The sequence below is a fragment of the Furipterus horrens genome, unplaced genomic scaffold (assembly GCF_987537825.1).
Source record: "Furipterus horrens unplaced genomic scaffold, mFurHor1.1.pri manual_scaffold_2, whole genome shotgun sequence".
Classification (NCBI taxonomy): Eukaryota; Metazoa; Chordata; class Mammalia; order Chiroptera; family Furipteridae; genus Furipterus; species Furipterus horrens.
The window spans coordinates 132,319,597-132,380,544 of NW_028327172.1; the positions used below are offsets into that span (position 1 = coordinate 132,319,597).

Sequence of the window (60,948 nt, forward strand, 5' to 3'; positions counted from 1 at the left end):
GAACCCCAACAGGCCCACTTCAAGACACATCATAATTAAAATGCCAACATTCAAAGACAAAGAGTGAATCCTAAAAGCAGCAAGAGAGAAACAACTAATAACATACAAGGGAGCTCCAATAAGGCTATCATCAGATTTCTCAGCAGAAACACTACAAGCCAGAAGGGAATGGCAAAATATATTCCAGGTAATGAAAAACAAAGGCCTACAACCAAGAATACTCTACCCAGCAAGGCTCTCATTCAAAATGGAAGGTGAAATAAGGAGTTTCCAAGACAAAAGAAGGTTAAAAGAATACATCTCCACCAAACCAGTATTACAAGAGATGCTAAAGGGTCTGCTTTAGGAAGATGAAGAAACAGAGAGAGACAGAGAGGAACACGAGTACAAAGGAGGAAAATGACAGTGAATAAGTACGAAAAGAAAGAAGGAACTTCTACCATTTGCAACAACATGATTGGAACTAGAGAGAATTATGCTTAGCGAAATAAGCCAGGCAACAAAAGAAAATTACCTTATGCTGTCACCTGTTACAGGAAACTAATGAACAACACAAACAAATGAGCAAAATTGAACCAGAGAATACAACAAGGATGCCAGCCTGTCAAACCAAGCATGCCGTTGTCCAGAGACAGCCAACCAACCTGGAGTCTGCACGATCCTTCCCCTTGTGGGAAGGCCACCCTCCCCTCCACATCCCCACTCTTATTAGGGATTTCTGGACCCACGGGTAGGTAGGACGACGACCATGTCCAGCTTGAAGCAGCTAGAGGAGCTCGAGACCTTCATCCATTGTCCTTTATAAGATTGTAAAGGGTCTTAAGTCTGAGAGGGAGGAATTGTTATTTTTTATTGTTAAAATATTTAACTAATTAATTAATTAATTTTAAAAAAAGAAGAAGAAGAATATATGAAAGGGTGAGGCGGGAGAGCTTGTATGTACGACCCATGGGCATGGACATGGAGAGGGGATTGTTGGGGAAGGGGGGTGCTGGGCGGAGGGGAGCAAAGGGGAAAAAAAATTGGAACTATTGTAACAATATAATCAATAAAATATACTTAAAAAAAAAAAAAAAAAAAAAACAGGCTAGAGGAAGCAGAAAATCGGATCAGCGAGCTGGAGGACAATGTAGACAAAACCTCCCAGACAGAGCAACAAAATGAAAAAAGACTGAACAAGACTGAAGAGGCTCTAAGACAGCTGCAGGACAACATGAAACGTAATAATATCCGTATCATAGGAATTCCAGAAGGAGAAGAAGAGCAAGGGATAGAAAACCTCTTTGAAAAACTAATGACAGAAAACTTCCCTAACATGAGGAGAGAAAGAATCATGCAAGTCCAGGAAGCACAGAGGGTCCCAATGAAGATGAACCCCAACAGGCCCACTTCAAGACACATCATAATTAAAATGCCAACATTCAAAGACAAAGAGTGAATCCTAAAAGCAGCAAGAGAGAAACAACTAATAACATACAAGGGAGCTCCAATAAGGCTATCATCAGATTTCTCAGCAGAAACACTACAAGCCAGAAGGGAATGGCAAAATATATTCCAGGTAATGAAAAACAAAGGCCTACAACCAAGAATACTCTACCCAGCAAGGCTCTCATTCAAAATGGAAGGTGAAATAAGGAGTTTCCAAGACAAAAGAAGGTTAAAAGAATACATCTCCACCAAACCAGTATTACAAGAGATGCTAAAGGGTCTGCTTTAGGAAGATGAAGAAACAGAGAGAGACAGAGAGGAACACGAGTACAAAGGAGGAAAATGACAGTGAATAAGTACGAAAAGAAAGAAGGAACTTCTACCATTTGCAACAACATGATTGGAACTAGAGAGAATTATGCTTAGCGAAATAAGCCAGGCAACAAAAGAAAATTACCGTATGCTATCACCTGTTACAGGAAACTAATGAACAACACAAACAAATGAGCAAAACTGAACCAGAGGTATGTAAATGAGGAATAAACTAACAGTAACAAAGGGGGAGATGGGAGGAAGAGAAGTGGTAAGAAGGGGAAGGGTCTAGTCAAAGAGCATGTATAAATGACCCATGGACATGGACAACTGGGTGGGGACTGAATGTGGGAGAAGGGAGGGACAGGGTGCAGAGAAGCAAGAGGGGGAAAAAAGTGAGACAACTGTAATAGAAAAACAAACAGAAAAATTTTTAGTGGGGGGGAAAAATAAAAATATAAAGAATAGAAATGCAAGTTCAGTGAATATTAGAAGGACAATGTTTTTCCTTCACACTGTATATATTTTCTCCCTATCTGATCCCTCCAGAATTTGGCATTCTAAAGAAGTAATGACCTAAGTTTCTTTGCATAAAACTAATAAGACCAGTTGTTAATAACGATTTTTTTTTACTAAGACTTTGACTGGAATGTCATGCCTAAAGGAGACATGCTTGGGCTTTGGTTGTTACCAAAAAGCCCTGAGCAACTGGGACTGACTTTCAAAGGTAATAAAAGTCCACGAGATAAAAGGCCTGGTACCTTGGATGGGTGAGCGGTCCATAGCAATCTTTCCAGGGAAGGAACGAAGGTTGTTTTCCTGAAAGATGGCTAGAAGGGACCTTAAGGCACAATGGAAAACCAGGAGGACCTGGAAAAGACAGGTGTTTACAGGCAAGGCTGAATGCCAGGTATGTGGCTCAGCTTCTGTGCCCTGAAGGGCAGACTGAAGGTCAGCCTAAATGTTCCTTACGTAAGTTCCAGCAAAGCAGAACTAAAGATCATAAGTGATCATTTTCTGCTCTTGTTGTGTTTATGCAAATGAACAGGATAAGTTAAAAATGAACTTAATGCAGTCCCTTTAATGACAAGGAGGGTAATCTTAGGGAGAAAAATCAAGATTCAAGGAAGATCACAATGCCCAGTGGTAGACTATAAAGTAGTGCAGCTAACCGTCTTTAAAGTTTCTTTTCATTTAAAATTTGTTTTCATTTGAAAGTTAAACTATGTCTGTGGCATTATCAAAGATGTTTAATTTACAGGCAAGAAGAATGTCAAATGCCTTGCAACTGGATGTCTTTCCGATAAGACAGCCCTACAGATCTATAAACTTGTGTGTGGGTTATGTTACATAAATTAACATGTGTTTTCTGTTTTCAAAGGGCGTAAGCCTACGATCTCATTACCTGAGTGATTGTCTGTACGTATAGGCCTCACTTAATCCTGTCTGCATTGCTGCCTCCTGAGACTCAATGGTTTGGCTGAACTAAGTGGCTGGGTTGGTGAAGAACAGGGTGGTCTGTGGGCTTCACTTTAAAACTGGTTTCTCTTTTCTATCCTAATGGCTTGGACAGAAAGAGCCCAGAGGCCTGAGAGGGGGGAAACCTAAAATATTTCCCTCAGTCCAAACTAAGTATAATGGGCAAAAGGGTTTTGAACAGGTGAGATGTACCTGGCATACCTTCCTCCAAAGAAGCTCTTCTTTTCCCTAATGTGGGACATTGAAAAATTAATACCTGTCTTTTGTCATCTAGTGGTTATGGATTGAATGATGTCCTTTAACCCTGTTGCCCCAGAATACAACAAGGATGCCAGCCTGTTAAACCAAGCATGCCGTTGTCCAGAGACAGCCAACCAACCTGAAGTCTGCACGATCCTTCCCCTTGTAGGAAGGCCACCCTCCCCTCCACGTCCCCACTCTTATTAGGGATTTCTTGACCCAAGGGTAGGTAGGACAACGACCATGTCCAGCTTGAAGCAGCTAGAGGAGCTCGAGACCTTCGTCCATTGTCCTTTATAAGATTGTAAAGGGTCTTAAGTCTGAGAGGGAGGGATTGTTATTTTTTATTGTTAAAATATTTAACTAATTAATTAATTATTTAAAAAAAAAGAAGAAGAATATATGAAAGGGTGAGCCATGGGCATGGACTTGTGGAGGGGATTGTCGGGGAAGGGGGGTGCTAGGCGGAGGGGAGCAAAGGGGAAAAAATTGGAACTATTGTAACAATATAATCAATAAAATATACATAAAAAAAAAACATACATTATAGTGGAAAGTTTCCTGTTCTCATGGTTTGTTACAGCAGAAGCTACATGAATGAGGCAGAAGATATCCTAAAGCTACACAGAAGTACATCAGGAAATCAAGCTTTCTATATTAGTGTTTCCTTAAGAAGCACAGAGTAATCTGCTAAATAATCTGTTAATCTGTCTGAATGTTTGTGTCCAGCTGAAATTAATATGTTGAAATCCTAACTCTCCAGTGGTGATATTAAGAGGTGAGGCCTTTTGGATGTGATTAAGTCATGAGGCTGGAGCCCTTGTGAATGGAATTCATGCCCTTATAAAAAAAATCCCAGTGAGCTGTCCCCTGCTAACTTTTGAGGATGCAATGAGAAGTCTGTGACCTGAAAGAGTGCCCTCATCAACACATGGCCATGCTGGCACCTCAATCTTGGACTTCCAAGCTTCCAAAAATACCAGTTGCAATATTCTGTTACAGCAGCCAAATAGACAAAAAGCAGTTAATATGTTAAATACATGTACCATCTGGTAATTGGTGAGGCAATGTAAAAAAAAGTACTTATTGATGTTTAAGGCATTACACAAACATAATAAAATATTAAAGTCAACATGCAAATTATTCATTGGTATAATTTTGATAAAAATTGAGCAGCTTGCCATACACCTATCTAAAATATGTATAAAGGTAAAATTAAACAACTAACATAAAAATCAAATAGAGTTTGTTCTATGAATACAAAAAGACCTCAATACAATTTACTATATTAATATAATCATCTACATGGATGCCGAAGGGTTTTTGAGAGAATTAATCATCCATTCAGAATAGGAAGAAATTATCTTGATCTGACGAAGAGTGTCAGAGACCAATAACAAACTCTATACTTGAACAATGTTCCCTACCATGTTTCCAATACAAAAAAACAGCACCTCTCTTCTGGCTTGATAAGTTCATGCATATAATGCAGTTGTACCAATGCTTGATGCACAACAATCTTTTATACCTTTTTCATTGAAAAGTGTTAGAACTGTTCTTGGTTCATGAATCATACTAAAACAGGGCATGCGCCAGATTCGGCCAGTGGGTCATATTTTGCCACCCTTGATCTAGAACTATAAACAGAAAAAAATATCCATCAAAAATTAAGGCAAAAAAAAAAAAAAAAAAAAAACGTTCAGAAAAGAAAGTCTCAAGTATCCAAAAGGTTGCATAATACCAAACAATTTTCTAATAACAATGCTATCAAAATAAAAAAATTTTTTATTGTATTCCCAAACCATTTGGAAACTAAACAGTAACTTCTAAATAGCCATGGGTCAGAAAAGAAATTGTAAAAAAATTAGAAAATATCAAAACAATAATAAAAAAAAAACAGTAAAATTTGTGGTACATGCTTATTTTACAAAAGATTTCTTTTCTTTTTTGAATTGAGGTATAGATGTCATGTAAAATTATATTAGTTTCAGGTGTAAAACATAATGATTTAATATTTGTATTACTGTGAAATGATCACAACAATAAGTTCAATGAACATCTACCACTATACATAATTATATTTTTTCTTATAATGAGCACATTTAAGATCTCTCTTAGCTACTTTCAAATATGCAATACTGTATCATCAGCTATACTTGCCATGCTGTACATTACATCTCTATCGTATAAGTTATTTATTTTATAACTGGGAGTTTGTACCTTTTGATTTGCTTACCTATTTCTCCCACCCTGCTACCTCCTGCCTCTGGCAACCATGAATCTGTACCCTGTATCTATGAACTTGGCTCTCTTTTTGCTTTGCTTTATTTTTATTTACAGTCCACATGTGAGATCATACTCTGTCTTTTTTTGTATAACTTTTTCACTTAGCATAATACCCTCAAGGTCATTCTATGTCGTCATAAATGGCAAGGTTACATTAGTTTGTTTTTTATTTTAATGTATATTTTATTGATTATGTTTTTAGTAGTTCCAATTTTTCCCCCTTTGCCCGCCTCTGCCCAGTACCCCCCTACCATCCAGCAATTCCACTCCCCTTTGTTCATGTCCATGGGTCATGCATATAAGTTCTTTGGCTTCACCTTTTCCTATATTATTCTTAACTTCCCCCTGTCTATTTTGTACCAACCGATTATGCTTCTTAATCTCTGCACCATTTCCCCATTTCTCCCCCTCTCCCCTCCCAGCTGATAACCCTCCAAATGATCCCCCTACCTATGATTCTGTTCATAGTCTGGTTTGCTTAGTTGGATTCTGTTTTTATTTTTTAGATTCAGTTATTGATAGTTGTGAGTTTGTTGTCATTTTAGTGTCCATAGTTTTGATCTTCTTTTCCTAAGTAAGTCCCTTTGACATTTCATATAATAAGGGCTTGGTGATAATGAACTCCTTTAGCTTCACCTTGTCTGGGAAAGACTTCATCTGTCCTTCCATTCCAAATGATAGCTTTGCTGGATAGAGTAATTCTGGTTGTAGGTTGCCTTTTATCACACTGAATACTGTTTGCCAGTCTCTTTCTGCCTGCAAAGTGTCCTCTGAGAAGTCAGCTGATAGCCCTATAGGCACCCTCCTATAGGCAACTCTCTGCCTCTCTCTTGCAGTTCTTAGGACTCTGTCTTCACCTTTTACCTTTGGCATCTCAGTCATGATGCGTCCTGGTGTCGTCCCCTCTGGGTCCAGCTTGCCCGGGGCCCTCTGTGATTCCCAGACCTGTACATTTATCTCCTTCACAAAATTTGGGAAGTTTTCCTCCTTTTTTTCAATTCTTGCTTCCTCATTCTGCACTGGTTGACTGTTTTTTTTTTTTCTTATGATCCAAACCATTGATTTGAACCCCGGTTTCCTTCCCTTCACCATTGGTTTTGTGTGGATTTTCCTTTGTTTCACTTAGCATAGCCTTCACTTCTTCTCTTATGCATTTGCCATACTCAAGCATATCTGTCAAGCTTGTGAGCATCTTTATCACCAGTGTTTTGAATTCTGCATATGTTATGTTGTCTATCTCCTCATCTGTGAGGTTGGCTCTCTCCTTGTCGCTTAGTTCTCCCATTGGAACATTGATGCATTTCCCCTTTTGGGCCATACTTCTCTGTCTCCTCATTCTGACAGGCTACTGTGTTTGTTTGCCTCCACGTCCCAGGGAGAGCTGCTGCTCCTGGTACATTGTAAGGGGTGGAGCCTTAGATATTCGTCAGTACAGGGCGACCTGTTTTACCACGTTGTGGTGCCGTATGTGCGGGAAGGGTCTGAGAGGGAACAATGCCACCTGCCCAGCACTTGCCTCTTTTCCAGGCACTTCTCCCCCTTCTTCACCGAACTGGTGCCCCTCTAGCTGCTGCCCTGGCCATCGTTCCCAGAATGGGTGGGTCTGCGGATGTTCTATGACCGTGGGGGCCCTTTAAACAAGCAGACTCTGCTGAGAGACCAACAGTTTCTGCCTCCACCCCAACCCCCACTGGTCTGCCCAGTCTGAAGCAATAAGGCTTGATTTTCCCTGGTGCTGGGACCATGAGCTGCAAGGTCCAGTGATGAGCAGGGAAAGCTCCCCAGGTGTCCCTCCTGAGTTTTTAAAATGTGTGACTGCACTTTCCACCAGCCTGCTGCTGTTGCCGCTGCTGCTGCCGCCGCTGCCATCACACCACTTCCTCTCCGTCCTGGCTTCACCCCTCCTTCCTGTCTGGATGAGTATTTCTTCTTTATATCTTTGTTTGCGGGACTTCCATGCAGTTTGGTTTTCTGGAACTTCTGGCTGTTTCTAGTTTTGAGGTAGTTGTATTCCTTCTTAGTTGTGGAGGGAGATGCAGTGTGTCTGTCTACGCCTCCATCTTGGCTGGAAGTCCATATTAGTATTTATGGCTGAATAGTATTCCATTGTTTGTGTTTTATACACACACACACACACACACACACACACACACATTTTCTTTATCCATTCATGTATCCTTAGGTCATTTCCATATCTTGACCATTGTAAATAATGCTGCAATGAACATTGGGTTGCAGACACTTTCCAAGTTGGTGTTTTCATTTTGTTTGTATAAATAGCCAGAAGGGAATTGCTGGATCATATGCTAGTTCTGTTTTTAATTTTTTGAGGAACCTCCATACTGTTTTCCATAGTGATTACCACAATTTTTATTCCTACCAACATTTCTTCTATACCCACCTGGTTGAGAGATTTTACCATAAGTGGATGTTTAATTTTGTCCATATTTTTTCTGGATCTACAATTATGTGACATTTTTTCCATTTTTTTAAATTTATCTATTGATTTTCTATTACAGTTGTCTCACTTTTTCCCCCATTGCTCCCCCCAACCCAGCCCACCCCTTCTCCCACAGTCAGTCCCCACCTTGTTGTACATGTCCATGGGTTATTTATACTAATTCCTTTACTGAAACCTTCCCCTATTTACCCTCCTTCTCTCTCTCTCCCACTACCCCCTGGTAACTATTAGTCTGTTCCTTGTTTACATGCCTCTGGTTCAATTTTGCTTATTTGTGTTGTTCATTAGTTTCCTGTATCAGGTGATATTATATAATTGTCTTTCATTTCCTGACTTATTTCACTAAGCATAATTCTCTCTAGTTCCATCCATGTTATCACAAGTGGTAGAAGTTCCTTCTTTCTTTCTGCTACATAGTACTCCATTGTGTAAATGTACCACAGTTTTTTGATCCACTCATCTACAGAGGGGCACTTAGTCTGTTTCTAGCACTTGGCTATTGTAAATAGCACTGCAATGAATATAGGAGTGCATAGCTCCATTTGAATTGAGGTTTTAGGATTCTTTGGGTATAATTCTAGCAATGGAATCACTGGTTCAAAAGGCAGTTCTGTTTTTAGTTTTTGATGAAATTCCATACCGTTTTCCACAGTGGCTGCACCAGTCTGCATTCCCACCAACAGTGCACTAGGGTTCCCGTTTCTCCACATCCTCACCAGCACTTGTTGTTTTCTGATTTGTTGATGATGGCCATTCTGACTGGTGTAAAGTGGTATCTCATTGTGGTTTTTATCTGCATCTCCCTGATGGCTAGTGATGTTGAGCATACTTTCATATGCCTATGGACATTCTGTATGTCCTCTTTGTAGAAATGTTTGTTCAGTTCCTTTGCCCATTTTTGAGTTGGGCTGTCTGTCTTCTTGGTGTTAAGATGTATAAGTTCTTTATATATTTTGGAGATTCCTTATCTGAGGTTTCATTGGCAAATGTGTTTTCCCTTATGGTTGTTTCCCTTTTCATCTTGTTGATGTTTCCTTTTGATGAGTATAAACTCTTTACATTGATGTAGTCCCATTTATTTATTCTTTCCTTTATTTTCCTAGCCTTAGGAGATGTATCAGTGAAAATATTGCTACGTGGGTTATCTAAAATTTTCCTGCCTATGTTTTCCTCTAGGACTTTTATGATGTCATGGCTTACATTTAAGTCTTTGATCTATCTTGAGTTTATTATGGTGTGTGGTATAAGTTTGCCATGTGACATTTTCGTCAATGGTTCACTTCATATACAACTATGGCCCTATAAGGTTTTAATGGGGCTGAAAAAGTTTTATCACCTAGTGATGCCATAGCCAATAATAGCATCAGAGCACAATGTATTACTCATGTTTCTGGTGATTCTGGTATAAACAAACCTACTACACTGACAGTTGTTTTAAAATACAGTACATAATTCTTGATAATGAAAATAAATGACTATGCTACTAGTTTGTGCATTTACTATATTGTGCTTCTTACCATTAAACTGTACTCGTTTTTACATATAAATATGGTTATTGTAAATCAGTATGCCATGTTATGCTGGCAGCAGCCTCACATATTTCATGTTTATTATGTCTCTTGATTACCCCATTTTCTCTTGTATTGATTTAATATCATGTTATTTTATACAGTAACATGCTTTATAGACTTGTAGCCTCAGAGTAATAACCTCTACCATATAGCCTAGATGTGTAAATACACTCTATAATGTTTGCACAATGACAAAATCACCTTAGAATGCAAATCTCAGTATGTGTCCCCATTGTTAAGCAGCACCAGGCTGAATTAAGATTATCATATAATATTTATTTTTTATTTTATTAATATGGTGTTTCACACTGATTGATTTCTGGATGTCGAACCATCCTTGCACCCCTGGAATAAATCCCACTTGATCATGATACATGATCCTTTTAATGTATTTTTGAATTTGGTTTGCCAATATTTTGTGCAGTAACTGCCTCTATGCTCATCGGGGACATTGGCCTGTAATTTTCTCTTTTTGTGATGTTCTTGTTTGATTGAGATACCTGAGTAATGCTGGCCTCATAAAATGAGTTCAAAAGCCTTTCCTTCTTTTCATATTTTGAAAAAGTTGAGGAGACTAGGTAGCAATTCATCTTTAAATGTGTAACAGAATTTACCAGTGAAGCTCTTTGGTCCTAGGCTTTTGTTTGTTTGGAGGTTTTTAATTACTGACCTAATCTCATTACTAGTAATTGATCTTGCAAATTTTCTATTCTTCATGGTTCAGTCTTAGCAAATTATATGTTTCTAGGAATTTATCCATTTAAGAAAAATTAGTTTAAATCAATGTCCTCAGCCTTCATAAAAAAGAAAGCAGAAAAAGGAGAGAAAAAATATTAAAATGATGGTTAACTTCTCATCACAAAGACTGGAGGTCAAAAGGCAATGGATTAGCAGATTTAAAAAGGAAAAAGCAAAAACTGGCAATTTAAAACAGAGATCAGCAAATGAACTAGGAATCAGGAAATATTTTAGTGTTTTCCAGACAAGAGATAAAACTGAGTAACTCTTTTCACCAAAAGGCTAAGAAATAAAAGAAAAAAAGGAAAAAAGAAAAAGAGCACATTAAACCTAAGAAGGAAAACATAAGAATGAAAAACCATAGATCAAGAAATAGATTAACAATAGAGTATATCAACGAAGTGAAAATAAGGTTCTTTGGGAAAAGTAATAACATTGATGTGCCTCCACCAAGATTGATCAAGAAAACAAAAGCATCAATTATTAACATCAGGAATAAAAAGGGAAATTATGCCATAGTTATATAACTATTTTTAAAAATTTACAGATAATGGATTAAGGGTATGTTATGAGTAATGTTTTATCAACTAACATGAAAATTGATATGAAATGGAATAATTTCTTCCAAAACACCACCTATCCAAATTGACACAAAATTAAAAATAAATAAAGTCAATGCTTATGAAGGATGTTTATGTCATCATAAAATTTCCTACACACACAAGGGAAACTCTAGCCCTAAATGATTTCAATGCTGAATTCATTCATATATTTAAGGAGAATAAAAATTCTACACAAACTTTCAGAAAATGATGCAAAAAATCTCCCCAAGTCATTTTATAAAGCCAGTATATTAATAATAATACAGACCCTAATGAAAGTCCAAAAATAGAATTACAAATATCCATAATGGTCATATGATCATGGGCACAAAAATCAAGAAGATATTGTTAAGTCAAACACAGCAATAGGTCAAAGAATGATACATCATGGCTAAGAGGGGGTTCCCTCCAAGCAAGAGTGCAAAATTAGTTTCACATTCAAAAAGGTAACTCGGTACATTAACAGGAAGAGAAAAAAATGAATTGATCGCTTCAATAGAGGTAGCAAAACATCTGACAAAATTCAACAGTCTTCGAGAATTTTTTTTTAAATCTCTGTTCTTACAAACATACTAATAGTGAAATAGTTAAACCCTTATGATTGGGAGGAAAAGCAAGCAGATCCACTTTTACTGCTTTATACAACATTATAGTAAAGGTTCTAGCCAGTGTGTTAAGGAAATTAAAATATTTTAAAATTGTGTAAATAGTGGACAGTAGTGAAACTGTCAATATTAATAGATAACATGATTATGTAGATAAGATCAAGAATTTAGTGAGAATTTGGGATGCAGGATCAATATATAAAATCAGTTGTGTTTCTATATAATAGCAACAAATAATGGAAAAATGGGAAAGTATATCTCCATTTAGAAATAGCATTTTTAAAATCAAATACCTAGAAGTTAATCTAACAGAAGATATGACAGATCTCTAAACAGAAAGCTAAACCCAAAAAATAAAAACTAGAGAAACAGTTCAACTTGATTGTGTGTCTTGTTAAGCTATCTATTATCCCCTAATTGATCTTTGGATTAAACACAATTCCAATAAAAATTTTATCAGGCTTTTTAAAATAAATTAGCAAGCTGATTCTGCTATTTATATGGAAATTCTAAGACTACAGACTAGGAAAAACTCTTAAAGTAGTAAAACAAGGGTGGAGGAACTACACTAGTTTATTTCAAAAGAGTTACTGATATTAGTTATTCTGTTTATTAGTCTAGGTTTTACCATTGATCATATAATAGATTAATAGATTAATGAACTGGTATAGAGAGTCCAAAATGTAGCCACACATGTAGGATCCAGTGAGTTTCCACAAAAGTACAAGACATTTCAAAGTGGTTCATAAAAAGTTCTCAAGAAATAGTGCTGAGATAATTGTCATTGAGATAAATCATAGCCAAAAATCTAAAAATATACTAGAATAAAACCTAAGAAAATATTTGCAATCAAAGATAGTTAAACATTTTTTAAATATAAAAAGCATTAACCATAAACAATAAGATTATTTGGACCTCATTAAAATTAAAAATATTTTAATAAAAATATACCATTAATAAAATAAGTATGAAAGCCCTTCTTTGGAGAATATATTCTCAGCACCTATATATCCAGAAAGAAGTCACACTCAAAACATCTAGAGAATATCAATAAAAATATGAACAACTCCAATTTTTTAACAACAGCACTAAAAAATAATAAACCAGTGACCAATAAGCACAAGATAAGATTCTCCAAGTCCTTAACAATTGTGGCTATTCAAATTAAAAAATGAGATGTGATACCACTGCAAACTCAATGCAATGATTCAGATTTAAAAGACTGGCAACTCTGTTTGTGAGGATAAAAACAATTACAACATTGATGCATTGCCAGCAGGATTGTAAATGCAATGACCACTTTGGTAATTTCCTACATTAAACATCTAGCTACCCGGTATCCCATCAATTCTCCACCGCCCCCCACCCTTGATATATTTATGCCAAAAAGTAAATCACCATTATTATCAGAGCTGTCTTATTCATAGTAGACAAAAATCTGGAAACATGCTATATTTTGGTTTAATTAGTACCATGGAATACTACCCAGCAATGAAAAGTAATAAACTACTGAAATATGCAGCAACATAGATGAATCTTGAAAATTAATGATGGATAAAAAAAGCCAGATACAAAAAGGGTACTTTGTGATTTCATTTATATTAATTTCTAGAACAGTTACAGTTAACTTTCTTTTTTTTAAATTAATTAATTAATTAATTTTTATGAGAAAAAAAATTTTTTGTTGTTTTTTCAATTACAGTTGTCCCATTTTTTCCCTCCATTGCTCCCCCCCACCCAGCCCACAGTTAACTTTCAGTGGTAGAATTCAGAGCAGTGATTGCTGCAGAGGCACATGAGAACTTTTTAGGTGGTAATAATATTCTAGAACTTGTTTTGAGTTTATGTTGTATGAAGTCATTAAACTAATACTTAGGATCTGTATTTTTAAATTAGACCCTTAGAAGTATCATAAAATAAAAAAATATATAAAAACCAATATGTGCAGTCCTGGCCAGTGTGGCTATGTTGGAGCGTCATCCTGTAAATCAAAAAGCCATGGGTTCAACTTCCAGTCAGGGCACATACCTAGATTTTGGGTTTGGTTCCTAGTCAAGGCTCATGGGAGAGGGAACTGATTAACGTTTCTCTCTCACATCAATGTTTCTCTCCCTCTTTCTCCCTCCCTTCCCCTCTCTCTAAAATCAACGACAATGTCCTCAGGTGAGGATTAAAAACAAATCTGCAAATATGTTCTACAGAAACATTGTGAATATATTTAATGCAACTGAATTGTACACTTACAAATGGTGGAAATGACAAATGTGGTTTTAAGTATATTTTACTATGATTAAATATGTATATATTGTATAGCAAATAGTCATAAATTCACCCAGTACTGATACCAATGATCACAATGAAAAATAATATTGATGTGTGAAGGCACAAGAAACTTGACCATTAACCTGTAAACCTCACCTTTTACCTGTAAACACCCAATATTCTCATTCATGGAATTGTCTTTAACATAAGAAAAATGCAAAAAAGAATTTATGATATGATGAGTAATCCTTGAGCTCTGCACCTTTCAAACTTTCCCATCTAGTAATAGGAAAATATTCCAACAGTAAACAAGTCTAAATCTGAGCCAAAAATATTTCCCAAATTTCCTTCTGCCCATTTCCTTTTTTCTGCCCCATCCCCTTCACCTGAGCTCACTTTATCCACATAACAATGTCTACAAAGGAATCTTTCTGATAGACTCACTGTGCAGTCATCAGCAAGTTGGAAAAATGTTTTCCTAACAGCTCAGCCAGTGAGTTTTTTGTGGAAGGGAAAGTTTTCTGGTATCTTGTAATGAGCTTCAAGACAAAATTGAAGTCCTTGCCTTTTATTCACAGCTCTGGTGCACCCCTGGATTTTTTTTTTTTAATAATTTTTAAAATTAATTAATTTGTTTACTTACTTATTTTATTTTTAGAGAGAGGGGAAAGGAGAGAGGGAGAGAAACATCACTGTGTGGTTGCCTCTTGTGCCCCCAACTGGGGACCTGACGTGCAACCTAGACATGTACCCTGACTGGGAATCAAACCAGCCACACTTGGCTCCCAGGCCCATGCTCAGTCCACTGAGCCACAGCAGCCAGGGCTTTCCCTGGACTATTAATTCTTCCATCGGCTCCTTCAAAGATAGAAACTTGCCTTATACCCCTTTTTCTTTCCCCTTTCTTTTTTTCTTCCTTCCTCCTTCTCTCCTTTCCTCCTCCTCCTCTCCCTCCTTCACCTTTCTCCTCCTCCCTTTCTTTTGCCTGCTTCTCCTCCCTCTTCTTGATTTTGAGGCTCCTCCACTTAGAAATGACACTGGACTTGGCTGGTATGGCTCGGTGGGTTGAGTGCTGGCCTGCAAACCAAAGGGTCACCACTTCAATTCCCAGTCAGGGCACATGCCTGGGCTGCAGGCCAGGTCCCCAGTTAGAGGCCACCAAGCATTGATATCTCTCTCCCACTTTCTCCTTCCCTTCTCTTCCCTCTTTTCTAAAAATAAATATATTTATATATAAAGAAATAATAATAATGAAAAAAGAAATGACACTGATCCCAGAGGGAACAGCTGAGCGCCTGAAAGGCTGAGAAATGCTTCAGACAGCCCGGTAGGCCAAAGGGAGAGGCACTGAGTATGGGACCCTCGCATTGGGGAGAAGGGGCTTGCTTTAGGTTGGAAACCCAGTTTGCCTAGAAGTAAGTGTGAACTGGAAGCTGATAACCCCTCCCACGAAGCACAGTCTAGCTTCAGAGCATTTCAGTCTCTGAAATTGGACAGAAATGATCCCACATTGCTAGGGCTCTCAGGTGCCCAGCAAAAGCACATGTAAAGCCCTCTCTGGAGGAAGATAACATTATCCAGGGCCTCAAATTACTTCTATAAACAATTCTGCAACTGCAATATCCAACACAAACTAAACAGTAGCTAATCGCCAAAGGAAGCAAGAACACATAAAGGACAATTAGCAAAAATGTCGCACCATCTAATCAGACCCAAAGGAGCTGCAGATATTAATGTCAACAAAACACAGATTTTAAAATATGAATGAATCAGCCAAACAAATGGTATTTCTGTTCATAAAAATAATCCTTACTAAATTGTTGTAGGTAGGGGATTCTAAAAGAAACGAGAAGTCAGACAAGGGTCCAGAGATGCTTTGTCCTTATGTTCCATTCCTGGGAACAGAAAGGAGCAGCCTCCCATGGTGTGTGACTGTAATGGGAGTGGAGAGGGTGAGGGCCACAAATGGGAGTGGAGGAGGGAGAGTTGAGATATGGAATCTCACACTGCCCATGCTCTCCTTTAGGTGTCTAAAGTGGGATCCTAGTGTCTCGTGCCTTTTTTGGATATAATTCAGGATTATTGACCCAGAGCTTGAAAGCTTGAAGGGGTCTCCAGGACTTGAAGAATACAATAGGACATCCTTGACGACTGGAATACGAGACTTACAGGATGAATTTTGGAGTTAGACTTATTGAAAAGATAGTGGTTTGGGTATCTCCCAACATTCAGAACCAACCATAGCACTATCAGCTTTACTCATCTGAATATCATCATTGCCTACTCGATTGTGAGCTTCACAACATCTGGGATTATGCCTTTCTTACTGTGTTTTTTTTTATTATTTATCACAGGTCTAGTATTGAGCAGTAGCCCTCCTTAGCATATTTTGATGTTAATTAAATTGAACTGCATTGAGATTAACCTATACAGAGTCACTCAAGTCAGTGAATAAAGCAGTATTCAGTTCAAGAATTAATAATAACAGCTAACACCCTGGTTGGGTATCTCAGTTTTTTAAAGCAAAATTCCAATACACCAAGGTTATGGGTTCGATGCCCAGTCAAGGCATATACAAGAACCAACCAATGAATGCATAAATAAGTGTAACAACAAACTGATTTCTCTCTCTCTCTCTCTTTCTCTCATCCTTCCAATTAAAAAAAATTGTTTAAGACTTTAAAAGATAAATAAATAATAATAACAGCTAATACTTATATAATGCTAATATATACCAAGCACTAAAGAATTTTCCATATATAAACTTTTAAGGCCCATTACGCCCCTATTTAGTAGGACTTTTAGGATCCTCATTTTACAGATAAGAAAACTGAAGCACAAAAAGGCCAAGTAATTTTCCTAAGCTCACATGACTAGTGAGGGGGTGGAACTTATATTTGAATCAGGTGGTCAGGCCTCAGAGACCAAGTTATTAACCACCACTTCCAATTCAATGGAAAAATATTAAGGATTTAATCCTAGATTTCTTCTTGCTAGATGATTTTCATTATACTAGACTGCCTCCTTTCTAAAATGCAATTAGTTCAGTTGAAACTATGTTTTGACTCTGAATCTTGTTCTCTCTGCAAAAGGCTTGCCTTACATATTTGTATTTGCTTTCATAACTGTTTACTTAGAAGAATATGCATTGTGTTTATATTTAAAGCATGAAGAAGTGGTAATGTGCTGAATGAAATTGTGCTGTCCCCTAAATGAGTTGCTTTTTAGTGAAAACAAGTCAGTTCCTTCTTATCCAGCTGTGACAAAACCAACTAAAGTGACAATACTCTCTCACTCCATGAAGCTCTACTTAGAACATATTTGACTGACTTGCCAGCTATACTAAATTAATTTTTTGAAAGGAATTCATATTTTTCTAATTTAAATATGGTGTATTTTGCAATTATGGGACACAATATTTACAATGACATACAAGTTCTACTCTGCCATATTATAACTGGTCTAGTGACTGTTAAACGACTGGTCTCAATCAAGAATCCACTGCCAGCCCTGGCTGCTGTGGCTCAGTGAATTGAGCGGCGGCCTGCGAGCCAAGTGTCACTGGTTTGATTCCCAGTCAGGACACATGACTAGGTTGCACGCCAGGTCCCCAGTTGGGGGTGCGAGTGAGAGGCAAGCATATAGTGATGTTTCTCTCCCTCTCTTTCTCCTTTCCTCTCTCTCTAAAAAAATTAAATAAATAAACAAATAAATATATATATTTTTAAATAGCTAACATTTAAAAAAAGAAAGAATCCACTGCCTTGGAAACAAGGAACAGACTGACAGATCAGAGGGGAAGGAAGAAGGGGAGAAGGGGAGAAAGGGGACAGAAGGGGAAGGGTCTAGTCAAGGAACAGGTATAAATGACTCATGGACATGAACACAGGGTGGGGATTGACTGGGGGAGGGTGGGCAGTGGAGAGCAACGGGGTAAAAATTAGGACAACTGTAATAGAATAACAATTAAAAAATAAATTTAAAAGATGCTAAAAATATTTTTTAAAAATCCACTGCCTAATGTTGTACTTTGTGTAGAGGGGAACAGTCCAAATAGCCTTGGGGATAGTAAAGTATAAGTCTTCGATGCAAACATTTGTATTATATTACATTCCAAGTGTAATCTTGCTGCCATGCTATGTTATTAATAGCATAAAAATAATAAATAAAACTACCACAGGAAAATAAAAAAGACTCCTCTGCCTAAAGTGGGTATTTTCCTGTTTGAAGGCTATAGGCATGTTTGTCAGAATACTACACTGTATTTTCTCTTATATACATACATATTTTTAAAGACCTTAATTTGCTATGTCAGCACACCAATTTCAGGTAAGTATCAAATATGTACTTCATATCTGTGGTTTGATTAAATTAATATGTATAAAGTCTTCTATTCTCAAATTTATTTAGACATCAATATTGTTTTTAGCCAGATTTGTGAAAATTGTTTTCTGTTTAAGTTCAATACAGAACACAAAGTGAATTTTCACAGAATTAAATCACCATTTACTCAAATTTAAATCGAAGGAGGTACACTAAGATAATATATTATTTGAAAAAAAAAAATGCATGTTGCAAGCAATGCACAGTGAACCCAGCTGGAAAGATCTCTCCACATTTTTAAGAAGACTGGTGCAAGAGGAAAGCATTTTAGTGAGTTGAGAAATGTATTCCCTTATGAAATGAAATATCTCATTAGTGCAAATGTGGCCCTGAACTTTATATGAGGTAGACCAGAGGTCAAAAGCAATGCAATCTGCAGAATCCAATTCAGCCACGTTCCAGCTAATGTTGTACAAGTGAAGGTTTTCATGGACTCATCATTTCTTGTCACTCATTGCAGCTCCTAAAGGTCAAGATTGCTTTAACTGCATTTAAATAAAACCAAATACAAGTCAAGCAGTACTACAGTGGGCACTTGTTTACTGATGTTATGGCTTTCTTTAAGCAGTGTGAATATTCCACTGAGAAAGCACCTGCATTATAATAGAGAGTGATTACTACACCTGGTATCTCCCATTTACCCTTCAGATCCACTCTCCCTCCTTCTGCATGAATACAATAGGAGGTCACCCTGTGAGGACCACAGCAACATGTTTGCTTGCTCAGTGGCTTGCTGTTGGGTTGGCCATTTGGGAGCCCCTGCAGATGAAAGGGAGAGAGGGAAGTTGCCTCAAGATGGTTGTGTCCCTGGACAGATGTCGCAGTTTTTCTCAAAGCACATGATTTTCTCCTTGTAATTTCCGGTGCCTCTATTTTCACTCTTTTCCTTTGATCCTGGGAGGGGCACAGCCCTGCCGATATTAGCCCCAAGGTACTGCATTATCTCTTAAAATGTCTCTGTACCCTGATCACCCCTCTTCTACAGCACTTTTATAAAACATACAGCTCCCTCCCAGTGAATTATCCCAATGTGAGTGTGTCATCCAATTCTACTTGGGGCCCTGGTTTGTAAAATTAACATAAGAAATATTTTTAAGCTGTCCAGTATCATAGAATAGTATTTAGAAGTTATGATCAAATTCTTATGAGAATCAGGAAGGTATAAGTTCTCTTTTGCTTGTAAATAATTTAAAACATTTTAACTGGAATAACCAAAGAACTTACTAAATCTTTCTTCATCCTTTACTGGACAAGAAAAGTAACTTGATACTACTTAGAAGACTACTGTTCGTTTTTCTATGGAGCACCCATTGTATACCAGGCATTCTGCTAAGCCATGGAGATACAATGATTGATAAGAAACTGCCCTTGCCTCTAAGGATTTCAGGTGGATAAATTGGTAATTATAGTACCATGTGACAAGTGTGATGATGAATAAAAGAAAGGGCATTATAAAAACTCAGTCTGGGAATATAGGTGAAAATTTCTTGTTGGAAGAGAGATTCTTTTTTTTTTTTTTTTTTTTAAGATGGAAGAAACTAAATCTTTTTATAGCCTGGAGGAAAGGAGCAAATTTTGGAAAGAAATGCCAGAGTAAGAACAAAATCAAGGTGTCATAAGCTTATTGCATATCTTTTAGAAAAAAGAAATAAACAAGAGACACCTTTTGTTTACTTGGATGATGGAGGATAGAATATGTTGGTATTAAAATCAGTTCGAATGCAGCAATCCAGAAGGACTGTATCTCAAAATCAGGACTTATTATCACTCAGCCATCTGTGGCCAACAGTCCCTATAGAATTGTTCCAAATGTATTCTCCAAAGTTAAATCTATGATAGGAAGATAAGAAAAGAAAAAAAAAAACACTAACACCCTTTCAGGACGTGAATATCTGGATTCATTCTGAACAGGTAAAAACCAGATACCTGATATTTCAAATTTTAAGGACAAGGATGAATGTGGAAATCCATTTCTCTATTGTAATGAAGTAGGAAGAATTTATTAAACAAGCTGGAAGCATGTTGACTGTGGTGGGAGCGCTGAAAGGCCTACAGAATTGCAGAATACAGTTTTGAAGATTTACTAGTAAAACAGCAGGCCCCTGGGTGGGGGGAAATGTTCAGTTTAGATTTTATAGTCCCCAATTTGGTGTAAATTGAAAGATTAGTCATTTTTAAAACTTTCTGGGAAATGCGTTTTAAATTGGAATGTCTGTAAATTAGATAACATGCACGTGATCTGGTTGGCAAAGGGGTGGAGTGGACCTCATTTTCAGAGAGCAAAATATTGTTATAGAAAAACCATTAAGTAGAGCCTCCCTCACACCAAGTAACAAGGAGCATAAGGAGTTATCAGAAACCCCAGGCTGACTCTGCTGGCAGCAGTCTTGAACTGGGAAAAGCTGTCCAAATGTCTACTTTTCCATGGGCCCTGTGCTTCCTCCCAGTCCCCATAGGTATCCGTGCAGATGGACATGTCAGTTCTAATCTTCAAACCTCCTTTATAATGAACAGTAAGGACTGTGCCCTATCTTTCATGTACCCTTCAGATCCACTCTTTTTAATTAATTAATTTTTACTTAATTAGTTTTATTTTTAATTACATGCATTAGGGTGACATTAGTTAATAAAGTTATTTAGGTTTTAGTGTATAGCTCTATGATACATCATCTATATGTTGCATTGTGTGACTTAATTATTACCTAAAAAAGGGATAGAGGAAAGCGGTCCATCTGCCCAGACCACAAAATAAGAGCAAAGCAGGCCTCTAAGCTGTTCCCTCCTGGAGGGCACTAGAGACTGACTGTGTCCCTCTGCCAGAGTCTTATATTGAAACCCAGTCTCCAAGGTGATGGTATATGGAGGTGGAATCTGTGGGAGGTAATTAGGTCATGAGGGTAAACCCACATAAATGGGATTGATGACCTTTTAAGAAGAGATGTTTCCCAGAGAACTCTCTTGGCCCCTCTGCTATGTGAGGACACAGTGAGAGAAAGGACTTCTGTGAACCTGGGACTAGATCCTCACCAGACACTGAATTTGTAGGTTCCTTGATCATAGACTTTCAGCCTCCAGAACTGAAAGAAATAAGTATCTGTATTTTATAAGCAACTTAGTCAACGCCTGGCGGCTTCGCGGCTGAGTGTGTTTTATGGACCATGTGCTTCTGTGAATGTCTGAAGTACTTGAAATGCAGATTTGGAGAGACCACCATCTAAATGCTTGGCTGGATTAAGTGCCTAATTAGGATGGTTTGTCAACAGGTTGGAGTAAAAATGGAATCGGTACTTTGGTCTGGGAAGCCATATGGTTCATCTCGAAGTATCGTAAGGAAAATTGGCACTAATTTATCTCTGATCCAGTGCCCAAGAGTTCAGTTTCAGGTATATATATTTCAAAATTTTGTATAAATGTATTAGGACTATAATTAGACATGCCCTGGCTGGTTTAGCTCAGTGGATTGAGCGTCAGCCTGCGAGCTAAGTGTCGCTGGTTCGATCTTCCAGTCAGGGTACATCAGAGAAGGAAAACTCTGATTCCAAAAAACCTCCGCTGCCTTGCGGCATACCTCTTCAGGGGAAAGGCTAAGGGAGTAAACCCCGACAGAAAATCCGGAGCCGGAGTCCCTAAGGCGGTTTGACGTTGTAGTCAACACCGGCAACTCCTGCGGCGCACCTGAACCCAAGCTGTATCGACTCCGTCTTTCCCTTGGACCCTTCAGCTGCGAAGAGAGGGGGGGTCTGCTGCATGGGCAACAGCAGACTCTCCATATTACCCTGCCCAGGCTCTGTAGCTTCAGCGTCATCACAAGATGTCGATTCAACACGGGAGGAGACAGATACCGTGTCACTCCCGAGTCGGACTGCACAGCCATTCTCGGCGGTGCAGATAGACTCTTAAGAAGCTACACCATCGTCTCTCGAGACGGACGGCTGCCGACGATAATTAGACAAAGCAGCTTTAATAGTATTCTTTTAACCTTCTTAAGAATACAAATAGGAGGATTTAGAAGCACATTATAAGCCAAGCAGTGTTAATTCCCAGGTGACCTTGAACATGGTAGCCCTTGTATTACTTTAGGAGCTTCAATTACCACCATTATTTTCTTTAGTTATTACACCTTTCTCTTTCCACAGCAACTCTGTTCCTTTAGTTTATTATTAGATGTCTCTATGCATTCCATTTCAGTTGCTTTCTCCATCCTTGGTTTAAAGCTAAGCATTAATTGTGGGAACTATTGCCTTGGCAACAACAGTGTTAAGACTAAGAGGTAATTGTGGTTCTCTGAATGAGGTGATAGTCAAAACCTGAATTAGGAATGCGATTGAATGCTGAGGTCTGAGTAGTCTCTTCTAGCACCAAATCAGGGGTAACTCTACATTTTGCTTGGAGATAAATTATCTTCTTGATTTGGGCTTTTGTTCCTTATTACTGGTATAGTATTAGACATGCATCCCTGGCTGGTTTGGCTCAGTGGATTGAGCGTCGGCCTGCGAGCTAAGTGTCGCTGGTTCGATCTTCCAGTCAGGGCACATCAGAGAAGGAAAACTCTGACTCCAAAAAACCTCCGCTGCCTTGCGGCATACCTCTTCAGGGGAAAGGCTAAGGGAGTAAACCCCAACAGAAAATCCGGAGCCGGAGTCCCTAAGGCGGTTTGACGTTGTAGTCAACACCGGCAACTCCTGCGGCGCACCTGAACCCAAGCTGTATTGACTCCATCTTTCCCTTGGACCCTTCAGCTGCGAAGAGAGGGGGGGTCTGCTGCATGGGCAACAGCAGACCCTCCATATCACCCTGCCCAGGCTCTGTAGCTTCAGCTTCACTGGAGAGGACACTCCAGCGTCATCGCAAGATGTCGATTCAACACGGGAGGAGACAGATACCGTGTCACTCCCAAGTCGGACTGCACAACCATTCTCGGCGGTGCAGATAGACTCTTAAGAAGCTACACCATCATCTCTCGAGACGGACGGCTGCCGACGAGTCAACAGTATTCTGTTATAGCAGCCCCAACTCTTACAGAGTGCCATGACCCCCTGAGGTCATCCACACAAGAGTGCTGGGGATTAAGATGCCTGAGGAGGAGAGATCTCAACAAGAGGCGGCAGCAGGGCCAGTGGTGAAGGGTCCCACGTGAGAAGGCGAACCCTGTGCCCATGGCGCCTGATGACAGAGGGCAGAAGCAAGCCAGTGATGGGGGGCTCCCAGGCCACTTCTGGCTTTGTCATCAAGAGCTGCGAACATCCCTCCTTCCTTCAAAATGCAATGGGATTATCTGACATTGACTTGTGTATGAGTTTCTTTATATTTCCTTAGCGGGCATTTATAAAGGACTCTTATTAGGTTAAGTGTATGACCTTTTTAAGATCTGTAACATACATAACAACCAAAATCCATCCTAAAGAAAATGTGCCACCAACAGCCTATGAAGTGTTGCCAAATGTGAGTAGTATCATTTGTTTTATTGTAGCTGGTAAGTGAAAAATATAAATTGTATAAATCTAATGAGATTAAAATTGTTTTCCATTTATAGTCACTTGTGAGGGTGTGTGTCAATGTGTGTAAGTAGGTATTTGTGAATCAGTTGTTTTATACTGGTGTTCTTTTAAATTGGCTATATCAGTATATTATTTCTTTACAAACCAATGTCATGCCATGCTGAGTATAACAAAACTTAGTCATGGGTATCAAATAAGTGACTTTCAACTGTTTGAGAGAGGCTTTAGAGACAGCATAATATTTACGTTTTGATAGAAGAAATTTATGAATGTTTCCTCTTCCTTCCCTTCTAGGGTAATAAATAAGTCAACAGGCATAAGAAATTTGTATAGAAATGTCCTAAGTTTAGTTTAAGGTAGCCAGTTTAAAAATATTTTAGATTAAGCATACAAAATCCATTCATTCAAGAGAAGGTTGTACCTACACAGCACTTTTCTTTCCTTTTCAAAGGCAAAGTATGGGAATAAACTCATTGTCCTAAACAATGAGTAGTCTTGCTATTACCTTTTTATAACATGTCTTTATTCAACACATAATGCAATATCCATAATCACTTTGCATTTAATTTTCTTAACTACATAATGTTTCTGAACAACTCAAAATGATATTTTAAGATGGTTTATTAGCTTTCAAATTCTCCCTCCAATTTTTATTGTTAAGTCATGATGTTCCTAATTAACACAAAGTTCTTTCTTACAACTATATTTTTAGAATGAATAAAAATTTACTGTCAACATATTAGTGCAGTACTAATATAGATAATTTCAAAGCCATTACTATGTTCAAAAGTAATAGTCCTTCATACTATAATAACTTAGTCACATGTGACATTCTCACCCCTTCATTTATTGAGAAACCACTACAATCAAAGTGCATATGATTGGGGTTACCAGATTTAGGGAAAAAAAGCCCAATTAAATATCAATTCCTGGTAAACAAATAAATTTTGGTGTATATATGTCCCAGATATTTCACAGGACATATTTATATTTAAAAATATATAGTATATCAGAAATTCAAATATAACTGGACAGTAAGTAGTGTATCTGGCAAGCCAATTATGATGTAATAGAAGAGTAGTAAAAGCCATTATTTCTTGTAATACACATGAAGAGTTACATTAGTGCTATAAAACAGGAACTTAACTATGCTATGTAAGTTGAGAAGTAGGGGATTAGAGGATTTGTTAAAGACTTGTTTCTAAACTGGGTCTCAAGCAAGCAAGTCATATTTAGACAGATGATAACCACTGATGTTCCAGAAAGCAGGGAAAGTATGAGGAAAAATGGATGGGAACCAAAGGACTAGAAATATCCTGGTACTGTAGTTCATCCTGACTGGCAAGGAAGTTTATTTTGGGAGACATGAAAAAAAGGAGTACCATCAGCACTATATGTAGAAATTCAGAGTTATAGATTATGAAGGAAATATCACATTAGAATTCTAGGCTAATAATGAGAAATTCTAGGGTATAATAATTCAATAATTTATTACAGGTTGGTGGTGGTATTTCTGCAAGGGGGAAAGAAATTGTTATAGCAAGAGTAATAGCTCCCTCTACTGGTGAAACTAGAAAATCCTCCGCTGATATCAAAGATAAATGTAATGGTTTAGACAAAGACTGTACATTTCATTACAAACTATCTGGTAATATTGAAAATATCTTGGAATATCTTCATCTAAGCTAAACAGTTTTTATTTTTTGTATGTTACAATTCATAAACTTATCATTGATAAAATACTCAAAAACTTGGGGATTTACTGAAAAAATAAATAAATAAAATAAAAAATAGTAAAATGCTTAAAGAAACCTCACCAAAGTTCTTTCATCCTCACCATGGTTGTCCTTTCTACAGAATCTGACTTAGAATCAGAGCAGAAAGTAAAGCCGTTATTAAATACATTTTCTAGGTACCTGGAAGAGAGTAGGGCATAAATGGGACTCACTCTGTGAGCATGTGAAAATACTGTTTCTCTCTAAGTGCCAGAAAAGGGATTGCCAACTTTACTTTTATAAATTGCCCTCAAGTGATTTGGGAAAGCACTTTGTCGATGCACATCTTCCTTAATAAACTAAAACTCTTCAGCTACTAACTTGTTGCTCTGACACCTGATTATCCTTAATTAATTAGCACCATCTGCTTAACAAAAGTGAATAGCTCCTTATTGTCTGTTAGGCCAACTCCAAAACCTCTCCCTGGCAGGAATTCAGGCTCCTCACCAGCTGATTTTGTCCCATCTGCTCACATCCCCACGCAAGGCCCCATTCCAGCCAGGCTTCTCTCTCATCCCTCCCCACTCTGCTGTGCTTCTTCCTGCAGAACGATTACCATTGCAGGAAATGTGACTTCGCCCTTCTTCTGAGGCTTACCTCAAGTCTCTGCATCTACAGCCTTCTGTGATCTTAACTCTCCAAATGCTACATGCTCTTCATGTTTTAGACGTACTCCTGAATGCCGTATAGTAGTTATTGGTTTTTGATCAATTTATAGGACATTATATGTGTGGGCATCCCTGGCACAATATATGTGTGATTAGTTCATCTGAAAACACCAGCACTAAAGCACTATAATTGCCAAGTAATAATTAGTAAATATCCTTTCTACTATATTAAAAGCAATACTTTTTTAAAATAAGAGAAACAGAAAATTATCCAATTTTTTTCAAAAATTAAAATGCCAAGCATATTTGACACGGAACCAAAGAGAACTCCAGTAATTAGAAAATACATACACTAAAAAATGTATATATGTGTATGTATTATGTACTTGCTACAGCAGAAAACCCCAAAATGTTCAGACTTCAAAGCTGTGATGTTTACTTTTTGACATAAAATTTCTGTCCACAATTAAGTCTCTGCCACCCTGAGCTAGGATATCAAGTGTTCTGACGATGTCTATTTTATTCAGAACTGAATTTCAGCCAGAGCCCCACCCACATAGCACATGAAGTGTGGAATATATCCAATAACAGTTTGCTGCTTGATTTGAAATGGCCAACTGCCTTCACCTAAGCATGAATTTACAAGCATGAATTTGATGTGATGGCACCTATTAACCATTAACTGAATAAACAAAGAAACCAGAAGAGACAAATACAAATGTGTCAAATTTCTCTGATAAGGTCACACATGCTAGTTGTAGTAGTTTTCTGTTGCTGCAAAACCAGTTACTCCAAACTGAATGGCTTTCAGCAGGACTCATGTGTCAGCTCACAGCTGGAGAGGTCAGAAGTCCGGGATGACATGACTGGGTGTCGGCTTAGGGCTGCAGTCAAGGTGTTAGCTGGCTCCTCTGCTTTCTGAAGGACCTAGAACAATGAAAGTCAACTTTTTCATCTCGTGGCACACAGAAATTAAGTCCTAAAATTCTGCGGCACACCAAAAAATAGATTATGTTTTTGCCAATCTGGCAAAAAAAAAGAAAAAATGTATAATTTTGATTCATTCACACTGGATAGCTATTGCGTTGGCTGCTGTCATTTTTTTAATTGGACAATCTAAGGGAAAAGAGGTCAGTGCCCCTGACTAAATAGTCAGGTATTGCATGTTTTACACATTCTTGCTGTGGCACACTGGTTGAAAAATGTCTGATCTAGAAGAATCACCTTCCAAATGTATTAGTGTTGTTGGCAGAATTCAGTTCCTTTGCAGTTTTAGGACTGAGGTCCCCATTCTCTTGTTGGCTGTCAGCTGAGAACCACTCTTTGCTCCTGGAGGTCACCGGGATTCCTTGGTGACCTCAAAAACAGCATTAATACATCGAATGCCCCTCAAGCTTTGGATCTCTAACTTTCTTTCCTTCCACTAGTCAATGAAAACTCTGCTTTTAGAGTGTTTGTGAGATAAGATTATCAACTTTTTGCCTTTTTACATAATATAATCATGGAAGTGGTATCTCATCACATGCAAAAGTTTCACCACACTCAAAGGGGAGGGCATTTTATAAAGGAGAGGGTCCCTGTGGTTTCTTAGAATCTGCCTACCACATATGCCAAATGTATGACTTAGTAGTTATGCTTTGTTTTTAAAAAGATTGAGCGTGTATTTATTAATTCAACAAACATTTTTGGCACCCTGACTGCAGACCAGATGTCGTTCACACAAAGGTGTGAACCTTGACTTATGAATCAATCTGTAAACAGAGACTCTAACAGTACAGTGGTGGCATAAAGGAGGGAAAACTGGGTCTGAATCTTGATGCAGAATTTAGGTGAACAGTAGCATAAGAGGATGAGATCTAACAGCAGAACAGATCACAGAGAGCCTTACACGTCATGCTGTGGAAGTTTTACTTTATTTCATCATTGAGATAGAGCCATTGATAGTTACTAAGCAAGAGAGTGATGTGAGACTTCTCCAAACATCTGGCACACAGACTATGAAATTCTCACTAGCATATGTAGACTCACTATTATTTGTAACTACATTTAGGAGACGTGAATTCTAATGGCCTAGAAGATAGAACTGTTAGTGTAGTTTTCAAAGAACCCTAATTTATAACCAGATCATTGCCTAGGCAATGGGAAAATCTGACTCAGCCTGGCAAGTCCTCCATCACCATTCTGTGACAAATTTCTAATTTATCATAATCTACTTTGTCATACTTCCAAAATGCCATGACTTTTCCACCCACCCTCTGCCAGGCTTTTCACCAACCCACAAAAAAAAGATTTTCTTTTATAGACTAGAATTAAAACTTTGCACACATTTCTTCAAAATGCACATTTTATACCTGCAGTTGCTTCCTGAGAAAAGGTTACAGGAATCTAAAATTTTAATGAGTTAGATTTTTAGGTCTCAAATGATTTATGTCAGGAAGCATTTGAGATGTTGTAGTAAGTGCATGGTTGACATGAATTAGCATGGAGGTGTACATCATTGCACATACATTGTGCTCTTATTTTAGAGGGTAGCCAGTTTACAAAAGTGGAATAGTTGTTAAATATCGCTGTTGGATCTCTAATAACTATAAGGAACTAAATATGTAGAAAATCAAATTCCTGCTTTCTAGTTCCTTAAACGAATCATTAAGTTTCTAGATGACAAAATGCATTGCTTGAAAAAAAAAAAAAGTCAGAGAGGAAAGACTGTTTCTTGATGAAGATGAGAAGAAAAAAACTAAGTAACTCCCTTCCCATTGTCTTCTGTACTTGAACATCCACCCTCCTAACCCTCCTGTCGCCAGACATGTGGATGACTCATGAGAGTCTAGCTCAAATTTCAGGCAGGCTAGTCTCCACCCCCAACAATCCACGAGGGAGTGAAATGGAGGAGCCTGAGCATTCAAGGTTCCTGACTCTTTGCTTCTATGAATTTAGCTTTTTTAGATTCTACATATAAGTGAGATTGTACAGTATTTGTCTTTGTCTGACTTCTTTCACTTAGCATAATGCCAACAAAGTCCACTGATGATGTCACAAGTGACAGGATTTCATTTTTCTCATGGCTGAATAATGTTGCATCATGTATTCACATATATATGAATATAAAAATACATATATCACACATTCTTTGTCCATTCATCTGTTCACTTAGGTTGTTTCCATATCTTGGCTATAGTGAATAAAGTAATCTTCCCCACAAGATGCTATGTCTTCCTTCTCTGAGGATTTTTGCCTTTAATAGAGCGCTAGCCTATTCTGCTTTGTATTCCACTTATTTATGTAATTGTCTTTTTAATCTTCCTTTTCTTACCATCACAGTTAACTATACCCTACTCCACCTAAACAAGGACTCTGGGTTTCTTCTGCAGCCCTCAGCACAAGTGTTAAGAAAATATTTATTGAATAGAAATGTTCTAGTTAATTACATTTAACTGTCTGTAACTTCAGTGACTCAGTGAAGATTCCAAGTGCATGACAGAAGGAAATAGGAGAGCTACAAGGAACTTCATGTTGTCTCACAGAACCTATTACTTGTGGTTTTGTAGAGTTCTAGAAGAACCTATAATTTTGCCTTTCCCAGAGTTAGCAAAATGGCTAAAAAACATAAAGCCCATTGAATAGTACTAAGCAATGATATATTATTTGCTGATATAGTATTAGAAAAAGGATTTTCTAGAATTTAAGGGATGTCTTGTCCTATTTCAAGAATAACCCCCAGAGTCAGGTGCTCCCTAAACCAGGCTAGACAAATGTCTATGAGATAAAGCTCCTGCACAATGTACAAGCTAAAATTTAACCTCTCCTTTTTGCCTTAAAATAATTGGGTATTTTTTTCTCAATATATATAAAGTATTTAAATTTTCATTTCAGTATCAGTCGAGATATTGAACATGTTGGAGAATTAACAAATAAACACCTTTTGGAACATTGGATAATTAACAAAAAATAGTCTTCAAGAATAAAATTCAATTTGTTTCATCTACCAACGGGTCCAAATTCACCAGCGTCTGGTGCAACACTTATCTTTTGGCAGGAGTTCTGCTACCTGGCAAATAGCTTCTACTCTTGCTACCAAGAGCCAAGGGAGATGGTTTATGAATGGTTTTCTTCTTGGTAGGTACCTGTTCTTACACTTTTAACATATATAGACATATTGAAAATAAAAATAACCTCAGAAGGTTGAAAATAAGAATATAATTCCCACTCTGAACCACACTCTATGGTTCTAACTTCCACTCCCTGAAATCAGATAAAATCCTTGTTGTATCTGCAAACATCTTGGCAATATCCTCTTTTACTTAACTCCCCAATATTGATAATTATTTACATTTTGGAAGAAATTCTACCAGGGCATTGCTAGCCTAACCTATTCAACAACTCCTGTCAGGAGAAGGCTTCCAAGGGGCACCCTCTCTTAGGAAAGGATGGTGAGGTGTTGTATAAAGCTCTAGAAGGAGGGCATGAGCAAAGTCAGTTGTGCAGCTTGTGCCCAAGGTAGAGGAATTGTCCTTGCATTGAAGTAGCTGTTGTTTGGGCAACATGATTTTAACCAGATGGCTGGAGAGGAAAACTTGCTGGGTAAAATCTAATGAAAGAGGATGGGAAGGACAGCTGCCAGGACAAAGACATGCAAATACCCCAGTGGAAAAAAACTCAAGTCTCAAGGCCTTCACGGACCTTGAGCATTTCCCACAACATTAATAAGTATGTATGTTGAAAGTAAACACTAATAGTAAAATTGGCTTTTAAAACATACAACAATACAATTCTACATTAAGGAGATAGCTGCTAGTTCAGTTCATTTTAACCTTTTTAATAGTGGATTTTGTTAAACTCTTACCCAAGTCCAGCTGAGAAGAAGATATTAATTTTTGCTAACATTTTGTAAAATGATGCAGTTACTTCTTGGCAGATATCAATTATGTATACTGGTTACACTAGGTCTTTTTGTGATTTGAAACAAGAGTAGCCTTGGTTACATGATCTTTATAGGTGTTTCTGTCTTGGTTGCCATATAAAGTATCAGATTAACTTTTATGCATTTGTGTATTTACTAGTTCATTTTTGTAATAAATATTTATTAAACCACTATTATAAGTAAGGCGTTTTGCTAAAATATTATAGAAAATGATGTATTTGATTTGAAAGTATCGATCTGCATTAGAGAAAATGGAGATAAAATTCAAATATGTTAACAATATTGAGAATCATTGGTACATGGTAAGCATCTATATGTTTATTTTCCATGTCATAGATTTTAATTTAATTATACAACTAATGATTTTTCATCTTTTAAAAATACCCAGAGAGCTGTGGCTCAGTGGATTGAGCGTCAGCCTGCAAACCAAGTGTTGCTGGTTTGATTCCCAGGCTGGGCACATGACTAGGTTGCACATCAGGTCCCCAGTTGGGGGCATGAGTGAGAGGCGAACACAGTCTTGTTTCTCTCCCTCTCTTTCTCCTTTCCCCCCTCTCTAAAAATAAATAAATAAAACAAACAAACAAATAAATAAATTATTTTTAAAAAATACCCAGAGAAACAGATAAAACTAAAATGGATTTTTAAATTACCTATAACATTTTCTGATAATAAACAGTATTATGACTTTATTTTATATCTTTCAGTCTTCTTCCCATACTTATGATGTTGGATCAGAAAGACAGTGTCTGTCAGCAGAGTCCCTTGGTGCTTGCAGAATGCAGTTGCAGATGAAAGCAAGGCTATAATCCCCACTTACCTCTTTTTGCTTTTGTTGCTTGTGATTTTGATGTCATATCCAAAAAATCATTGTTTAGACCAAAATCATAAAACTTATCTCCTACGTTTTTTCTAAGAGTTTTATAAATTCAGGTGTTCCACTTAAGTCTTTAATTCATTCTTAATTGGTTTATGTGTATGGCATCAGTTAAAGGTCCAATTTCATTCTCTTGCATGTAGATATCCAGTTTTTCCAACACTGTATGTTGAGGAGACTATCTTTTCCTCATTGTGTGTTCTTGGCGTTCTTGTACGTGCATTCTGTTCCACTGGCCTGTGTGTGTTTTTATTCCAGGACCACTCTGTTTTAACTATGAGAGCTTTGTAACACATTTTGAAATCCGAAAGTGTGATACCTTCATCTGTGTTCTTTCTCAGCACTGCTTTGGCTATCCAAGGTATTTTTGTGGTTCCATATGAATTGATGCTGGAAATCAGGACTTCTAATTTGAGGTATGTTTACATGCCTCTCAGTCCAGGTGTTTAATGATCCGAGCAGCGAGCTGGACTTGCTGTTGCCAACAGTCTCTGACTGCTCAGGCCTCAGGATCTTAAAGACATCCTGGGACTTAAAAAGAATCTTGCCAAGTACTCATCTTCCCTGATGTTGATAAGGAAATCAAACAAAACTAAGTACAAATGGTGTTTAACCTCAATTGCTTTCTGAACAGGTCATCCGTTCCTTGGCCTTAAAAGAGTAAGTGATTGGATTTCTGTTTTCCTGTTTTTCTGTCTATGAATGTTATATAGACTTGTTTTTCAGGAAACGTTCTCTTCAGTGGACTTTTTGAACTTCCTCTGTTGTAAGTTTCAAGTACATTGTGATCGTTCCCAGGATGTGCCTGTGAGCTCATTCCTGAGCCCTCCCTATTGATTAGCATATCTGCAAAATCCAATAAAAGGAAGGTGCTTGCACTGCTCAGTGCTGATCCTGCCTGAGCGAGCAGCAGCCCTCCGACCATCTCTCATTCTATCTGCTGGAATTAATTCCGCGCCCTCGACCACAAAGTACTACAACAATGAATTTTAGAATTGTTTTTTCTGTTTCTATGAGTAAAAATGTGATTTTCATTTCAATAGGGATTGCACTAAATCTGTAGATCTGTTTGGATAGTATGGGCATGTTAATATTATTAAGTCTCTCAATCCATGAACACAAAATATCTCTTCATTATTAGCCAGTCATGATTCCACTTACATGAGATATCTAAAATAGACTGACACAGAAACAGAGAGTAGAATGGTGGTTTCCAAGGGCTGGGAGAGAGGGAAATGGGGTGTTGCTGTTCCATGGGTATGAGAATATAAACTGAAGAAACTTTAAGCAATATATGCTGAATATGTCACTATAAAGATTTAAACTGCAATTAAAATTTTGAAAGGATTTCACACTATTATTTATTTGAATGAGGACCAATAGGTGATTCAGCTTCATATAAGTTATATGTTCACATATTTTAGTATGACAACTGTGAGATATCTGCCCAGCCATATTCATTCCCCTTTTCTTCAGTGATAATATCAACTCCCAAAACAAAGGGCTCTTGTCAGCCAAATTTGTCTGACACAATTCTATTCCTCTGGCCATAATTAATTAACATTATATAATCATATATTCTTAGAATGTTGACAACATTTTAATATGCAGTTTAGTATTTTCCTAAGAAATTTCCCCAAAGAGGTAGTCTTTAAACCCTTGAGTCATCTTTTTAGTTTTATAATAAATCTCCCTTATTTTGCTTTGGCTAGCTCCAGTTGATTTCTTTCTTTAGCAATCAAAGACATGCACACACAGACACATTTGGTTATCTGCTATTTCTAATTCAATCAAGAATATTTGATTCTTGAATATTCCTCTGGCTGGTGTGGCTCAGTTGATTGGAGCACCATCCCATAAACCAAAAGGTCACAAGTTCAATTCCTGAGCAGGCACATCCGTAGGTTTGGGTGTGTACAAGAGGTAACTGATGGATGTTTCTCTCTTGCATTAATGTTTCACCCCTTCCTTTCCCCTCTCTCTAAGATCAATAAGCATGTCTATGGTGAGGATTAAATTTCTTTTTCATATTAATAAGTATAGCTTTACCTCATCAACATTAATTACTGCATAGTTTTGTATTAACAAATGCCCTATAATTTATTTAACCAGTCTCTATTTTTTACATAAAAAATAAGCAAAAAGCTCTCAGAAACAACCTTTATCTATATATCTTTAAATGCCTATTTGATTATATTCTTAGAACAAATTTACAGTAACACACATACTGAGTCAAAGAGTAGATACTTCTTTTAAGACTTTTTGAGACATTTTGATAAATTGTTGTTCAAAAATATGTAACAATTCATCAAAAATGCTATAAAGACTTTGATTACTGTCCATAGGAGGAAAACAAGTATCTTGTGTTAAATATAGGTCCTTTGGTTACTAGAGTAGTAGAATATTCGTGTGTAGGTTATCCTGTTTCTTCCTTTGTTATTTCTATATGTTTATATTCTTACCTCAATTTTATAAAGGTCTACAGTTTTCCTCATTGATTTGTGGAAGATCTTTAATATAAATATATTAGCTCCTTGCTTTAACACATGTCACACATATATTTCCATTCTTTCTTATTGATGCTTGATATTCTGAGTTTTATTTTAAAATTTTAAGAATTTATTATATAGCAATCTTTATTTTCTATCTTTCTTTGAGAATATGCTTAAAATTGTCCTGCATTCCAAGATTATATAACCATTCATTGGTTCTCTTAGTTTTCCTTGGGGAGATAATCATATGATCATCTCTGTTCTATTATCATAAACCTTTTTTGATGTTTCTTCTTGCCCTCTTTTTCCTTCCTCCTGCTTGCCTGCCTACCTGACTCCTTTTTTCTGTGTTTTATTACATTGACTAGAATCTGCAGAACAATGGTAAAAAAAAAAAAAGCACTGATAGTGGCACCATATGTCTTGTTCCAGAATCCAGTGGAAAAGCATCTAGTGTTTTTCTGTTTAGTAAAGTGTTTGGCAATTGGATTTTGAAATAGTCTATTTATATTAACAGGTAACTTGCTATTTATAACTTCCTGGGAGATTTTGCGAGGATCAAACATTGACCTTGCTTAATTGCCTCCTCAGCATATATAGCTAATTTTTCTCCTTTGACTTGTTGATGTCTTGAATTATATTAATAGATTTCCTGATGTTGCACCATTCTTAAAATCCTAGAATAAATCCAATTTTGTTTTTATTTATTATTTTAAGGTATGCTTTAATTTCTTTTTTTCCCTTCTTATTGACTTTATTGGGGTGACATTAGTTAACAAAATTATACAGGATTCAGGTATACAATTCCACAACACATCACCTGTACACTGTATGGTGTGTTCACCACCCTGAGTGGGGTCCTCCCATTCCATCACCATTTATGCCCCCTTTACCCTCCTCCATCTGCCCCCACACAACCTACGCCCCCAAAATCACCACACTTTTAAAACCTTAAAACCTATGTTCATAAATAATATTGATCTATGTCTTTTAAAGTACTTATAGTGTGAATGTGCTTGCTACATAAAAAGAAATTGGAGATGTTATTTCCCGTGTCTAATAACAGTTAACTATGTAGTGGAGGTCTGTTCTATGTCTCATCTATTCTCTGGTGAATTATTCCCACCCCTCTCCCTCTTGTTAACTATGTGGATGTTATTAAACTTTTCTTTTATCACAGTAATTTCAAACGTACATAAAAGTAAAAAGAATTGTAAACTGAAAAAATATCGTGAACCCATCACGTGGTCCCAGTTTCAAAAATAATTGTGCTTTTTACAACCTTTTTACAACCTTCTTTAATCTGTCCTCTTGGCTTTCTAAAGCCAGGCATCAAGTTATTTCACAGTAAATTCTTCAGGACACATGTCTCAATAATGCAGCAGAATGAACAAATAAAGTGCCTTCGTTCTTTAAGCTGATTAGAAGTTATTTCTTTGTTTTTCACTTCAAGCAAATCATCCTGATACAGAAATCACAGTTTCTGTGCCTAGAACATTTCATAGAAGTTTCCCATAACATTCCTGAATCAAATATTTTGGGTGCTCACCTTTCCAATGTTATTTTTATATTTCCATTTTTCATTTTATTAAATTGGTTGGGGTGGCATTGGTTAATCAGATAGAGGATTCAAGTGTACGTTTCTATGATTCATCACCTGTATGTTGCATGTGATTTCACCACCCAAAGTCATCTCCTTCCATCGTACGTTTAACCCCCTTTACCCTTTTCCACTGCCCCCCACCCCCTTCTCTCTGGTAATCAGCATATTGTCAGTGTCCATGAGTTTTTTGTTTGTTTGTCGCTTTCTGTTTTATATCCCACATATGAGTGAAATCATATGGTTCTTGGTTTTTTTCCATCTGACTTATTTTGGTTATTAATGCATTCAGAGTTTCTACCCTATGTTTTATGAACTTTCGAAAGAATCAGTTTTTCGATATACTACTCTTAGCTTATTACTTCCTGTTTTTCTCTCCACTCTGTCTTTCTCCTATAACTTTTGTTAGATTTTAATGTTATTATATCTTTTCAAGTGAAATTTTTACTTCATTTATGTTTATTATGCCTTTGCACTTAACAGTAAACACTAGGTCTATGAATTTCTAATATTTTCTATAGTATTTCACCTCACCTATAAGTTACATAGAAAGTAATTTATATATTGGTAAATAGTTAATTGTTATTAACCACCTGCTATTAATTTCTATTTTACTGTTTTGAGATCAAAGAATATATCCTGTATAACTAATACATTTACCAAGAAATATATTTGTGACCTAAACTATGATTATTATGAATGTTCTGAGGCACTGTTAAATAGTGTATACACTCAAAAAGAAAATTTATATATACATACATGTATGTATATATTTAACTGTAAAAATGACATGTTTTGTTCTATTGGCCACATGTATATTTCCAAAAGCAGTGTGTACAAGATATTCTGAAAATATTTTCTGATTCAAACCATCTAAAAATGAGAAAGCCAAAAATGCCTCTTTACTTTTTAAAATTTTTATTGTATTTTATTGTTTAGGCTATAACAATTGTCCCTGTTTTTCTCCATCCAGTCCCCTCCCCTTCCTCAGGCAACCCCATCATTGTTGTCTGTTTCCATGGTCATGCTTGTATGTTCTTTGGCTACTCCCTTCGCCCCTTTCATCCAGTCCCCCCACTTCCAGCAGCTGTCCATCTGTTCCATGTAGCTAAGCTTCTGTTTTTATTTTGTTAGTTTATTTTGTTCACTAGATTCTACATATAAGTGAGATCATATGACATTTGTCTTTCACTTCCTGGCTTATTCCACTTAGCCTAATTATCTCCAGGTCCATCCATGCTGCCACAAAATGTATGAGTTCTTTCTTTTTTATTGCTGCATAGTATTCCATTGTGTAAATGTACCAGAGCATTTTAATCCCATTCATCTACTGATGGACATTTAGGCAGTTTACAGATCTTGGCTATTGTAAATAGTAATGCTATGAGCATAGAGAAGCATATATATTTTTTGTATTAGTATTTTGGGATTCTTAGTGTATATTCCCAGAGGTGGAAGTGCTGGGTCAAAAAAGAGTTCTATTTTTAATTTTTGAAGATACTCCATACTGTTTTCCACAATGTCTGCACTAGTCTGTGTTCCCACCAATGGTGCACTAGAGTTTCCTTTTCTCCACATCCTCATCAATACATTGTTTTGTTGATTTATTGATGGTAGCCAATCTGAGAGGTGTGAGGTGATAGCTCATTGTGATTTTAATTTGCATCTCTCTGATAATTAGCCATGTTGAGCATCTTTTCAAATGTGTTAGCCCATCTGTATGTCATTTTTGGAGAAGTGTCTATTCAAGTCCTTTGCCCATTTTTAAATTGGATTGTTTCTTTTCTTGGGGTTGAGTTGTATTAACTCTTTGGATAGTTTGGAGATTAAACCATATCAGATATATCATTGGTGAGTATGTTCTGCCGTACAGTGGGTTACCTTTTCATCTTGCTGATGGCTTCTTCAGCTGTGCACAAACTTTACCATTGGATGTAGTCCATTTGTTTACTTTTTGTTTTTCCTTGCCATGGAATAAATATCAGCAGAAACATTACTACATGAAATATCTGAGATTTTACTGTTCATGTTTTCTTTTCTAAAATTTTTGTGGTTTTTGTGACTTATACTTAAGTATTTTATCCATTTTGAGTTTATTCTTGTGTATGCTGTGAGTCGGTGCTCTAGTTTCTTTCTTTCTTTCTTTTTTTTTTTTTTTTTTTTTTTTTGCATGTAATGGATCAGTTTTCCCAGCAGCATTATTTATTAAAGAGACTGTCTTAACTCCATTGTATGCTCTTGCCTCCTTTGTCAAATATCATAATTAAAATGGCAAAGGGCCAAGACAAAGAGTGAATCTTGAAGTCAGCAAGAGAGAGATAGTCAGTTACACTACAAGGGAGTTTCCATAAGGCTGTCAACTGATTTCTCAACAGAAACACTTCAGACCAAAAAAAATTGTCATGAAGTATTCAAAGTGGTAAAAACTAAGAACATGCAACGAACAATACTCTACCCTGCAAAAGCTATCATTCAAAATTGAAGGCTATCTAAAGAGCTTCCCAGACACACACACACACACACACACACACACACACACACACACAAGGCTAAAGGAGTTTATTACTACCAAACTAGCATTGCAAAAAATGTTAAAGGTCCTACTTTAAGAAGAAGAAATAGAGAAACAGAAATACATAGGTACAATAAAAATGGCAAAAAATAAATACCTATCTATAATCACCTTACATGTAAATGGATTAAATGCTCCAATCAAAAGACATGGGATAGCTGAATGGATAAGAAAACACGACCCATATATATGATGTCTACAGGAGACTCCACCTCAGAAAAAAAAGATTTATATAGGCTGAAAGTAGAGGGATGGAAGAAACTATTCCATGCAAATGGAAATGAAAAAAATGCTGGGATAACAATACTTATATCTGATAGAATAGACTTAAAAGCAAAATGCATAACAAGAGACAAAGAAAGTCACATAATACAAAAGACATCAATCCAGCAAAAGGATATATATAAGTCTTGTAAAAAAAAAAAATATATATATATATATATATATTTCATATAAAAGCACCTAAATATATAAGTGAACTTTAAGGAAGAGATCGACAGCATAACAGTCATTGTAAGGGATTTTAACAACCCACTGTCACCAATGGACATATCTTCCAGACACAAAAATCATTAAGGAAACAGAAACCTGAAATGACACACTAGAGGGAATGTATTTAATTGATATTTACAGAACATTTCATTCCAAAGCAGCAGACTATACATTCTTCTGAATTCCACATGGATCATTCTTAAAGATAGACCATGTGTTGGGACACAAAATAAGTCTTAACAAATTCAAGAAGATTGAAATCATATCAAACATTTTCTCAGATCACAGTGGCATGAAATTAGAAATCAACCTCTATAAAAGGACTCAAAAATATTCAAATACATGGAGGCAAAATAGCACATTATTAAATAATGTATGAAGCAGAGGATTGAACCAGCAAATTAGAGGACAAGATGGAAAGAAAATCACCCAATCAGCACAGCAAAAGGCAAAAAATTAAAAATCAGGAGGATAGTTTAAGGGATCTTTGAGACAACATGAAATGTAACATCAGCATCATAGAAGTACTAGAGGAGAGGAAAAAGAAGAAGGGATAGAGAACATGTTTGAAGAAATAATGGCATAAAACTTTCCTAACCTGATGAAGGAAAATATCACATAAGTTCAGGAAGCACAGAAAATCCCAATCAAGATGAGCCTGAAGAAATCTACAACAAGACAAAACAAAAGAAAGCTGCAGACAGCTCAACAACAAGAAAATAGACAAACACCAAAAAGCACAAGCAACAGCAACAAAAAGAATCAGAAAAGAATAAAAATATAAAATACAAAAAAGAATAAAAAAGACAACAAACAAAACAAATCATTATTTAAAAAAGAAACAGAAATGAGAATAAAGTAAAAGGAATGAAGGAAAGAAAAGAAAGAAACATTATAATAAAATAATAATGATAAAAATAGAGAGAAATAAAAAATAAAGCTCAACTAAAATAAAGAGTAGGAAGGGGAAAGCAGGAAGAAAAAAAAGAATAAAACACTGAAAAAAAGAGAAAAAAAATAGAATGAGACTAGGAAAGAGAAAATAAGGGCTGTGGATGCCAAAAAGAAAAGAACAAAAAATAAAGTATGAAAAAGAAAATAAAGATTAAAATCAGAAAATAATTCACTGCTTGAATTCATTACTATGTCATTAATAGGCCACCTGAAAACATAACAATATATCCAATTTACTTCATGGTTAATAACATCCAATTTCTATATTGAACCTAAACTCTCAGAAAATGATTGAGTAAATGAAGATAAGCTTCATGCTTCTCACCTCCTCCAAAATCTGTTGGTCTCACAGCCAGTAGCAATCCAAAAGTATAAAGGAATATGGATCTCAGAAATTATGGTAATTTAAAAATATTCCAGGTCAAAGAAAAATTTAAGGCAATTATACAAGTTATATATTTGGTTACTCTTTATTTCAGATGAGGATATGAAGGCATTTGAGATATTTTATCAAAAGCCTATGACATTCAGTGAGCAAGTGATAGCATCACGCTCCTAGGCTCTGTGGCCCCGGAGCTAGTGACCCGTGGTGTCTCCCAGTGGTAGTTATCACCAGAGTTGAGGTACATTTCATAAGTCAGCTATCCAAAACATTTAGGCACGGGAAAGATAAGTTTGTATGAACATTTGAAAGACGAGGACATAATGATCTTTTAGATGGCCCTTTTGATTGCAATGTCACACTTATTATACAAAATAAAATTGTAATCTATGTGAAAGTGCAAAATAACTGGAAAGTTAGACAAAGAAAGAATGATTCATAAAAGTGTCTGGGTACTAATAATAGAGAGAAATAATATTTACATACATTCACAATAAGGATTTAGTAGATTAAAAATATACCCCAGTTTTGTGAAAAATAAAATATAAAAAATATACAAGAATTAAATTAACAATAAAGATGCAAGATCTAAAGATGAAAACATCATTAAATTCTGGAGATGCGCAAAGTCAAATTTTAGAATCTGAATAACAGTATGAACTTGATAGACTGGCCCTATTAACAAAACATCAATGTTGTGGTGACTTGGAATAAGAATTTTGAAGTTTCTGTTTTTCATGCCCAGACATAGTTAAAACATATTAGAATTATTTGTTTATAAAGGTTTACAAAGCCCAATAAAAGCACTTCTTTTGGTAGGAGTAATGACTATTTGAAGAGTTGTATTTGTTCAGAACAAGTTGGATCACGGAAGCTAAGTTCCCAGTGCCTTTTTCTCCAATGGTGGCTACAGTGTAAGCCAACAAGAGCTCCTGGTGAAAGCAAGGGGGAGGGGGAGGTGGTGGTAGAAAAGAAATCAACATCTGTTTATGAAGAGCTATTAACTGGAAGTTTCCAGTTACAGATACACGTGACTCTACCCTGCTTTCAAGGGGGTTACATATATCTTAGGGAGATGATCGTTTTATCTCTAGCTAAAATGGTGTGAAAAGTTTATAGAATTATAACCTCCTACTATAAAACTCCCCAGTAGTATTTTTTATAGAGTATGTGAAAAGTATTTGTAAAGTGAATAACTCTATAACCAGAGCATAATGTGAATTTTATATTGAAAATAAAATTAAGTAGTGTAATTATAGGCCTGAATGTTATATATATTACATAACGCAAAACATTTCCCTTGGCTTAAATGTCATTTAAAGAGTGCTTATGATAAAGTGTAAAAAATAAAAATATATAAAATTTCTAATCCATCCAGTAGCAAATATTGTGTACATGGAAAACACAGGGCAGAATGAAAATATACAGTTAATAAAGCAAATTCATAACTTTTATCATTTGATAACAATATAAAATGTCACAACATTATTCTTTGGAAGAGGAAAAGAAATAATACATTTGAATTTAATACAAAGTATGATCAAGCATTCAGTGTTACAATGAATAAATTGTATAACTTTGTACACACTAGGTTTTCCTCATCTCATAACTCTACTTTATATAGTTCATTATAGTAAGGGAGATTCAGTTGTTATATCCCTCTGTACATATGAGAGTGTTATAAAACTAGGAATTCAACCTGGAACTCCCAGAAGTATGGCCTAGAGTACAATTCATATGGCTCAGCCATTTGATAGTAGGAAAATTATCGGCCAGTTAATGTGACTCTTATCACATCTGAGATGACCCCTGCTCTGCTTCCTGTGGATGACCATGTTCAAATAATTGAAAGACAAAATGGCCAAATACACGTCTGAATAAAGACTTGCATTAGAGTTATTCAAAGAACTAGTAAAACTCCACAATGAGAAAAAATTCCCCTAATTAAAATATAAAAGCCTAAATATTAATAGATCCCTTGCCAGCCCTGGCTCAGTTGATTAAAGTGTCATCCTGGGCACCAAAAGATTGCTGTTTCAATTCCCAGTCAGGGCACATGCCTAGGTAGTGGGTTTGATCCCCAGCTGGGGTACATATGGGAGGCGATGGATTGATGTTTCTCTCTCACATCGATATTTCTCTCTCAGTCTCTCTTCCTCTCTCTAAAACCAATAAAAACATAATTTCAAGTGAGAATTTTAAAAACTTCCTTGCCAAATAATATCGATAGATACATAGGAAACAAACATATATAAATTGTTCAATAATGAGAAACTACTGAAAAACAAAATGCATTGTTCATTAGGGAAAGCCAATTAAATCATCAAGCCAATATCTTACCCATTTATTAGAATGGCTTAAACCCAAACTGACAATAAGAACTGTGCAGTGTTCGTGGTGGCACAAGGGCTGGTGGCCTGGACCCCACCAGGAACAGGTCAGGATCTTGGAGGGGAGCCCATGGGTAAAGTAAGGGAGAAGGGCTTTTATTCTTTGAGCTGCTTAGAGTTCTTCTGAGCAGGAAGCACAGGGTGAGAAAAACTTGACATGGAATCTGAGAGACCCAAGAGTGCCTGAGGCCTGGATTAGGGAGCACAGAGAGGAGCACAGAGAGGAGCACAGAGAGGAGCACAGAAAGGAGCACAGAGAGGAGCACAGAGAAGAAGCACAGAGAGGAGCACTGAGAGGAGCAAAGAGAGGAGCACAGGGAGAAGCACAGAGAGGAGCACAGAGAGGAGCACAGAGAAGAAGCACAGGGAGGAAGCACTGAGAGGAGCAAAGAGAGGAGCACAGGGAGAAGCACAGAGAGGAGCACAGAGAGCAAGCACAGGGAGGAGCACAGAGAGGAGCACAGAGAGGAGCATAAAGAAGCACAGAGAGGAGCGCAGAGAGGAGCACAGAGAGCAAGCAGCAGAAGAAACTGGCTGGGCTGGTGCATGTGTTCTATAGGCAGCCAGCCTTTCCCAACCTCCAGCACACTGTCAGCAGGGGGCTCCTTGGCCTCTGAGGGTTTAGGCATGGGGGCTGGGCTGGCCCTGACTCAGCACCTACAGGCACACAAGTCTCACTATGTAGATGTCTCAGAATGCCCAGCCTCCGTGACTTGGCGTGGAGATGGGGTCCTGTCCCAGCAAAGAAACCCTCTAGTCTTGGAATGCATGGACCAGTGGGCCCCAGTGTGGTTTTACTACTCTTGGCCTTTTTGGGAGTCCCAGAGAGGGGCTGCCCCCTCCTTGGTGCCCAGTACCATGTTTATGAGAGCACTGCAGGACTGGCTGTGCCCACTCTCCCTAAGGGGTCCTTTCCCAAATGAGTTCCCTTGATCCTGGGTCTCCAGCTGCACCTCTTTGCTTACTGGACAGGCTGGGAGTGGGCAGAGCTCCAGGTGAAGCAGGCTTTAGTGCCTCAGAAGTTGGTGGTAGGGCCCCTTTCCAGTGCACTAGGCCCCATCAAGGAAGTCAGTTCCAAAACTCACAGAGTGGAGGGCACATCCCTTCAGTCAGCCCACAGCTCACCAGTCTCAGATAAACTGAGGGAGCCTAAAGCCTCGGAGGGCACTGGGGGTGGGGTATGCAGCATTTCACCCCCAGTGCGAGGCCCTTGGCAGCATGGGCCACACACTCACCTGAGCCTGGCCCAGTTTGAAAACTGCCCTTAAACCTATTGGTATCAACAAAATGGAAAGTAGGCACCCACGTACCCACACCTGTTCTTCCAAGGCCCCAAATGTCTGCAGTCAGGATGCAGAGCTGGGGGCATGTAAGGACTGGCTTCCAATTTTCCCTGCTTCATCCTTTCTGTCCTTAGAACTGCACAGGGACTGACCTGCTTGCTCTCTGTTCAAAGTCTGGCCACATGGGGACAGCCTGCTCATGCTCCAAAGCTGGAAAGAGCTCTCCTGAGAGTTGCTGCATCCTTGATCCCTAGAACTCCCTCCCCAGACAGGCCCCAAGCTGCAGTCCCACCTCAATTCAGCAGGGTCCTAGCAGAGGGTCTAGAAGAGACAGTGCTGCCTGGTGCCTGGCCCTCACCCCAGCCTTCTGTTCTCCCTGGCCAGGTAAGCATAGAGCCCCAGAGTCTGGAGGGTGTCCTGGCCCAGCCCGCCAGGGATCTGAGGAATGTAATCACCTCCTGAGCTGAGTAAGGGAACAGGGAGAGAGCCTGGATGAGCTACGGCCCCTTCAGAAGATGTCTGGGCCTTTCTACCATGTTGTTCTGGTCACTTTCAGGGCAGGGAAACAGTGCTGAGCTGGGGTCAGGAGTTGGATGGGGACCCCTCTTCAGGTGAGAGGACTTTGCAGGCACCCTTGTATTCTCCCCAGGCCTCATGCCTAACCTGAATCAAAGGCTCAGGGTGAGGGGTGCGGGAGTGCTGAGGCATGATAGTGAGCTTGTATGTATCTCTCTGGGCAGCAGCCCCAGCCAGGTTAGGCCAGGTGATGCCTGCCTTGGCTGGGTTAGGTGGCAGCTCCAGAGATCTGCGGTTTAGGGGCCCTTTCTTGCTCTCCCAGTGACCATCATACCCACCCTGGTCGTGAGTGGATTCTGAGCCAGCTGGGACCTGCAGCAATCCCTAGTTTCCCATGGGGACATCCAAGGAATTATGGGGAGTCTGGCAGTACGGTCAAGGGACCCCTTGAGCCCAGCGGTGCTCTGCCCAACCCACGGGGATAGATAGCCAGGTGGGTGTCTACATGGGCACAGGGAGACAGGCCCTCTAAGGAGAGTGGCACTGGGCCTGAGCTGCCAGGTGCTCAGCCTGCCACAGGGGGTAACACTCACCTAGGCCGGGAGACAGCGGAGGCAGTCAGTGAGCACCGGAGCCAGGCAGAGAGCTGCTTCTCCTGGGGCACCAGGAGCCAGGGGTGGGCCTGGGGACAAGGCTGGGGAGCCTCAGGCTCTGGGTCAGGATCGCCCTGCACCTGGGGTTGCTCCGCCTCCCCTGCTCAGGTGCAGCATGGCTCAGGCTGGGTTTGGGGGCTGGGGCACCTGGGCAGTGCAGTCCTGGGAGGCACAGCCCCCCTTTTGCCCATTCCATCCTCGCCTCCTTGTCAGGCCTTAGGGTCAGGCGCATGGCAGGTCCCCGGGAGGGGTGGGGAGAGAAGGCTTAGAAGTAGAGGGGAGCAAAAAGCTAACATTTCCAAAAAGTTTACTGAAGAGGAGAATTCCTTCCTCCTCCTAGCTAGTCCCCTGTCTCCATCTCTCCCTGTGTCCTCAGTCCTGCTCAAATCCAATTCTGGCGTGTGTGGGTCAACCGCCTTTGGCATCTGTCAGCTAGTGGCAGTGGAGGGAAGACCCCAGTGTGGGATGAGGCGGAGGGCAGGGCATGGCTGGCGCCCTGTGGCTCCACAGATGCAAGGGCAGGCGTGGCGAGGGCAGGGCAGACTCAGCCACCTCTGGGAACCCAGCAGCCCACGAAGGCCACCCAGGTGCCAGTGCCTCAGGCAGGAGGGTTCCCACAAGTGGCACCTGCTGCCCTCAGCCCTACAGGAACCCATCTACACCCACCTCATGGCACAACCATGCAGCCTGGTGCTGCCCAGTCTGGTCTGATGCTCTCCTTCCTACTGTCTAACACTGAGCCCTGGGCTCCATGCCCAGTAATTCACCTCCAAACCCTCACCGCTGGCAGGGAGCTGCTCCTCCCACACCACTGCGCACCACTGTGTGCCCTCTGTGCCCCGGCACAGGCCCGTCGCCATTGCCTGCAAGGTCCCAGGCCCAGAGCTGTGGCCCAAGGAGCTAGCAGTTGGGTGGCAGCTGCACAGTCCTGCAAGTGTGGCTCCCGCAGCCCTGGCCTCACTTGGCTGCAGGGAAGTGGTGAGAGCAGCGTGGAGTGAAATCCGTGGAGCAAGAAATCCGTGCCGTTTGCTCTTGCCACCCTTTCCTCCTACAGCCGCCTGCAGAAAGGGCACCAGGTAGCTCTTCTTAGGATCGCTGCTCCACCACCAGGCCTTCAGTCCACTCCCACTGGGCCTAAGCCTGTGGGCCTGGCCTTGCAGCGCTCAGGGTCGAGCCCCCTCCAGGTGAGTCTGGTGGGCACGAAACTTGAGACAGATTTCAGAGCTTCTACTCTCTGGGTTCGGTACTTAGATGACAAGGCCCAACAATTGTCCCTGCAGTCGTGGACTGGGCTTCTGGCTGCCAGGCAAGCAGCTCTCAGCTTCCGGAGGACTCTGTGGGCAGTTGCTCAGGGGCCCCTCTTGGCAGCCAGTCTCCTCTGCCACGTGCTCATTGCCTCGTCCACCCCCAGCCTCTGGCCCCTCTGGGTAGGAACTAGGCCCTGCATTTCATAGCTAGTGCAGCCTGCATGGGTTGTAAGTGTTCCTGTGCACGTTTGGGTCTGTGTGTGCACTGCAGGCCTTCTCAGAGTCTGGACCCCCCCAGCTGGTCAGGCTGTCACCAAGGAAGGGCTCAAAGCTGGAACAAGAAAGTGGAAAGCAGCAAACCTCTGCTGGAGTGGTGTCCCCAGGTCCTCACTGCAAGCGATAGATTGGCTCAGTGCACCCAGAGTCCTGGGAACTTCCCACACCCATGGGCACCCATCTGGCCCTCAGCTCTCATCTGTTCCACCCCTGCCAGGTGGGTAGTTTGCCTGGATAAGGCTGCGCTCAGAACCTAGAATGGGTACCTGGCAGTGAATTGCAGCCTAGCCTAGAGGCAGAGAACTGGACCCAACAGTCAGACAAAGTGTGGATTTTCCCTTTCTGGGAGTCCTTAGTGAGAAAAGGCACCCACTAGCAGGCCTGTCAGGCCCAGACCAAGCCAGAGGCAGGACTGGGGACCCCTCCTGCTTACGCCCACAGCTGGGGTAGCCATCCCCAGCTCTCTCTAGTAAGGTAGCTCAGGTCGGCACAGGACCAAGGCTGCCTGCCCAACAGAGCACAGGCGCTCCTGAGGAATTTCATTTCAGGGGACAATATTTTAGGCAGATGTGAACTTCCCTGGGGACCTGATTCCATCACATGAACCTGAGGCAGGAAGCAGCTCCAGTGCCACCAACAGAATCTCCCCCTCCCGGCCACATCTCAGCCAGGGTCAGGGGCCGGGGGTTGGCAGAGAGGTCGTGGTTATAGGCCAGTGTGCAGGGCTGGGTTCGCCTGGCAGGGGACAAGGAGGTTGGTCGGTATGACTCCCTGAGGCAGAGCTTGGAGGGGAGAGGGCATCCGGGGCTGTCAGTTTGTGTTTCCGCAGGACCCTGCTCCAGGGTTTCTTCCCTGCTTGGCCTACACACTGGCTGAGCAGGTAGCACCTTTGGGACCTGCACAGCTGAGGGCAGGCGGGCTCTGAGTTGAGCTTTCCAAGGGCAAAAGCCATGGTGGGTGTTCAGGCAAGGCTGGGGTTCAGCAGCGGGGACACCCACCAGCTCCTTAACCTGAGCCTGGAAGGCAAGGGGAAGCATGAAGACCCATTGGTCTCTGCTCCCCGTTTAATGCCTAACAAAAGCTTTGTGTTTCTGCCTCTGTTATGAGCCAGGCAGCAGGTGAGGAGTCAGCACAGCCAGGGTGCCCTCCTATTTCTTCAGGCACAGCCCCAGGGCCTCTCTGTGGGGAAGGATGGGACCCAAGGAACTGTGTCCCCCATTGAAACTGCCCAAGGCCTGATCCCCATGGAGGTGACACCACAAACCTCAGGTCTGGGGATGGCATCCCCTGGGCAGCTGCCGCCTTACCCCCAGGGTGGGGTAAGCACTCTGACCTCTGCCAGATGTAGCATTTCATGTGTCTCATGCGTGTTCCGGGGTGATGTCGGTGAGGAATGTATGTGTCTGTTACAGGGTGGGGGGACCCAGGCTCCCTCTCCAGGGGGCCCTGCTGTTCTCCACCTGCAGGGAAGTCTGCCCCTTCCTCCAGTCCTCTCCCCAGAGTCAGGGCGGCAGCCTCCTGTTGGGACACCTGGGAGGGCAGCAGCACCAGGAAATGTCAGGGGATAGGGGAGTGTCTGCCCCCACTTCAGGAAGGACATTGGAGGCCTTGGTGGGGGTGGGGCGGTACGGGGTGGGTGGGCAAGGCCAGGTGCCCTGGGCAGTGCAGTGCCTACAGGCTCTGGTTTTACCACCTGACAGCTGGTGTGCCATGACCCTAGGCCTCGAGGAGGGAAATGGGGTTGCCAAGTCCTGTTTGTGGAGTGACCTCCAGGCGGGCTCCCTAGGGAAGGGTAGCTTTGGCATTCTAGGGTCCCCAGACACCCAACGCCAAGGTCTCCCTGCCCCTGTCATCCACCAGGGTCTCAGAGCAGGTGCGGGCTGTGCCACCCAGACCCTCCTGGCCTGCGGCCCCCTCACACCCTTTCTGCTCTTTCCAGGCAGGCACAGGGCTGGGGACCTGTTAGGTTCCCCGGAGAGTCCTCCTCGCTGGTCCCTGTTCACTGTGCCACTTGCAAGGTTCCCTGTTCCGCAGCTCCCTTGGCGCGGGTGAAAGAACTGACTCAGAAACATATTGTCTGAGGAGAGAGAAGGGCGAGTGTCTCTCATAGGACATCACCGATCACTCCTTTGTCAGTCAGGGTTTTTATCGAGTTTGCTATGTGCAAAAATGCACAGGGTAAGCCTGCAGACCTCCACCAAAGGGCTGGGAGTAAGAACAAAGGGAAGCATAAATCAGCACAGGAAGACAGGCAGCAAGACTATGAGGTGCCAAGGCATAGCATAGAACTCCAGAAGCCTCGCATTACTGAAACGTTTTGTTTTCACATTCTACTGATAAGAATTTGGGGCTACACAGAGCAAGCAGGCTTCATCAGCTTCACAGAGAACATTGCATTCCTATTCTATCATACTTCTAAAGCCCCCTTGGAGTGTGGGACCAGCAGTATGGTAGGTGGGGCCCAGTGGCTATATACGGATCTCCCACAGAGCCCTGGTACCCTGTTTTTGTCGATCGGTGAAGAGTTGGCAGTGGAGCTGGCGCAGGGCTCCCCACACTGGCACCTCGGGGGAGGTGTGCGAGCTGGCTGGGCTGCCTTGGGCTCCATCATTCCTGTTGTATTTAATTGGGAGGAAATTAGGGATCTTTAGAGGGTGGAGGAGCTGGTAATTAAGGTGCTATATAATTAGAATTTCAACAGAAATTAGCCAGGATTAAAAATATTTTGAGTAATTTCATTAAAAAAATTTAAATAGCATTAAATACAATTGATCGGGTTTTGAATCAAACCCATGTAACAAGGCTTGGATGCTTCAGCTCATTTCACTGGCACTGGAGGCCAAGAAACACCCAGGGTACAATCCTCCTGCAGGAAAAGAAACCTGGAAAGGCACAGGGAGTAGCCAGGCCTCTCAGTGGGTACAGCTGGCAGCAGCAGCCACAGCCCTTGGCCACCAAGGGCTCCAAATGGTATAGGGTCTGGGGACCTTGCATTAAGCCTATGGTTGCCACTGCGGCTCCCTGTTCTCTGCACACAGTCTCTGCCAACCACTGCAGGGCAGGCAGGAGCAGCACCTGTGTCTACACCACGCAGCTTGTTTGTGGCCCTGCCTGTGCCCGATAGCCCTGACCTCAGTGCAGCCAGGGTACCGCCCTCCTCCAGAGCCGAGGTCCTGTCCCAGGAAGCCTGCACCTTGGCTTCATGGGTGGAAAAGGGGGTGGTGGTGGTGGTGGTGGTGGTGGTGGTGGTGGTGGTGTGTGTGTGTGTGTGTGTTTAATAATTCTCACAAGAGGAATTTTTTATTGCTTTTTAGAGGAAGAGAGAAATATCAGTTGGTTGCTTCCTGTACATACCCCGACCAGGGATTGAACCTGCAATCTAGGTATGTGTCCTGACCAAGGGTTGAACCTGCAACCTTTTTGGTGTATGTGACAATGGACGCTCCTATCAAGTGAGGCACCTGACCAGGGCCCCTCTTACTTTTGACTCTGGCCCACATTCTGCAGAAAGGCAGGCCCATGTTCTAGTTTTTAGTTACTTCACAGACCTGAGTCAAAAAAGACCTGGGAGAGGGCCTGGAGTATAAGTCTAGGCATTAGGGGCAGGGAGGGAATGGAGTAGGGAAACTGAGGCAGAGAATGGGGATTGAGCTTTGGAGGACCAGCCCTGTCTTCCTCTGCTGAATCCAGGGGCAATTGGCCTGAGGTGGCTCTTAGAGCCCCTGCATTTGCCTACCTCTACTGCTGGCACCTACATTCTGGGAAGGCCAGGAGCTGGTTGCAGCCTGAGCCACTGCCCCTGTCCCTGTCACACAGCCTTCAGGGAGACCATCAAGGTTACCTTAGGGGCACCTATGGTCCACATGGAAGACTTGATCCACACTCCACTCACTGACCCTGGGAGGGATGGAGCGTGGCTTAGCTGGTACCACTTTTAGCAGTAAGGAACCCAAGGCACAGAGACAGAGAGGTCAAGTCACCCATACAGGTTACAAGCAAGTTGAGTGATACTTAATGTCACTTAAAGCCCTGCCAAGTTTCTTATTTAGCATACCCTACTCCCCCTCCCCTGTCCCCTCCTAAGGGCACTACAGGTAATTCCATAGAATGTTTTGTAATGGGCCAGGGTTTCAGCATTTTCCCAAGGCCCAGTGCTAAGCTTGGAACAGGTCTGTTCTTTAAAAGCAAATAAGAAATCAATTGGCTCACCGCTTTTGAATACCACTCAGGCTCCTCCAGATTCTGTTTTTTTTTTCCACCCAGGTTCAGACTTCCCCTACCCAAGTGGGCAGAGGTGGCCCCAGGCTCAGTCCCCCCTGGCTCTGGTGTCTTCTTCCAAGGGCGGGTGCAGAATAGTGAAAGAGTTGACCACTTGCCTATACCCTCACCTCTGAGCAAATGCAGGAGGTGTAGGACATGGCTGCCTGCTCACCTTTCCACCCACACTGCAAATCTGGAATCAAATAATCATCGTTTCTTCCCCTAGGCAGCGGGGAGAGGTATTGCTGCTGCTGCATGGACCTGACTGACCACAGGGCAGGAGTTGGGCCTAGAGTCCCTGGTCCAGCCTGGCTCAACCACTGTTCCTCAAGTCAGGTACCCTCCTTGGCCACAGTGCCATTCTGGGCGGGCTAGTGCTCTTGAGCTCTTGTGGGCCCCAGGGCAGTGGAAGAGTGGCTTCTTCCTGCTCTGACCACTCTCCTTTCTTGGGGTTTTGCCATCAAATCCTCCATGGTCTGGAGGGGCCTGGGCCACCTGCCTGGGCTGTTCCCGAGACTCTGAGAAAAGGTGTCCTGGGTCTCACAGATAGGAGTGCTGCACTCCAAGATGACAACTTTGCAGTAGTTCTCTGCAAACAGAAGGTACATCAGATTCCGATGAAGGCTTTCCTTATTTTATACCCACTGTACCTATTTCTGTCCATGAAAACTGGCTTAATTATATTAATGGGATGTTTCCTTTTCCAGTCTGTAGATAACTAGTTCATTTTACCAGCCACAATTTGCTTTTTCGAAAGATAACATTTTTCATATTTTTAAAGCAAGAAAGATGCTTGTTTAAAATTCACATCAGTAGTTGATAATTGGGTAAATTCTAAAGACTTACATTCAAGTGCTTGAAGAATTACTGCCTAGAAATTCAATTACTAAAAATCTTTGCTCAGAGGTTGCTCAGGCTCATTGAAGATGAAATGATGTATAAACCAATAGTGGCACTTAAATCCCAATCACTTTGAAGACATGCTAAGATATATGGGGGTCTGTCCAGAAAGTATCCTGCCATATAATATGAAAAATAGAGACATTTATTGAACAAGATAAAGACACAAGAAACATTGTACACAGGTCAATGACGCCTCAGTCCCTTTCAAAGTAAACACCTTGGGACCTCACACAGTTCTGCAATTCACCATCAGCTGCCCCATCATTTTTTCCTGAATATCATCAACAGCCTGAAATCTCTTCCCTTTCAAAGGTGATTTTAGTTTGGAAAAAGCCAGAAGTCATAGGGCACTAAATCTGGGGGCTGTAAAGGGGATGAGTTACCTGGATGATTCGATGTTTCACCAAAAAAGTCCACATCAGACATGATGTATGAGTGGGTGTGTTGTCGTGATGAAGCTGCCAATTACCCGTTGCCCATAGTTGCAGCTGTTTTCATCATATTTCCTCTATCATCAAACGAATAACATTGAGGTAGAACTGGAGGGGCATCCTCATAATGGACAACACCTTCCCAATTAAAAAAAAAAAAGTTAACATGATCTTGGTCATGCCGTGACTTTGCTGCTCATTCTCTGGGTGTGGAGAACCAGGCGACTTTCATTGGGATGACTGGCCTTTCATTTCTAGATCACACACATAGTTGTAGACCCACAATTCACCTCCAGTTATGAGCTTCTTAAGGAACTCTAGTTCATTGGTAGCAGTTTGAATCAAGTCATGAGCAAGTGCAGCATGATGTTCCTTCTGCTCTGGTAGCAGAAGCCACAGAATGAATTTTGTCACATGTTTCATGCCAAGATCCTGTATCAAAATCTGAGACAGAGTAGTTTCTGGAACCCCCAGATCAGCTTCCAGTTCTCTCACTGCCAGTGTTCGATCTTTTCTGATTGCAGCTTGTACATGTTCAACATTCTCAGGTGTCCTGTTTGTTGTAGGACTTCTAGAATGGGATCACTTTCAGCAGATTCTCAAGCATCTTTAATGTGTTTGTGTCACACTTTTATTTGCACTGCACTCATTGCATTGTCTCAAAAAGCCTTATGAAGCATTCGAGTGGTTTCTGCAGAGGAATATTATAGCTTAACGCAAAATTTGATGCAGATTCATTGCTCTACCTGCTCAGTCATTTTGAATGCAATGGCCACACGGTACACAAGTCGTCATTGCTCACCCATGCGGACTTCAGTCTACTCTCCTTGGTTGCTAAGTTACACTAATGTTGCACAAATCTTTCTCGTTACATTAACAATGGCTGGCCTTTTTCAGGACAGACCTCCATACAGCTGTGAAGACATGCCACAAGTGGGTTCATTGGCACCAAAAAATGGTATTAAAAAAAAAGATGTCACAGTTTGATGGTATTTTATATCAACCTCTGGAGGAGATAGTAACATAGAACTAGAATACAAAGTATAAGGTCAGCACTAACTATAGACATTTCTAAAGCATGTATGTAACTGTTTAAAACATAATGTAGTGAAAATATTAGAATTTATACAAATTTAGAAATTAAAAAGTAAAGAATATCATTATTTAGTGAATTCATTCAAATGAAAGAAGCTTGAATGATAGGAAACTAAAACTATTAAAAATCTATATACAATAGAAGGTGAATATAAAGTAGCCAACTCTATATTGAACATTTCCAGCTAAAGATTCATACAAATACATATTCACCTTTTAAATTTATATATACATGACATGATGATTCTGGCAAAATAAAGTCAGAGATATTAAAAATATTCTCCAATTTTAAAGATGGTGTGGAATAAGTTTTAACAACATATAGGTATGACACACATTAGTTTATTAATAATTAAGGCATTTTGTATCTAAGTTTGGACAAAACTGTTAGTATTGATTATTTGCTATGATATTTTAAACTTTCAGTCTTTTCAACGTAAGAAAATAGCTGCACACATTTGACTGTTTTCTTTTAAAACACAGGCTTACAAAAAGTAACGATGATTGGTCTCTGTGGTTTCTAGTAAAAAGTTTTCTTACTTTTTCACATAGCATAAAGTATATTCTAATGCAGGATTACATTAAGATCCAGTAGTTTTTAAACAATGTTACCAAATAACTATAGAAATCCCAGTGCAGCAAAGGGGAACAATCTTCATAGTGCACTTTCACCTCCCTGAAGTTGAAGCTACTCCTTTCAGATATCTTTCCACTTCAACATAAAGCAGATTGTTATGGTTTTGTTAGTGTTTTCATTATGTGGCTTTTTAAAAAAAGGTTTTGATGTCTTCCACAGTTCACAGTTCTTTGATGAGACATTTTTTGGAAGTCAAATAATTCAGGGATATTTTGAATTACCAAATGCTCTTTAGTAGACTAAGTTTCTTAATGCAACTGTAATAAGTAAGAATCTACTGCCTTCGCTCTATTATCAGTATATCCTAGAGCCAAAGTAAGATGGTTTTCTTGTTCCCACTTCTACTTACATATTATTTTTAAATGTGAATAATTTCATCATTTATAATTTCTGTTTTGGATTATAGTTCTGATCACCACATTTCTATGACTGCTTGAAGCCAGTTTAAACTATTATATATTCTCCAAATATGCTTTTATGTAGTGACTTTACTAGAAATAACATGACTACACTTCAGCCAAGTGAGATGCATTGTTTTTCTTCCTGTAAACTATCGCAGAGTATAAAACCGCAACCCACCACCTCTCCAAGGTCTTCTATCCTCACCAAATAAGCTATGAGATCACTTCTACTTCTCTTTTCCCAGAAAGTTAAAGCTATATTCACTCTCAAATTCCTGCTGAACAAAACTTGTGCCATTGTTTTATGGTTCTGAGACACATGTGGGTGGGGGACATGAATGCTGTATTTTGATGATGGGCTTTCTGTCTGTAAAGAACCAGAATCACTGCTATCATGTAATTTTTCAGGCAGTTGGCCTGCAGAAGCCAGCTTATTTTCTTTATTTGCCATGTACTGCCCCAACTTCTAGGGGACTGTTTCTTTTTTTAACAAGGGTTTGGAAAAGGATGATGAACTTTCTGTAGTACATCACCGTACGTAGTTTATCTGGGCTCTTCACAGCTTTCCCAGTTGTTCTATTTATGTAGCCAACTGTTTTGTAGATTTCTTAACCTCCTTCATGCTTTGACTAATAATATTAAAGACTCCTTTTCTAGAAAGGTCAATGGAATGATCCCCAGAATTATTACAAAAGTTTCTTTTTTTTTTTTTTTAACATTGTAGGTTTCAAATGTCATAGTCTCTTGAATTCTTGAATACCGGCACCCCCGCCCAGCCCTAGCACTGATGAACTGTGCCTAGAAGCCCAGGGAGTCCCTTGGCCCCTGTGTGAGCCCCACTCGGGGTCATTCAAGTGCGGCTGTCTGCAATTTATTTTAACAGGAAAATAAACCAGTGGTATGCGGGTTCCTTGTCCCCTGAAGACAAATGCAGTGGGTGTGTTTAATTTCATTAACTACAGTGCAGCCAACAACAAAAATGTATCAAATCAGCTTCACACAGCTTACACAGTGGCACTTGAAAAAAATCATTATTGTATTGGGTGTCACACTGGTAACTCTAGAATTTAAGAACAAATATATTATTGATGTTTTTATAACCCTTTGTAAATACACTGATAAAATAATTTATCATCATTTGAAAACATGGTGGGGTCCTGGTGAATATTTTCTCTCCTCTATATAAGGCTTCCTGTTTTCCCATGTACATTTTACGTACTGACCCCTGTGCCATTCTCAACCCTAAACCCTCATCTTTCAGGGTAAAGACAGTGGAGGCTGTCTTTAAACAAACCTGATGAGCATGGGGTCACTTTTTCATTCTGGCCTGACCCTGCTCTTGAGGTAGAATATCAGGCGCAGTGACAGACTCATCTGAAACATGTGCCTGGTCATAGGGAACCCCAGGGGCTGGTGCTGCGAGAGGCCTGAGTGCACCCAGCCCCTCCTGCCACTCCTAACGTGAGAGGAGGGCTTCAGAAACACACAGCGCCACCTTTGCCCTGCTCCCCTCTAAACCCTGCTCAGGAAAGCCAGAGAACCAGTGACCTGGAACACATGCTTTCTGAAGTCTGCAGTAAAGATTCTGCAAAATAACTCTCATTAGGAAGTTCACCAGGTTGGCGTGATTCTCAGTGCGTAACAGACTTCCAGGACAGTCTGCACCCCGTCTGACCATCTGTCTCTTGGTTCTGAGATGCGCTGCGAGGAGACCTCAGTTGTGCTACTGAAGGCCCTGCAGAGTGGCAGCTGCTGCCTCTTCTCCAGTCTGGAGGTGGAGAAGGAAACAACCCATTGGCCTATGAGGGGCAAAGGCACAAGGGCTCACCCTCCTTGCCTGCTGCCACTATCCCTGTGCAGGTACCTTTTACTTCTAGAGTCTGTCTCCATTCCCATCCCGAGGTCATGCCCACAGGAATTAACAGCAAGAAAAGACATCTGTGGACTTGCGTTGAGTCCCCGAACTAGGGATGCAGGTGAGGGATGACAGCAGTTCCAAGGGGGGTTTCTTAGGGAATTTCCAGAGACGCCCTACGGCACTTTCTGCACACGTTAGGACTATTCCCTCACCACCTCCCTGTCACCCCCAGCCACGCACTCCCACACCCCCACTGGCACCCTTTAGATGGTGCCCCCAGGCCCGCACTGCCACCACTGGTGTCCGGAGTGTGGCTGCATGCCACCCTCCCGCTGTGCGCTCCCTGCCTCCCTTCTAGGCCTCTGGAGCCGGTACCTCGGGCTGGAGCGAGTCCACGCGCCCCTTGGCGCTGCATGCCCCCCTCGCCACCCCGCACCCACCCCACCCGCCGTTGGCGTCTGGGTGTAGGCACCAATGGATCCACGCGCGCGGCCGCCCTACCCAGCCTGAACAACTGTAGGTGCCGGCCCCTGGGGTCCTGAGCGCTGGAGCCGCGCAGGCTGGTGGCCGATTGGCCCAGAGTGCGGACCTGGGGCTGGGTAAAGGCTTTGTGAGGTTCAGAGCCCGGGACATGAGCGTGGTGAAAATGACTGAAGGCGAGTACATGCTGCTGCACGTGGAGGCTGCAGGGAAACGCTAGCGCTAGCTCGAGGCAGGCCTTCACGGCTCATCCTGGCGGCAGGGCGGTGGGGTGGGGGTACTTTCCAGCGGTGACAGCTGGGGGTGGGGAGCTGCAGGGAAGCGCCCCTGTCCGTGTCCGGGTCCTTCTGCCTGCCCGTGAAGGGCGTTTTCCCAGGCCCACTTCACTGGCTCCCTGCCTGGGCCACATGCACTGTTAGGGGCTGCACTGGATGCTGCTGAACAAGGCAGGCGCACCCCTTGAGGTCTCTCTCCGCTTGCAGTAGTAGCCTGCGGAGGTGGAAGGCAGGCTAGGAGTGTGAGCCGCCAGGGAGGGCGCTCCAAGTTGTGGGCCGATTTAGCCCTGTGCGGTTGCCTGAGGACCTGCTTTAGCATCCTGGCCTAGCCCAGGCCCACACTTCCGCTGGGGCTGTGGTGCACTGACCCCGACCCCCTTCCCCGCACCCCCACCCCACCCCCGGGCCGCTTACCTGCCCACCTGGGCCTTGCATTCAACAAATTGGTAACTCTTATTACACATTCATTCCAGTTAATGAATGTTCCTCTTGATTCGCAGCAGCACAGATGTACAAAGTTCCTGAAAAATAAGACAGCTGCTGCCACCACTGCTTTGCAGTTGCCTACACGCCTTCACTGTGAATAGCCGCTCAGCTGTAGGGGCTCCAACCTCTCACATAGTTCTGTAACTCCTGTTCTCTACTTGAGGCTGACAAGCATCTGGATGTGGGGTTGCCTGGAGCAGTTTCTTGTTTTCTTTCTCTTAGCAAGAAATTCAGGTCACTAAGCAGATGTTTGCATGAGTAACTGTGGGTTAAAGTACGAAAAGAAGCGCTCTGCAAACAAGCAACAAATAAGGAATCTGAGTAATAGTCATTTGGACACAGTGTGGAGGGAAAAGCCCCAGAGAGATTTAGAAAATGGCCATCGCGCCCCCTCTGCCCAGAGTGCACCTGGCAGTGTAAGGGGTCCTCACAGTCCCACCCTGGGGACCAGGCCCAGAGCGCTGGGGAGAAAGGTCTCAGCTTAGAAAGACAGGCATAACCACATGGAGACAGAAGGCAATGCTGGTGACTGATTGTCAGGTTCATCTGTAGGCACTTAGGCACCCAAGTTTATTGTTATTAGTAATAATAGGCAACTTATTGAATAAAATCAGAGGTTAGCCATTTCTATGTTCAAAGGGAGGAAAAGCTGGCAAGAGTAAATATTGCCTTTGTTTTGCTAGGTGGATCATGGACCCGCTGGGGGCCCAAGTGCTGATTCAGTAGCAGGGCTTGTGGCTTTGATTTATTACAGGAAAAGGACAGGGCAACATTTGCAAAGGCTCCAGGGAAGAAGGCCTCTGGGATCAGGGAGGGCTCCCAAGATTCCTTCCCAGGGGAGCACTTGACTCCCCAGCATGGGCTTTGGGACAAGTGAGAGGCTGCCAGCAGAGACTCAGTGCCCTGAGATTCTGTTGGGGGCCTGTGCTGTGGGCATTTCTTACCTGGCACACAGCCAAGTTCCAGATCTCAGAATGGAAAGCTGGTGTTTAATGCAAGCTACACTGTTTTCCCAAAGCGTTTTAGACACAGGGAGCCCCTCCTAACAGAAGGCAGTGGGAACCCTCCAAAAATCTGAAGTTTCCAGATGCCAGCTGGGCCAGCCTATGGGCAGGCCTTCCTGAGGACAGGGCTGCTAGCTTCCCAGCACTCTGGGTCTCATGTTTGGCCTGGCTGTTTTAAGAATGCTGGGATACAAGGAGGTTAAAATTTACTTAAGTCATTTTATCTGTAGGATTTTATGACAAAGGACTTTTTGCATGATCTGTGTAGAATCAAAAGGGAGTTAATTCTTCACTTACAGCTGGGTTTCACAGAACACAAAATTAATTAACTTAGTCATTTATTGAGTACCATGTGCTCAATAAAAAGGCCCCTAATCTCAACACTTCAGGCCCTTAGAACTTGTCTTATAAAATGCCTCAAGGTTTGGTACTGTAATCACAGTGGACACTTGGGGCTGAAACTGACCTGTCCAATAAGCATTAATGCCCTCATAGTTTGGCAAAATGACACCCTAATTACTTTTTTTCAGAGCATCATATCAAATAGATTAACATTCTCATCTCACTTGACCCACTTGGCAGGAAGAAACCTACATGCTGTGTAAGGGAGAAGATGGGAGAAGAGTTCAGAAGTCATGGAAAGAGAAAGGTGGAAGGGGCTCTGGACAGTTTACTAAACTGTGAATATCAGCAGTAGCGAATGCCCCACTTCCTAAAAGATCTGGATTATAATTTTCTGAAGTTGGGAATGAAAGTTGTTCCATATCAACTCAGGTATAATAATTCTTAGCATTTTTGTATATATATACCTTTGAGAATATGATGATCATGGTAGAATTGGCCCAGGAAAAAGGTATCTATTACTTATAGACAAAATCCTGTTCTATAAGAAGCACTGGTTATGATACTCAAGCTGGAGCCCTATTAGTCACAATACACGTATACTGTGTAATCCTGATCACTTCGCTGTCATAAAATCTTTCTTCAAGCTAACCTGGCTTTGTTCTGTAGCATAAGCCTCTCTCTACCATTTCTGTCCTGTTTGCCTAAGAAAAGATTATTAAGACCTGCTTGTATATGTTTTTCATATATGCTTGCAAAGGGTTATGAAATTTTATCATGATTTTTCTGGAAGTTGAAACTTTTCTAATCTTTCCTTGCATACTGTAGCACAGAGTGCTAGTTACTTTCCAATATCCCATTCTCCCTTCATGAGAATAGGCACCTTGTTTATCTCAGTGAAACCCAGCACCTAAACATGTGTATGGTGTGTGGTGAAAGCTCAGGTATTGAGTGGGTATTGAATGACTAAAATGAATGAATAAATGAGTTTACTCCAGATCATGTAAAACACTGATCATAAAGTCCTCCCAGAAGATATTAAGCCATCAGCAGCAAATGCAAAGTCTCTGTTTCTATCACAAAATCAAATTCTTGCTCAATTCAAATCACATTACTCCTAAGAGTCTCCCTCTGTTCTCCCAGACTTGCTACTGTTATAGGAAAGGGTTTTTTTTTCTTCTTCTTACTGCCCTCCAATGATCTCTTCAAACAAAATATTTTAAAATCTATTTCCCTAATAGTTCTTCCCATTATTTTTTTGGCTTAACAAATTTAAAATTCTTTAATTTTTAAGGTCATGCATTTCTATTTGTGTGTTAACTACAAGCACTAATTTTAAACTTAATCTCAGATATTGTTTCAGGTCTATAAGAATCATTCAAAATGGTATCTAATGGCATTCCTAAAACTTCAGACAATAATATTATTACCACAGAATGGAGTCACTAGATACTAAGGATTTAACTAGATGCTGTTTACTGAAACTGAACTTCGCCGAATCCTTTCCCATTCCACAGTGACCTCCCACATTTCAATATATTGCACATTCTTGTCACCAAACCTTACTTATATCTTTTAAACTATTAAATATTAATCAGCTCTGCTTCCCTGATTTTTGAGGTGATGTTTCTCTCCTGCTATTCTTTTAATGAAGGAGAACACTCCTCTGGTCCTTTCAGCACTTTATGTGATTAAAGGGTTCGTAAATGTTCACACTTCTTGCAATTACGTATTATTTTCTTCTTAATATTTTTTCTTTACTCTTCTCCAAAAGTTGTTGCTATTTTTTGAATATTGGGGCTAACTGATTAACCTCCTCTTCTACTTTTATGACCTGCCTATTTACAGTAGAGCTCCTTGGTTTTCACTCACA

The 60,948-nt window shown here is 40.4% G+C and overlaps 1 pseudogene; it reads right to left on the reverse strand.

Moving 5' to 3' along the window:
• Positions 1-54,477: 54,477 nt before the first annotated feature.
• On the reverse strand, positions 54,478-55,374 carry LOC150019505 (KATNB1-like protein 1 pseudogene; annotated as a pseudogene).
• Between the last annotated feature and the right edge of the window lie 5,574 nt (positions 55,375-60,948).